The 61796-nt window shown below is 50.6% G+C and overlaps 2 protein-coding genes across 5 annotated transcripts; both read left to right on the top strand.

Annotated features, from left to right (window-relative positions):
- The first annotated feature begins 3480 nt into the window (after positions 1 to 3480).
- On the top strand, positions 3481 to 20454 carry LOC100355869 (E3 ubiquitin-protein ligase TRIM39). Of its 4 annotated transcripts, XM_089334344.1 has the most exons (11): positions 3481 to 3620; positions 5515 to 5974; positions 7449 to 7544; positions 11888 to 12118; positions 13264 to 13286; positions 13835 to 13950; positions 14648 to 14832; positions 17802 to 17902; positions 17983 to 18065; positions 20051 to 20176; positions 20317 to 20454. In XM_089334344.1, exons 2-11 carry the CDS (start codon positions 5522 to 5524, stop codon positions 20412 to 20414), a joined length of 1512 nt encoding a protein of 503 aa, XP_089190470.1. In that variant the 5' UTR covers positions 3481 to 3620; positions 5515 to 5521; the 3' UTR covers positions 20415 to 20454. The 4 variants fall into 4 exon arrangements, with proteins under 4 accessions (XP_089190470.1, XP_089190469.1, XP_051711735.3 ...); XM_089334343.1 differs by lacking the exons at positions 17802 to 17902; positions 17983 to 18065; positions 20051 to 20176; positions 20317 to 20454 and adding an exon at positions 8831 to 8915 and having other exon boundaries at positions 14648 to 16713; XM_051855775.3 differs by lacking the exons at positions 17802 to 17902; positions 17983 to 18065; positions 20051 to 20176; positions 20317 to 20454 and having other exon boundaries at positions 14622 to 16713.
- Positions 20455 to 45096: 24642 nt separating this feature from the next.
- RLA-A3 (MHC class I antigen-like) lies at positions 45097 to 48231 on the top strand. Its single transcript, NM_001190434.2, is given in 8 exon segments — positions 45097 to 45186; positions 45433 to 45702; positions 45917 to 46192; positions 46763 to 47038; positions 47156 to 47269; positions 47664 to 47696; positions 47839 to 47885; positions 48029 to 48231. Coding segments are annotated over 7 exon segments (1077 nt in total). The 5' UTR covers positions 45097 to 45122; the 3' UTR covers positions 47883 to 47885; positions 48029 to 48231.
- The last annotated feature ends 13565 nt before the right edge of the window (positions 48232 to 61796 follow it).

Genomic DNA, 61796 nt, shown 5'->3' with positions numbered 1-61796 from the left:
AACCAGTACCCCTATGGGATGCCAGCACTGCAGGTGCAGGCTTAGCTTTACTAGGCCACAGCGCTGGCCCCCGGAAAAAATTTTCATTGATCATCACTACAGGAAAGGGACAGGGATCCTAAATGTGGAGAACTCATCCCACATGTATCATGAATGTAAGTTAAACAAAAATGATAAGAGTCTATATGGAAAAAATTGTAAAATCTTATTGAATAAGAACTGAACAATGCAAACCATTCTTGGATGGGAAGACAATATTAAAAATGCTGGCGTTGTGACATAGCAGGTAAAGCCGTCACCTGTGGCACCAGCACCCCATATGGGCAATAGTTAGGGTTCTGGCTACTCCACTTGTGATACAGCTCCCTGCTAATGCACCTGGGAAAGCAGAAGATGGTCCAACTCCTTGGGCTCCTGCACCCACGTGGGAGATCTGGAAGAAGCTCCTGGCTTCACATCAGCCCAGCTCTAGTCATTGCAACCATTTGGGGAGTGAACCAGCAGATGGAAGATCCTTCTCTCTGTAACTCTCCCTTTCAAATAAATTTAAAAAATCTTTTTAAAAAAAATGCCAACTCCACCCAAATTATTTACTTAATACTTTCCCACTTAGAATCACAATAGTGGCTCTTCCTTTGAGAATATAGTAAAAAAAAAGGGGGGGGGGAATTTCAGAGTTTACACAATATACATGCCCAAAAACAAGCATAAAAAATTACAATGGAGATATCTGACTTGTTAGCTTTCAGAAAATACTATGAAGTCAACAAAAGAAAATCTATGATGTTAGTGCAAGAAAAAGATGAGAGAATTAGAATATAGACAAAAATCAGAAATATGGCCGCCCAAGGCAGGCAGCCCCTTATAGGGCAGGCCGTCCTGGCTGCCACACAAGTTTCTCTGCTTCTTTCAATAAAGCTTCTTGCCTCACTCTTCTTTGTCCATGTGCCTCGTTCTTTATGGTCACAAGACTAAGAACCCAGCAGAGAGAAGCTGTAACCCAGAAGACTGCAACACTTGACACATCCCGCAGAGACAAGCAGTGACCCAGCTGCAGAGGAGAGGCTGTAACACAGAGAGCTGCAACACGAAGAGTTACAACACAGAGCGCTGTACTAGGCGAACCCTGACACGTCTGAAGAACCCAGTCAGCCGCCCGCACTGCGGCGGAACAGGTCAAGTCTCTGCCTGCAGCGCCGCTTCCGACCCGGCTGCTCATCCTCCCATCCAGCTCTCTGCTGGGGCCTGGGAAAGCAGTGCAAGATGGCCCAAGTGCTTGGGCCCTGGCTTTGCGTGGGCCCAGCTCTGGCCGTTGCTGCCATTTGGGGAGCGAACCTCTTCCTTTTTCTGTCTCTCTCTGTAATTCTGCCACTCGAATAGGAAAATAAATCTTAAAAAAAAGAAGAAGAATCCAGCAAAATGAAGAATCTGCCACATTTCTTGGGCAAGACACCTACCAAGCCATTGAAGAGGCACACGCCCACTGCCATTCCTTCAACACTGACAACCTGTAACATTTTGTTGCAACTCCTGCAACATTTTGACACAGAGGGAAGGCGGGGCAGAGAAAGGGATCTTCCATCTGCTGGTTCAAACCCCCCAGTGGCCTCAAAGGCTGGGGCGGAGCTGATGGAAAGCCAGGATCCCGGAACTCTATCCTAGTCTCTCCCACATGGGTGGGAGGGGTCAGGGACTGGGCCATCTCTTTCTGCTTTTCCAGGCACATTTTCAGGGAGCTGGATCAGAACGAATCCAACGCTGGGGCTCCAACCTGGACTGCAGGAGTTGCAAACTTCAGCTTAACTCTCCGATGCTTGATCGCATTTCCTGCAGAAAGAGAGTCCCTGGCGCCCGGGATGAGAATTTAAATCCCGCATGGTGTCAGACCACTTCCTCTCATCTCGTTCAATCACCATTCTGTATGCCTCGTGTTGGGGGCCAGGAGGGAGGCGAGCTACCCGTTCTACCCGCAGGGTCACAGCCCTGCCAGTCCCATGACCCCTCCCTGACCAGTCCCTTGGCCGGACTCATCACCTCACTTCCCCCTCCCTGCAAACTCGCACATCTGCAAAGCGTCCAGCAGCAGGCGAGCATGGGACGATGAAACAAAACCCTCAAGTCCCCACACAAGCACCACGGAGAGACGCGAAGGTCCCGGCTCCAAAGGCGCAAAGCAGGCTCCTTGGCTGTCCCCCGGTTTGTTTAGCCAGTGTTTACCCGACCGCAAGGCCAGCAGCGGCGTCGCGGCGCCAGCTCGCGAGGCCGCCGCCCCGGGGAGGGAGGGGGAGAATGTCCAAAGGGCTCGCAGGCAGGGCCAGGGCAAGCAGCCGCTGAGGCCCGCCGCGGCGGCGAGAACTCACCTAACCCTCGCACCAGTCAAAGGCTACACCTCGACCGGTCGGAAGTGACGTGCGGCGGAGACTTGCGGGGCCGCCACGTAACTGGCCGCAGCCTCCGCGAGCCGCCGTCTCCCCGCGAGCCGCCCGAAGAGAGGGAAAAGCGTGGCTGAAAGCCGACGGCCCGCCTCGGCGACTCCCAGACCCGCACAGCCCCCGCACAGCCCGGGCCCGCAGCCCCCGACCGCACAGCAGCGCGGGCCACCCCGCCGGCCATGGGCTCTCGGCGCCGCACCGCGCGCATGCGCAGCCCTCGTCCCGCGAAGGGCTCCCCGGGTCACCCGGCCGCCGCCGCCTCAGCCACCTGCCGCCGCCGCGGGGGCCTCCGTGCCGCGGACTCCGCCCGCCGGTGCTCCGCGCCGGCCCCGCCAGGCCCTCCCGCAGCCGCCCGCCGACCCCCGGACACTGGCGCTGACTCGCGTCCCGGAGCGCAGCGGCTTCCGCTTCCGGCGAGTATTGTGTGTCGCGCCGCGGGGCGGGGGCGCGGGGAGGAGGCAGGAGGCAGGAAGCGCTCCGGCGGCTCGGCGCCCCGCACTCCCGGACCCGCAAGCCGGGAAGGTAGGTGCCGCCCCGCCGCCGCGCCGGGGGCCGGGGGCCTGCGCCCGCCGGCCAGCTCCGCACGCCGCGTCCCAGCGCCCCGCGACTGCGTCACCGGCCCCCCGCGCCTCCGCCCGCCTGGGCCCGGGCGGGCGCCCGGCCGCCCCGGCGACGTCAGCGCGTCCGGCGTTGCTTGGCTACCCCGCGGTTCCCCCGGCCCGCTGCCTCTCGCCTTCCCGGGCGCAACTCGGCTGCGTCCTAGCGGCCAGCATCCCACCTCCACGCCACACCTCTTCCTCACCTGGACACGCGTCCCTCCCTGCCACGCCGACCACGACGTCTCCTCTCCGCTCCTGGCCGATGCCCCTGCCCGAGATCTGGCGGGAGAAGATGGAGACGCGGGGGGGACGGAGTTTCGGACGCCGCTCGGGAGAGGGACGCCAGGTGGGACCTGGAACGGCGATGGACGCGAAAAGCGGACGTCCCTGAAGTTTGCCCTTGTACGGAGACACGAGGAATGGAGGGAGAGGAAGGATGCGCAGAGGCATCCAAGGCCTCACTGCGGCTGTAGCTCCGAGTCGGCTCCATTTTTCCCTACCCGTTTGCCCGTTTTTCGTTCGCATCACTTCTTGGCCCGTGTAGATCCATCCTGGTCCCTAACTGTGCATACAATTCAGCTCTTCACAGGTGAGGAGGCTACAGAATTTCTCGAAGACTGGGGAAGGGGCAGGGTCACTGGTCAAAGTCGCGTTCTCATAGGTAGAGAAAAAAAAAATCTGATGGAACTTCCCCCCCCGCCCCCATTTGGAGGGAGGAAGTTCAGGTGCAAATAAGTTACCAGCTTCCACTCCAAATTAAGCACTTTTTATCATCAGCATAGGCAGGAAAAAATCGTTAACCTAACCCATTACAGGGCCACTTCTCTCAGCAGACAGGCCTACCCAATTTCTTAAGTCCCTTAGGGTGGGGCCTGGGGGGGGATGTAGAAAGGATTATGGGTGTAGGGAAACCAACTTACCTGTAGATGAAAATGTTGCCGTCTTAAGTCTAGAATGGAGCAGCTTTCTGTTGGGGTAAATCTCCCGGATGCAATCACTTGATTGCCTCTTTTCCCCTCTAATTCCTAACCACTTCAAAAGAAGTAGTTATCAGTAGCTATTTGTTTTAAAGATTTATTTTTATTTATTTGAAAGGCAGAGTTACGGAGAGACAGAGAGAAAAAGTCTCCCATCCGCTGGTTCACTCCCCAGATGGTCATGACAGCCAAACCTGGGCCAATCAGGAGCCAGGAGCTTCTTCCCAGTCCCACTCAGGTGCAGGGGCCCAAGGACTACTTGGGCCATCTTCTACTGCTTTCTCAGGCCACAGCAGAGAGCTGGATTGGAAGTGGAGCAGCCAGGACTTGAACTAACCCCCATATGGGATGCTGGCACTGCAGGCAGCAGCTTTACCCGCTTCGCCACAGCACCAGCCCCTCAGTAGCTACTTTGAAAGGCTCCAGTCCCCGCTGAATATTCAGACTTGTCAGCTCTCGTTTCAAGAACGTATAGGTCTGGACTCAGTAACATACACCTCATGGAGTTGCAGATTCCAAATTCAAACAGATAGCAATGAGATGTGTGAAACATTTCAAGAGGGAGCACACTTCCTCTGGGCTTGTCTGACAAAAGAATGATTTCAAATTTTCCTGAAAAAAGGAGATTGCCACATTTGCCTCATTAAATTTATTACCCCGTGAGAGTGGCAAAGAATCAAGCTTGGGCTCCAGTGGACTATTATGAAATACTTCTGTAACATTAAACTCTAAAATATACATAACTTAAGAAGTCTTCATGGCCGGCTCCGGGGCTCAATAGGCTAATCCTCCACCTTGCGGCACCGGCGCCGGCACACCAGGTTCTGTCCCAGTTGCCCCTCTTCCAGGCCAGCTCTCTGCTGTGGCCAGGGAGTGCAGTGGAGGATGGCCCAAGTGCCTGGGCCCTGCACCCCATGGGAGACCAGGAGAAGCACCTGGCTCCTGCCTTTGGATAGGTGTGGTGCGCCGGCTGCAGTGTGCTGGCTGCGGCGGCCATTGGAGGGTGAACCAACGGCAAAGGAAGCCCTTTCTCCCTGTCTTTCTCTCTCACTGTCCACTCTGCCTGTCAAAAAAAAAAAAAAAAAAAAAAAGTCTTCATTAAGACTTTGAATTTAAATGACAGTTTTCACTCTAGAAACTCCTCTCATCTGTTAGAAAAGATGTGTCACACTGGGATATGTTGGACTGGAGCTATTAGTTCTAAGATTCAAGTCTGATGGGCTATAATTAAAGGGAAGCTCTGTCTCTGGAAAGAATACAGAGGTAAGAGACAAGAGACACCGGGAGTTGTGTCAGTTTTCTAAAGAGAAAAAAAAAATAAGTTGATGACTGGGAGTTTTAGAAATAGAGAAACAAAAGGCTAATTTTAGGAGAAGATGTTGCATAGAAAGGGCTAAATCTGGAGTCAGTTTTTAACCTGAGGGCAGATGTAAGGTAGGGGATGCAAAAAAAAGTTAAACCTCCAGCTAATATGTTTCTTCTCTCTGTCGGCTTCGCATCCACAAGTCAAATAATGGCAGAGACAAGTCTGCTGGAGGCCGGGACCTCTGCAGCCTCCACAGCTGCAGCTCTGGAGAACTTGCAGGTCGAAGCAAGCTGCTCTGTGTGCCTGGAGTACCTGAAGGACCCGGTCATCATCGAGTGCGGACACAACTTCTGCAAAGCTTGCATTACCCGCTGGTGGGAGGACCTAGAGAGGGACTTCCCTTGTCCCGTGTGTCGGAAAACCTCGCGCTACCGCAGTCTGCGGCCCAATCGGCAGCTAGGCAGTATGGTCGAAATTGCGAAGCAGCTCCAGGCCGTCAAGCGGAAGATCCGGGATGAGAGCCTCTGCCCCCAGCACCATGAGGCCCTCAGCCTTTTCTGCTATGAGGACCAGGAGGCCGTGTGTTTGATATGTGCAATTTCCCACACACACCGGGCCCACACTGTTGTGCCGCTGGATGACGCCACCCAGGAGTACAAGGTGGGCAGCCGGACCTGATGCCGAAACAGGGAAAGGAAGGGAAGTGTCAGAGTGAGACCCTCCCTGCGGAGAGAGCTGTACACTTCTGGGGGCAAGGTTGTGTCTGCCCCTCCCCTTGGAGCTACATACCCAGGATACGTGGGTCTGCAACTGCTGGTCCTGAGATTCAAGAAGCGTGGGTTATTAGGAGGAGCAGGCTGGACAGTAGTTACAGGGAGCCCTGTTTCCTTTTTTTGTTTTTGTTTTTAAGATTGATTATTTTAAGGCAGAGCTACAGAGAGGCAGAGAGAGAGAGGTCTTCCATCCACTGGTTCACTCCCCAGGTGGCCACAACAGCCGGAGCTGGTCCAATCTGAGCCAGGAGCCAGGAGCTTCTTCTGGGTCTCCCACGTGGGTGCAGGGGCCCAAGGACTTGGGCCATCTACTGCTTTCCCAGGCCGCAGCAGAGAGCTGGATCAGAAGTGGAGCATCCGGGTCTCGAACCAGCGCCCATATGGGAGATGCTGGCACTGCAGGTGGCAGCTTTGCCCACTACACCACAGTGCTGGCCCCTATTTCTAATAAGAGTTTGCAGAGGAGAGACAACAGACTGGGGGTTGTATGTTAGCTTTTTTAAGTGTCTGGTCAGTCGTCCTTTACATGCAGAGCAGTTTTGAGAAGGACCCCAAAATTTCTTTCCAAGTTTTGCCACGCATTTGAGTTGTACGGGTAAATGTCAGTATATGTGGTTTTGGAATATGCCATATTTTTCATAAATGCATGAAACCAGTCGGAAAGATCAGACTTAAGAAAAACCAAAAAGAAATCTGGTTTCTTCGTGCTGCCACCCTGCTCGGAATGCTGTTTGTTTTCCATTGATACTGGGAGTAGGTGACATCTGCTGGGACTAATAAAATCACCAGACTAAGCTGAACCAGTCTGTCATTCACATCTCCCAGATAGTGAACGTGGCATCTGGTTTAACTCACTGCTGGGGCATGGGATACCTGTTTGAGTAATAGGAACTAGAGATTTTAATGTCTTACCACTCTGTCACATACTTTGCTTAATGTTAATGAAATCTTGGGAATCAGATTTCACGTAATTGACAGTATAAGTAATGGAGTGTCTTGTATTTGTAGATGGTTAGATTTGGGTGGGAAGACAGAGGTAAAGAAAGGTATCAGCGTACAAAAGGGATCCTCAACTCTAATAGGCAATTGCCTGAGTAATAAAATGGACAGAGTTGGGGAAGGACATAGAGGTGGTGACAGGTGGACGCCTGTCATAGATCAGCGAGAGGGAAGTTGAGTGATCAGGAAAGATGGTGGAGATAGGTTGGGGGCAGGAAGAACAATCAGTAGTAGGCAGTTAACACTCAAATGACAGGCAGGGAGAAAGAATGGAAGGTGGACAGGGAGCAAACAAATGAGTTAACCTCTGAATAATATCCGACCCCAGATATCACCTCTCTCGCTCCTTCTCCACCCTCCAGGAAAAACTGCAGAAGTGCCTGGAGCCCCTGGAGCAGAAACTGCAGGAAATCACCCGCTGCAAGTCCTCTGAGGAGAAGAAGCCGGGGGAGCTCAAGGTAGAGGCAGGCCGCAGGCCCACCTGGCTGCTCTGCAGGATAGCTGCCCACAAGGAGACGAGCCACACTGTGTTTCATCCACCAGTTCTGGGGCATTGAAAAATGCTGTTCACACAAAAAATGAGAGCATTTTATTGGGCTTTGATTGTACTTCCAGTAAACATTATAGTTAAATTGCTTGTCATGAGTTCATAGTTCATGCCCACTGATCTTGTTGGTTTTTTGTTTTTGTTTTTGTTTTTTTTCTAAGTAAGGAAGGAAGCCATCTACTACAAATGCAGGGACAGGGGTTTCTTGGAGGGGCTGAGGAGCGGAAAACAGAAAGTTCACTGGGGAGGAAGAGGTGGAACTGACCAAGAGCTCCCAGTGGCATTAGGACCACATTCTTGTAATTAAAGTGCAAATCTGTTAGAAGATGTTGGTTCAGTGCTAGAATGTCTTTCTCCAGGGGTAGGATCCTGTCCATCTTTAGGCAGAGTGAAAGCCACTTCTGTAGCCTTTCCTGGCCCTTCAAAATTAACTCTTATTTTTTTACATAATTTTGCATCTGTTTCAAAGCATTGCTTTATTGGTAGCATGATATTTTGGTTATTCCTGTTGGACACTGAATAATTATTAGTAGTAGCAAAAATATCAACTAATATTGACTCCTATGCATTGATTCATTAGGTGTCCATGACGTTTCAAATTTACAGGATGGTTCTAGATCTTAGAGAGTTGCCCAGATTGAACAGGACAGACCTGGGATAATGGGACATGGAGGAAGCTACAAGGTGAGGGTAAACTTAGATATTCTGTGATATCAGTGCTGTCACCCCAGTTCACACAAGAAACAGAACTTGGATAACTGTCTAGCCCAAGACCATATGGCCAGTAAGTGGCAAAACCAGGGATACTGGTTCTTCATGAATCACTAAATATTTATTCAGCTCCTGGGAAAGGCTGAACAGGGATGAACCAGATCATGGTCCTTGCCCTCCGTGAGCTTAAAGTCAGTGCAGAAGATAGACAGTGACATGGCACAGAAAGCACAGCCATAAGCTCCTGAGAAGATAACCTAATTAAAAGCTTCCAGAAGAAGTGATGAGGATTAGGAGTTGACATTTAGAGAGCGCTGGAAAGCGAATGCGAGTGTTTTACTAAAGAATGGCATTTCCACAGAGAACAAGTCTTGTGGCCTTAGTGCTTCATACGTTTCAACAAAGCATGCATGTGAGATTTTAAAGCTTTGAACTAATTTTGGTCGTAGAAGTGAACTTTAAAAAAAGTTCTTTGTTCTTTTGGAGGACTCCTGAGAAAATTAAAACAAATGAAACTGAAGCTTATTCCCAGTCATTAATTTTCCTCTTCCTGCTGATCACCTTCTTAAAGGTAAAAGATGGATGTGGAAGTAGAATTTTTTTAAAAAAATCTTCTAAATACTTAAACCAGAACTGTAGTGTTATTTATTTTGAACTTTTTTTTAAAGCTTTTTATTTATTTGAAAGAGTGACAGAGGAGGAGAGACCCAAAGAGAGAGCGAGCGAGCGAGAGTGAGAGAGTGTCCATGACCTCTTCCATCCGCTGATTCACTCCCCTAATGCTCACAACAGCTGGGGCATGGGCCAGGTGAAAGGCAAGAGCCAGGAGCTCCATCTGGGTGAGGGACCCAAATACTTAGGCCATCATCTGCTCTCTCTCAGAATGCACATTAGCAGGGAGCTGGACCAGAAGTAGAGGCAAGTGCTTCCATCCCAGGGACTCCCATGTGGGATGCTGGAATCTCCAGGTGGCAGCTAAACCCACCTAGCTGTAATGCTGCCCGTTTTTTTAGATTGCAAACTATCGCCTCAATGGTCCTTGAAATGGCCACCAACATTGCTTTTGAGACCATTTAAATTCTGCCACCTTGTCCCTCAGCCCCACCCACCTCTTTGCCTCAGTCCTCTTTTCCAAAGTTTGTGGTTAACTGCTGAAATGAAAAATTATAAATAACCTATCTATGTAATTTTGAAGAAACTGACAAGTCCAAATATAATGTCATACAGCATAAAAGTAACTTATGATAAAATCTGGTGTGTACATATTTGGGGCAGGAATACCCAGGAGATCCTGTGGTGCAGTTATATACTTGAACCCATATGTGGCATCATCAGCAATGCAATAAATAGAAAATCTAGCCGGCGCCACGGCTCACTAGGCTAATCCTCCGCCTTGTGGCGCCGGCACACCAGGTTCTAGTCCCGGTCGGGGCACCGGATTCTGTCCCGGTTGCCCCTCTTCCAGGCCAGCTCTCTGCTGTGGCCAGGGAGTGCAGTGGAGGATGGCCCAAGTGCTTGGGCCCTGCACCCCATGGGAGACCAGGAGAAGCACCTGGCTCCTGCCATCGGATCAGCGCGGTCATTGGAGGGTGAACCAACGGCAAAGGAAGACCTTTCTCTCTGTCTCTCTCTCTCACTGTCCACTCTGCCTGTCAAAAAATAAATATATATATATAAAGAAAAAAAAAAAAAACTCCTACTGCTAGACCCCACACTGAGTGTGGCCTGAGCAGCAGGATTTAAAAAAAAAAAAAAAGAAAAAATCTGACCAGGCCCCCCAAGCAGCCAAGCTCTTGGTAACATGATTTTGCAAAATAATTACATTGCATAAAGTTCTAAGAACAGAATATAGTTTTAGTAAGTTGTATTTAGGGACCATAATTCCAGTGTATTAAACTGTGCTAAGAATTACTCTGTGAAATACAAAAATGATGTTCAAGTCCAAGCCTGCATTTTTTACACACACAAAAATATTTCCATTAAAGGACAATACATTGAAAATGGTACAAGACAGGTCACTGTGCAGGGTTGTCTCACACACTGAAGGAGTGCCAGCAGCCTTGCCACAAGTGCCCAGTGCAGGTGTTGTGGCATAGCAGGTTAGCCTGCCACCTGGAACAATGTGCCCGGGAGGCAGCAGGTGGTGACCCAAGTACTTAGGTTCCTGCTACTCAGGTGGGAGACCCTGATGAAGTTGCTGATTCCTGGCTTTGGCCTGGCCTCCTAGCCTCAGCTGTGACAGGCGTCTGGAGAGAGAACCAGCTTCATTTAATTCTCTGTGTCTCCCTCCCTCTCTGTCACTCTGCCCTCTTTTATTAAAAATTCTCCCATTTCCAAAATGCACTCACAGAAATAACAGCTCATTAAGAACAAATATGGAGTAAACAAGGAGAAGGGGTTATGAGTTTCTAATAAGGGGAGCCTTTTTGCTTCCTGTGTTCCGTGGTCATGAATCCTGAACATCTACCCATATGTCACCCCTACGCTCACACATGCCGACACCCATGCATGCCGTCAGAGCAAATGAGAAAGGACATTCAGCTGCAGCGTGCACCTGCGCAGGCAGCCGTGGAAGCACATAGGTAGTCAGCCTCTGCCGGAAACTGCGTGGACATCAGAAGTGCCAGGCTTGTGAAGCCCACCCTGGCGTTCGTCCCCCCTCCTCCACTTCAGCCCTGCCTTCAGGCCCTGTCCACTTCCTCTTTCCACAGGCCCAGTCTGGCTGCCCACTTTGCTTGGCTCTTGGGTTGGTACCTCCCCCCAGTCACAGGACACTCGGCGCATACTCTTGTGAATACGCAGAAGAGAGGATTGCTGATAACCCTTGCAAAGTGCTGTGGCTGGTGTTTGAGGATGATACCAAATTTCAGGAATGCTAGAGGTGTACTTGCATGTGCCGGTGTAGAGAAAGCAACTAATTCACCAACTTTTGGAACCTGTTCCAGGACGGGAACTGCCAATTCTCTGAAATGAATCGAAACTGTTTAACAGGTTTAGCCCTGAAATCTGCATCTGTATTTCATAACCTCTCATTATTAAACTTACTGATTCTGATACTTTTCCGATTGATTTTCTGGTTTTTTTTTTTTTTCCTCTTAAATGCCTTGCAATATACAAATGATGACAATTTAGCTTTCCAGGATTTGTTCCTTCATGTTCTTGACGAGAAATTCAGAAGTTGGGGGTAGCAGAAATATCTCTAATATCTATAATAGCAGACGTTGGCATATTGAGTACTTATGTGAATATATTTTAGTAAAACATAAAAGTACTACTATTTTAGATCATGAAGAAAATGAAAATACTTTTAAACGTTGATTTTTTTTAACCTCCCCATGTTTTTCACTGTCAAGTTTTCAGTGGGCGTGGCAGGGATGGAGTCATTCTTTCCAGAAGGAAATTGCACCCAAGAGAAAGAGGGGTGTCCTGTGTAATGGTTGTCAGTGACTCTGGAAGTCTCTGCTGAGGTGCACACATGGTGGGCAAGGGGCCTCCCCCTGCCCTGCCAGCCCTGCTGACATAGCGTCTTCCCTCTCTCCCTAGAGACTGGTGGAGAGTCGCCGGCAGCAGATCCTGCGGGAGTTTGAAGAGCTGCACAGGCGGCTGGATGAGGAGCAGCAGATGCTGTTTGCACGACTGGAGGAGGAGGAACAGGACATTCTCCAGCGACTACGAGAAAATGCTGCTCACCTTGGGGACAAGCGCCGGGACCTCGCCCACCTGGCTGCAGAGGTGGAGGGCAAGTGCTTACAGTCGGGCTTCGAGATGCTTAAGGTTCGACCGTTGCCCCTGCATAGCCCCTCAGGTCGTGCACAGTATAGCTTCGCACAGCCAGTATGTCAGCCTGGGAGGCTCGCTCTTCCACTCTGCTTCCCTAGATCCAGTCTTTCCTTCCAGACATACAAGGATCTCTTCCTACAGAAAGTCCTCTGATCTCTCCCATCCTTTCTAATCATGGTCTTATGTCCTGTCAACAATTATGTACTTAATTTGTACCCAAGGGGGAAAAAAAATCACTTTTTGAAAGGACAAAAGTCATAGTCTGAATAAGTTAAAAAAAAAAAAAACTATGCATTAGAAATTTTGTGAAACCAGTTACTTTTAAGTCCTGGATTTTGAATCACCTAGTGCTGAAGAACAGAAACATAGCTTAAAGGATACTTGTAAAGAATACCTTGCTTTTGATATACCAATGATGCCTCTAAAATGTTTGAAGTAGTGTTATTCTCTTAAACAGATAAATCGTATTAGCCAGGCTGTAGGGGACATACTTTTTATCTTAGATATCAGATTACCAGCATTTGAATCATTGAGGCTTCATTGTACATTTATATGCATGTTGTGTATTGCTCGGTATTTATTATTCCCGTGTTCTTCATGTCTGTATGTTCTGCTTTCCACATTAAACTGGAAAATCCTTAAGGGGCAGAGATTTGTCTTCTTTGTCTTCTGGACCCCAAGTATTCTCAAATTAGGATTGGCACGCAGTTGTTAATGTTCATTAACCAGTGCTGGCTGGAAAGAGTGGTTTGTTTTGTGCTGCCAGTCAGAATTCTCTGTCCTGAGATCCTCAGGGAGACACAGTGTGTGGTTGGTACTTGGGGCACAGAGTGAAGAGCAGACACAATCCCTGTCCCTTGCAGGGAGCTCCCAGTGAGCCTGAGGAGCAAAGACAAACACCAAGAAACCATTTGGAAGTGATTCAAATTATCAAGCTCCACAATGACCAAAAGTTGAAAATGGGGATCCAGTTGGGAGAGAAGCTCGGATGCCCCTGGAACTCTTCACCCTGCACTGGGACCTCAGTTTTCTCTGGGCCTTTTTAGAGATCTAGAGCTTTGGGGAGGAGGGGAAACCTTTTGCCTTCAGGACCCTTGAATACCAGGACCAATATTGCTTTCTTTTCTCCTTCCCTCTAGGATGTCAAAAGTACCCTGGAAAAGTAAGTGATTCTTAAATCTCTTTGAGTGAGTTAGGGCTTGTCTTAGATGCTGGGAGTTCAGTAAGGAGTTGGGGGAATAATGAGGGGAAAGTCATACAGGCTGGGCAGGATATGGGAGAAGGTCCAAGAAACCAGTTAGGGAACAGATCATCAGGACTAATAATCCATTTTCCCCTTTGAGCATCAGGACTTCCTCAGTAAGAAGAATGATAACATAGAAACAGGTTCTCCTTGCGTCTATTGGTAAATTACGTCCAAGCAAGATGGCAGGAGGAACGGGTTGGCGGAGCCAATGGGCTTACCCATGGGCATGAAATATAAGACACACCCCTTCCCCCCACCCACCCACCACTGACCTTGTCAACATAAGAATCTGTCCCGGGAACCAGTGGCTCTCTGTGGATTGGCGAAAGGAAGCAGTTGTCTTCAGGGAGGAGGGGAAAGTGGGAAGATGGAGTTTTAGTTTCTCCCTAAAGATGACAACATCTGATAGCCGCCTGGCTTCAGCTTCCCCTAACCTTGCCCTTAATCTCCCCATCCCCTCCTAGATGTGAGAAGGTGAAGACCATGGAAGTGACTTCAGTATCTATAGAGCTGGAAAAGAACTTCAGCAATTTTCCCCGACAGTATTTTGCCCTAAGGAAAATCCTTAAACAGCTAATTGGTGAGTTGTTCCCAAAAGGAAATTAGCAGAGGGAATTGCCAGAGAGAACAAAGTCTTCAGACCCTACTTTATGTGGGCTTCAGTTATCCCGTCTCTCTTCATTCACACACCCATCTTCACCCAACTTTGAATGTCACCCTGAGTCACAGAACTCAAAATGAGAAGAAGCCTTAGGTATCACCTACTCTGAGATCCACACTTTTCTAAATAGAGACTTGGAAAGGTTAAATAGTTTGCCCAGGTTGTTAGATAGGGTGGCCGTCTAAAGCTAGGATGAGCTGAATAGTGAAAGGATGTGTCCTTAATATTCATGCAAGGAAAGTGGTCATTAACCAGGACAGCTCTGGGAAAACACATACACCTCACCCTATTCGTAGACCATGTGCTGTCTTGCTCTGTATCTTTCTTAACATAACACTTTCCTTCCTGGCCCTCAGACCATGCCTTGCACCTCTCTGTACAGAGCAATAGATGATGATGTCGGAGGGTGACAGGGAGAGTGGGAACCTTAGAGTGGTCCCTGCAGGGTCGGGATGAGAAGGGTAGCCTTCATTCTCCCCTCCCTCAGGAGACGCCCTGGGTTAGAGAGGTAACTTTTAAGGGACCAGGCTCTGTAGAGGCAGGCTGGAAAAGTGAGGCAGGGACATTTAGCTATTCCCATCCTCATCTAGCTCCCCACTCTGGCTTCTCCCGCCAGCGGATGTGACCCTGGACCCCGAGACTGCTCATCCTAACCTAGTCCTATCAGAAGACCGTAAGAGCGTCAAGTTCGTGGAGACAAGACTCCGGGATCTCCCCGACACACCACGGCGTTTCACCTTCTACCCTTGTGTCCTGGCTACTGAAGGTTTCACCTCAGGTCGACACTACTGGGAGGTGGAGGTGGGCGACAAGACCCACTGGGCAGTGGGTGTGTGCCGGGACTCTGTGAGCCGAAAGGGCGAGCTGACTCCACTCCCTGAGACTGGCTACTGGCGGGTACGGCTGTGGAATGGGGACAAATATGCAGCCACCACCACACCTTTCACCCCGTTGCATATCAAAGTGAAACCCAAACGGGTGGGCATATTCCTAGACTATGAGGCTGGCACGCTGTCTTTTTATAACGTCACAGACCGTTCTCACATCTACACCTTCACCGATACCTTCACAGAGAAACTTTGGCCCCTGTTCTACCCAGGCATACGGGCCGGTCGGAAGAATGCTGCACCACTTACCATCAGGCCTCCAACAGATTGGGAGTGACAGGTTGGGACGCGGGAGGAATCGGGGTGAGGCAGGGTCAAGAATACGGGCCTTCCTTCCTGTGGCCTGCGGGAACGTCTTGGTGTCTGCCTGGTTCCAGTTGTGAATCATCTCAGAGAAACACCGTGGTTTCTAAGATGCTTTGTGTGCAGGAGTGGGCAGGCCCGGGCTGCAGTGAGAGCACAGCTGTGTCTCCCTCCTGACGGTCAGGATGGGGAGCTGGTTCCCAGGGGATCGTCGACCCTGGCGCCCACCAGGTTTTCTGTTGCACAGGGAGGGGTTGGAAAGGAAGGAGAGGCTTTTATGGAAACAGAGTCAGCAGGAGGTTCTAATTTGCTCAAACTGGAAGAAGAAGCAGAAACCCCCCCAGGCATCTTCTCATGGGGTTCTTCGACCCAGAATAGTCTTGTTTCCTAAGGAGGATTGCAAAGGTCTGTGCACCTCTTGATTGAAGGAAGATGAGTGACAGCTGCTGTCATGAATCTGAAGTTGAGTTTTTTTGTTTTTGTTTTTTGTTTTTTTGTTTGTTTGTTTTGTTTTTTAAGAGCAGAGTCTGGGATCAAGAAGGATATAGAAGGAAGGTCAAGGAAGGAAACTAAAAAGTCCTAGAGACTAATGAAAGGGAAGGAGATTCGATCAGTCTTCTGTTCCCAGGTTAGGGTTGCCATTGTGATGAGGAATGGCCAGAAGTCGTATAGGAAAAAGGAGGAGGTGAGAAGACAGGAGAACCCAGGTTCCCGCCTCAGCCGTCCGCAGAGCTGGCTTACTGCTGGCTTGCTCGTGGTGGGTTGTCTCCAAGAAGTCACTGCCCTCACTCCTCTCCAGAGGCGAGTTGGGAGAGAGCCTGTGAGACACGCCTACCCTCTCACTGTTCTCCCAAGGGGACAGGGAGAGGCAAGAGTTGGGTGTCAGAGGGAGGTAACTCTGTCCAAAGCTCTGGCCTTAAAGAATGTTCCTAAGTGGCTGCTCCCAAGTTGTCAGCCTTGTTAGCTGGCAGTGTCCAAGCCAGAAAGGAAGAAAGGTAAATGGAGTCTTTCTCACCCTGAGGACAGGTGAGAAGCGGGCGGTGTGTGTAAGAAAAGGCCAGATAGCAACTTCCTTGGGCCTGTGTGCGTCTGGCCTGGTATTGCTGTTCACACAAGGCAGGCTTTGGCTTGTCTGTTGCCATCGTTCACCCTTTGCCATTCCCCTTTTCAGAGAATGTAAATCATCTTAATGTTAGGCCAAAACAAACAACCAGTAGGGTACATAAGTGATCCAAATAAAGAAACAAAAAAACAAGGAAAGCAATGCATGCCAAACCAAAACACAACGTCTTGGATTATCTGCTGCTTGGGTCAATCTCCACAGAAGACCAGGACAAGAAACTGCAGTTTATCGAGGGCATTTCAGTTCTACCACCTCAGCAGGACTGTGTCCACTCTCCTCCTCTTACCTTTGTGCCTTGACTGTGGTTCTTTGTGGCAGGATAACTCTGGTTGGTAAAAATTATATGGAACAAAGGATCCACTGAAGTGACCTCTGTGTTGTGTGGTAATTTGGCAATGGCTTTGTGTTGATGGGTGTTCAAAACGCATGCTCCTGGGCCTCCCCCTCTCTTTGTTCGGTCAGGGCCTGTGCGGGCCTAGGCATCGGCATTAAACTCACCTGAGTCTGAGGACCCCTGCAAGACATCCCAAGTGTCAGCCACTTTCCTTCCCCTGAGCAGGAGGCCTGGTCCTCTGTCGCCTGGTGGCAGGGGCCCCTAAAGGAGAGAGGCGGCTCACCCTCTCCTGACCTGTGCTAGCCGCTCATGCACATCCTGCCCACCTCATGTTTGCGTTGTGCAGCTGGCGGCCACCGAGAATCAGGTGAAGAATCAGGTGAACGGGATGGCAGACAGAAGAAACTGGAGGGAGAGAAAGGTCAGGGTGTGGGCTGGGGTGGGGCTGCTGCTGACAGGTTTCCGCGCTATACGGCAGGGGTTGGAAACTGTTGGCACAAGTGGGGCTCACCTGGTGTGTTAACAGCACCGTGTAACAAGCACAGTGCGTTTCCCGGGTGGGTGGAAAAGAGAGTAAGTTGTGTTTTCGCGATCCTCACCCTCTTCACAAAGCTCGTGGGCCCCTATGGCTGTGTGGACATGTAGCCTCTGTCCCACCAGATCTAGGTGTCTGCCTTCGGCTTAGGAGACTGGTGCGCAGGTCTAGCTGGGTATACCCGGCTGTCTGTCTTAGACACCGGTCCTCTCTCGTGAAAATGTGTAGCACTTTTTAAGATCCTCTCCCACTCCGATAGTCGAACCGTGGGCTTGCGGAAGTCTGGAAGGACTCCCAAACTCCAGAACGGACTGAGGGCTTGGAATTGCCCACTCAGGGTGCTGGGGCGGCCAGCCGGGGCGCGGGCCCCGTGGGACTACACTTCCCAGCAGGCCTCGCGCGGCGCCGTGGGCGGGGCTGGAGGCGGTCCTACGAGGGCCGGCACTGCGCCCATGGCGGGCCCGGTCAAGGACCGCGAGGCCTTCCTGAGGCTCAACTTCCTCTACCAGGTGAGTCCCGGCCAGGGCGTGCGGAGGGACGCGGACCTCGTGCGTTCGGCGCCGAGGTGACCCCGCCCCGCCCGCCCAGGCCGCCCACTGCGTCCTTGCGCAGGACCCCGAGAACCAGGCGCTGGCCAGATTCTACTGCCACACTGAGCGGACCATCGCCAAGCGGCTCGTCCTGCGTCGGTGAGACGGGCGCGCAGCTGGCGGCGGGGGAACGCGGGCCGTGGAGCGGGCGGCCGGACCACCTTTGCCTCTGCCCCCAGGGACCCCTCGGTGAAGAGGACCCTCTGCCGTGGCTGCTCTTCCCCGCTCATCCCGGGCCTCACCTGCACCCAGCGCCAGAGACGTGAGTGGTCCTGCAGGATTGCGGGCTTGGGGGCGGGGGTGGGGGTGGGGTGGGGGCGCCTCTAGGCGGGGGTCGGGCTGAGGAGCAGTCTCCAGCTCTGAGTTAAGTTGCCGACTGCACTGGAACAAACTAGGGTTTGGAGTTCGTTTTTAGGCCCCACCTGTGCGGCAGACACATGATGTTGCCGTAAGAGGCAGCCCCACCTGTGCATAATAACGGGTGGCATTGGGTGTCGCGTAGGACACCGTTCCACTGCCACAACCCAGGAAGTTGTCTCTGAAATTACAGCCTGATGGATTAAAGATCCTAGCAGTTAGGGCAGTGTAGAAAATGCCAGTGATGGAGAGGCTCAACAAAGGGAGCGAGATGGGCGCTCTAGGCACGGGGGAGGATTCCATGATGAGGGGGTTGGTGGTGCTGTAGAAGTACAGGAAGCTGGAGCTTGAGGTAGCAGGACAGGACAGGGCTGAAGAGGGAAACAGGCCAGGGCAAGACTCTTGTTAGAAGTTTACAGTGTGGTGGTCCACACTGTGGCATAGCAGGTAAAGCCCCGGCCTGTGCTGCTAGCATATGCCAGCATCCATATGGACCCAGGGGAGTCCCCGGTGCTCCACTTCCTCTCCGGCTCCCTGCTGATGTGCCTGAGAAAGCAGTGGAGGATGGCCCAGGTGCTTGGGCCCCTGCACCCACGTGGGAGACTCCGAGGACTGTTGGGGAGTGAACCAGCAGATAGAAAATAGATAGAAAATATATCTCTCCCTTTCTCTCTCTCTAACTGCTTTTCAAATAAAAAAAAAATTTAAGATTTATTTATTTATTTGAGAGGCATAGTTACAGAGAGGCTGAGGCAGAGAGAGAAAGAGAGAGTGAGGTCTTCCATCTGCTGGTTCACTCTCCAAATGGCTGGAACTGCACTGATCCAAAGCCAGGAGCTTCTTCCGGGTCTCCCACACAGGTGTAGGGGCCTAAGGCCTTGGGCCATCTTCTACTGCTTTCCCAGGGCATAGCAGAGAGCTGGATCGGAAATGGCACAGCTGGGGCTCCAACTGGTGCCCATATGGGATGCCAGCACTGCAAGTGGCAGCTTTACCTGCTATGCCATAGCACCAGCCCCTCAAATACAATTTTTAATTCTTTTTTTTTTTTTTAATTTGGACTTTAAAGATTTCTAAGAAATGGATAAAGCTGTGCTGGGGCCTCACTCCATCATATTTGCATATAAAGTGGAGGTAGGGGTGGAATTCCTCCTAAAAATAGTAAAGGCAAGGCTGGTCTTGTGGCATACAAGGTTAAGCCTCCACCTGCTATGCCAGCATCCTGTATGGGCACTGGTTCGAGACCCAGCTGCTCCACTTCCAATCTAGGTCCTTGCTAATGTCCCTGGGAAAGCAGCAGAAGTACAAGCACGTGGGCCCTGTACATGGGCACCCACGTGGGAGACTTGAAAGAAGCTCTGGGCTCATGGCTTACGTCTGGCCCTTGGGGCCAGTGTCCAGGGAGTGAAGCAGCAGGTAGAAGATCTCTGTCTCTCCTCTCTCTGTAACTCTGCCTTTCGGATAAATTTTTTTATTTATTTTTTAATTTGACAGAGTTATATACAGTTAGAGAGAGAAACAGAGAGAAAGGTCTTCCTTCCATTGGTTCACTCCCCAAATGGCCGCTACGGCCAGCGTTGCGCCAATCCAAAGCCAGGTGCTTCTTCCTGGTCTCCCATGCAGGTTCAAGGACCTAAGCACCTGGTCTATCCTCCACTGCCCTCCCAGGCCACAGCAGAGAGCTGGACTGGACGAGGAGCAACCGGGACTAGAACCCAGCGCCCATATGGGATGCTAGTGCCATAGGCAGAGGATTAACCAAGTGAGCCATGGTGCCGCCCCTCAAATAAATTTAAAATAATAATAATAATAATGGAGGCAAAACTGGTTGCAAGAGACCTTTTCTTCTGCTAAATTTAGCACTCTTCCTTTCTCTCACTTTCATTCCAGGCTGCAAGGGACAGCGCTGGACAGTCCAGACCTGTCTAACATGTCAGCGCAGCCAACGGTTCCTCAATGATCCCAGGCATCTGCTCTGGGGAGACCGGCCTGAGGCCCAGCTGGGGAGTCAGGCAGGTGAGAGGCGGTAAAGAAAAATGGGGACACCCATTTAGGGGTGGGGGTGGGGCTTGGAGAGTTGAAGAAGAGACATGGATGGGTTCTGGTGGGTGTCAAGAGCCACAGTCTCAGAAAACCAATTCTGCTCATCTACCCAGATCCCAAACCGCCACAGCCTGGGCCAAACACAGCCCACTCCGACCCAGCCCACCTGCCTAAGGAGAAGGTGCAGGCCCAGAGCTCCAGTCACCAGTGAGGGATTCACCCCGCATTCTAAATAAATAAACTTGATCCTAGCTTCCTTTGTGTGATTCTGTTCCATGGGTATTTCAACTCCTAATTCCATTTTCCTTTTTTGGTCTTTTTTTTTTTTTTTTTTTTTTGAAAACTGTCTAACCTCTTTGTTTTTTACCATCTTTGTATTCCATCCATGAAGAGAAATCCTGATTTTTTAATTTTAAAGATTTTTTTGGGCTGGCACCGTGGCTCAATAGGCTAATCCTCTGCCTATGGCACCAGAACCCTGGGTTCTAGTCCAAGTTGGAGCGCCGGATTCTGTCCCGGTTGTTCTTCTTCCAGTCCAGCTCTCTGCTGTGGCCCAGAGTACAGTGGAGGATGGCCCAAGTCCTTGCGCCCTGCACCCCATGGGAGACCAGGAGAAGCACCTGGCTCCTGGCTTCGGATCAGCGTGGTGCGCTAGCCGCAGCGCACCAGCCGCAGTGGCCACTGGAGGGTGAACCAATGGAAAAGGAAGACCTTTCTCTCTGTCTCTGTCTCTGTCTCTCACTGTCCACTCTGCCTGTCAAATAAATAAATAAAAGATTTTTTTTTGTTTGTCTATTTGAAAGTTAGAGTGATAGTGAGAGGCAGAGATCTCCCGTCCACTGGTTCATTGTCCACATGGACACAATAGCTGAGACTGGGCCAGGCTGAAACCAGAAATCCAGAAATGTGGAGAGTCTCCCACGTGGGTGCAGGGGCCCAAGGACCTGGGCCATCTCCATTGCTTTCCCAGGCACATTAACAGGGAGCTGGATTGGAAGCAGAGCAGCCAGGACTCGAACTGGCGCTCTCCTGTGGGATGTCGGCATTGTAAGCAGTTGCTTATCCCACTGTGCCACAAGACCAGCCCTGAAATCCTGATTTTTGTAGACCACTTGGCCCCCTTAAACAGATTCCATTTCCAAGGCCATGGTTCCCATGCCCCATCTCTGTCTCCTCAATGCAAAGGTACGTTTGGAACTCAAGCCCCAGAGTCCTGCAGGAGCATAAGCCTTCATAGGGTGTTCCAGGTTTAGGTACCCCAGACTGTTGACTGAAGGTCTGGACAGAATGTGATGCTACTGCTGCGCTCTTTAAATAAAGAGAAAACGGGCAGGTGCCGCAGCTCACGAGGCTAATCCTCCACCTGCGGTGCCGGCACCCTGGGTTCTAGTCCCGGTTGGGGCACCGGTTCTGTCCCAGTTGCCCCTCTTCCAGTCCAGCTCTCTGCTGTGGCCCGGGAGTGCAGTGGAAGGTGGCCCAAGTCCTTGGGCCCTGCACCCCATGGGAGACCAGGAGAAGCACCTGGCTCCTGGCTTTGGATCAGCGCAGGGCGCTGACTGTAGCATGCTGGCCACAGCAGCCGTTGGAGGGTGAACCAACGGCAAAGGAAGACCTTTCTCTCTCTCTCTCTCTCTCTCTCACAGTCCACTCTGCCTGTCAAAAAAAATAAATAAAAATAAAGAGAAAACGCGGTGTGGTGGGGGTGGGGTGTTCCTATCCTCCAGGCCCACTCAGAGTGGGTCTTTTCTCAATCTCAGAATTGTCTTCTATAAAATTCTTTTTTTTTTTTTTTTTTTTTACAGAGTGGACAGTGAGAGAGAGAGAGAGAGAGAAAGGTCTTCCTTTTGCCGTTGGTTCACCCTCCAGTGGCCACCGCGGCCGGCGCACCGTGCTGATCTGAAGGCAGGAGCCAGGTGCTTCTCCTGGTCGCCCATGGGTGCAGGGCCCAAGCACTTGGGTCATCCTCCACTGCACTCTGGGCCACAGCAGAGAGCTGGCCTGGAAGAGGGGCAACCGGGACAGAATCCGGCACCCCGACCGGGACTAGAACCTGGGGTGCCAGCACCGCAAGGCAGAGGATTAGCCTAGTGAGCCACGGCGCCGGCCCCTTCTATATAATTCTAACATGGTAAATGGTGCAGACTAGAACTAACATGGCCAAGGGTCCCTAATGAAAGATCCCTGGTAGACATTCCACAATGATTCTCAGGAAAGTTTTTTTTGGGAATCAGCAAGCAACCTTTTTTTTTTTTTTTAAACATACATAAAAGCATGACAGGGGCTGGTGTTGTGGCATAGCAGGTAAAGCCACCACCCTCAGTGCCAGCATCCCATGTGGGTGCTGGTTCAAGTCCCAGCTGCTCCACTTCCAGTCCAGCTCTCTGCTGTGGCCTGGGAAAGCAGTAGAGAAAGGCCCAAGCCCTTGGGACCCTGCAACTGCATGGGAGACCCCAAAGAAGCTCCTGGCTTCAGATTGGCCTAGCTCTGGCTGTTGTAGCCATTTAGGGAGTGAACCAGAAAATGGAAGTCAGCCTCCCCTCCCCTCCCCTCCCCTCCCCTCCCCTCCCCTCCTCTCTCTCCCCCACCTCCCTCTATCACTCTGCCTCTCCCTCTGCCTCTGCTCAGTCTCTCCCCAAATGCCCACAATAGCCAGGACCGGGCCAAGATGAAATCAGGAGCCCAGAACTTCTTCCAGATCTCCCACATGAGTGGCAGAAGCCCAAGCACTTGAACCATCATCTGCTGCCTCTAGGAATGCTAAGGCTGGATTGGACTGAAATAGCCAGGACTCAAACCAGCACTCTGACACAGGTTGCAGGTATCCTAATTAGCTGCTTAACCTGCTGCACCACAATGCCTGCTCCTAATTCTTTACTATTCTTAGAGTGCCTTCTCAAGGACAGAATTTCCAGACTGATTTCCAGCTAATCGGATTATACCAGAAGTGTACAAACAAAATTCAGTATCCCCATAATGCCGTTTCCCTTCTTCCTTTTCTAATTCTCTTTTTGCACTTATCTATTGCTGCATAAAAATCAGTTCATAACATTGTGGCTTTAAACAACAAGGATTCTGGGTGGGAACTCTGAAAGGACTTGGCTAGATGGTTCTTCCATTCCATATGGAAGTAGCTGGATTTAGTTGGTGGCTGGGCTGGAAGACCCAAGAAGCTTCACTTGACTGTCTAGCACCTCATTGCTTTACCATGTGGGCTGCTGCCTAGCCCAGTTTTGTTTTAGGTCATTACCACTATTTGTCTCTAGAGATGTCTTTTACACATAACAAGGATATTTCAAAACATTCAGAGAGAGGCCAGCAGGGTGGTGCAGCAAGTTAAGATGCTGCTGCCAGCATTCCATGTCGGAGCAATGGTTCAAAATCCCAGCTGCTCTGCTTCCCATTGAGCTCCCTGCTAATATGCCTGGGAAAGCAGTAGAAGATGGCCCAAGTGCTTGGGCCTCTGCACCTGCGTGGGAGACCTGGAAGAAGCTCCTGGCTCCTGGCTTCAGATCAGCCCAGCCTCAGCCCCATTTAGGGAGTAAACCAGTGAATGAAAGACCTCTCTCTTTGTCTCTCCCTCTCTAACTCTGCTTCTCAAATAAATTAATTAAAAATGAAAATAAATTCTAGAAAATGTGACTTGTTCAAGAAAACTAGGTTAGGAAACATTAAGTAACTTGCTCAAGGTAACGTGGTTATGAAGAGTTTAAGGCCAAAATTCAGTTCTTGGCAGTTTCATTCTAGATCGTGTTCTTTGCCCATTTATATCATTGGCCACAATCGACCTGAAACTGCCTCCTCTGGCCAGCCTGGTCCTCCTGTTACTGTGAGCATGAAATACGTGACTAATGGCGTGTTGGGAGTGGGAAAGTAGAGGGAAGAGAACACATTGTTTAAGACTGTGATTACTGGCCATGTTTCAAATCACAATGCCTAGAACAGGTGTTCTGGTACAGCAGGTTCAGTTGCCACTTGCCAGTTTGAGTCCCAGCTGTTCCACTTCTGATCCAGTTCCCAGCTAATGCACCTAGGAAGGCAGCATATAATGACCTAAATACTTGGGCCCTGACAGCCATGCTGGAGACCTAAATGGAATTCTTTCCTTCTGGCTTCAGCCTGGCCCAGCCCTAGCTTTTGTGGCCAAGGGGAAGTGAACCAGCAGATGGCAAATCTCTCCTCTCCACATCCTTCTCTCTCTGTCCCTCTGCCTTTCAAATAAATAAATCTTTCTTTTAAAAAATCACAATTCTGTAACCATTTACCTTCCTGGTGTCCCACTGCATCCTGAGGAGGGCAGACTAGCTCCCCAGTGTAAGCCTGTGTGGATCTGTCCGTGGTTCTGAAAGACATGACCTGGCAGTGCCTACCAGCTTTGTGAATGGCATTCTTACTGCAGAAAATGTCCCACTGGTGAAAACTCTGCATTTAAATACATGCATTCATTATTTATAAGGTTAGCACATCTGAAGAAATGAAAATTCCAGAAATAAGTTGGAAAGATAACAGAAAAACCAACAGAATACACAACACTGTCTGTATAAGCTCTATGCTGAAATGTTCAAAGCAAAACCAAAATAGATGACATTATGAATGAAATGTCGGGGCTGGTGCTGTGGCTCAGCAGGTTAACACCCTGGCCTGAAGCACCAGCATCCCATATGGGCACCAATTCGAGGCCCAGCTGCTCCACTTCTGATCCAGCTCTCTGCTATGACCTAAGAAAGCAGTAGAAGATAGCCCAAGTCCTTGGGCTCCTGCACCCTTGTGGGAGACCCAGAAGAAACTCCTGGCTTCTGGCTTCAGATCAGCACAGCTCCGGCCATTGCAGCCAATTGCGGAGTGAACCAGCAGATGGAAGACCCCCCCACACCTCTCCTCTCTCTCTGTAACTCTTTTAAATAAATAAATAAATCTTTTTTTAAAAAATGAATGAAATGTCTACCTTGAAATTTTTAATAGAATTTAAGGGAAAAAAATCCAACATTATTGTGGGGGAAAAGAGAGAAATAGCTTATATTTCCACTACTTATATTTCCTCCCCATTAATATACTATCCTTTGTCCCCTTAACAGAGATTTCCAGTTTTGCCCATAGTTAATCTTAATTTACCATACATTTCCTTTATTTTTTGTTTACTTTTTCATTCATCATATCTTCCACTCATGATCTCCCCTTTTGCTGGAAGTATATTCTTTAAATTTTTATCTGTTTATTTTCATTTTATTTGAAAGGCAGAGACAGACAAAAGTCTTCCATCTGTTGGTTCACACCCCAAATGCCCACAACAACCAGGTCAGGCTGAACCCAACAGTCCTGAATTCAGTCCAATCTACCACATACCTTGTCCAGCTCCAGCTGTCACAACCATTTGGGTAGTGAACCAGAGATCTCTCCTCATTCCTGCCTCTCTCTGCCTTTCAAATAAGTAAATAAATTTTTTTTTAAATGCAGTTGTTTCTCAAGAGTGTGTACTCCTTAGAGTTGGAGGAATCCCTCAAGTTGAAAACTCCAGGGCCCACTGAGTGATGGGGAGGTGGTGTGTGTCTCACTGCCAAGGGCTACAGCTATCTGTAAGAGTGACCAAAGACACACCTAGAGGCACAGTGTGGGGAGCAGAGACAAAGGCAGCCCTTGTTCCACATTTAACTGCACCACTTCCATGGCCTCCACACAACATTAGCTATGTATTTTTGGTGGTTCCCACAGTGAGCAAATTCTCAGATAGGAAATATGCTGTCTCCAATACTGATGTCAGGTGTCCTTCTTTATCATTGTGGTTATATAATTTCCTTGAGGAATTTGGGGCCGCAGGTGCCAGGCCTAATCTTATTTCAGTTGGAGAAGCCTGAACAGGGAGTCTCTGCTGCTTGGATCCGGGTCAGTCCAGCGACATTGAACTGTGGGCTGTGGGCTCTGCATGGTGGAACTTCTGGTAACAGCAACAGGAAGAAGTTGGTCCAGAGATCTCCTGCAGAGAATAGGAACTGAACAAAATGCAAAAGGCATATACTTCAGGTCGCTGTAAAATAAAACAAATTTGACAAAGCTTTGATTTTGAAGGACTACTTTTATAACTTAAAAACCACAGTTTGGTGGTCTTGCCTGCGAGTGCTCTCCAACCTCCCCCTAGTGGACCAGGGCACTGGTCCCAAAGCAGCTGGGAATGTAAAAGGGAATTTGAAAGAGAGCTACAGAAGATGAGATTCAACCTGAATGCAAATTATGTCCACATTCCTGGTTGAACACTAAATTCCATATAGCTGTGAGACACTGGAGAGAACTCAGTGAAAAATCAGAAAGAACTTAGGAGGTTTACTCTTGGATGAGAGTGACTGACAAGAGCTGCTCTTCTGCAGGTAATATGGACCAAGCGCATTTGCCAATCTGCACACAGCTCAAGCAGAAGGAAGCAAAAGTGGTACTGGCTTGATAGGTCAAAGCGCAGGATTTGAGGCTGTGGAAATAATTGGGAGTTCAGAGGGGATTCCATAAACAAAGCAACCACAAGGAGGGTAAGCCCCCAAATCTGAGTAGAAGTAGCCACATACTTGGTCAACCATTATATTACACAGAGGCAGAGAAGACACACAGAGCACCTCCACCCCGCCACCCCCATGCTGCAGGTTGGCTGTTGGAAAACAGAGCAGAGACATCAGGTGCAGCACGCTGCAGGCGTGACAGATTCCACAGTGCTGTCCAGGCAAGGACTGCTTTCTAGGGAGAAAAGAACAATCCTCAGAAAAACATGGAGATTTCAGATTCTCTAAAACATAAAATACAAAATCCATTTCCAGCCAAATTGATCCAACACACACACACAGAAAAGTGTGACCACACTAAGAAGGAAAATTCAAAGGAAATGGGTTGCCCCGGACCGAGATTCTGGAATTAGCACCCAAACCCTTCAAAACAGCTGGAAGAAATACACTGGAAGAAATGAAGAAGTTTACTAAAGAAATTAAAGGAAACATTGTGACTAAAGAGTGAACAGTTAGGTGAATAAAGAAAGGGTGACCTTAAAAGCTTTAAATGGAAACTCACAAGTGGAACAACAGTGACATGAATGTGTTCCGGATGTGGTCACAGAAGTCTAAAGAATCAGTGACCTTGACCCCCCAGACCAAGCCTTGGCTTAACCTGCTGTGCCACAACACCAGCCCCAGGAATCTGGTCTTAACCATTCAGCATAACAATTGGTGTGAGCCAGACCTAGGAAGTGGGAAATAGGATTGGAGCCAGATTCAGCCAGCAATATTTCAGAGGTAAAATAGAGAGGTCATAGCACCCGAAAAATGTAGTAGGCGACCAACAGGAAGAAGTTTTAGATTGCTAAAAAGTTATGAGTTTCATCGACATTAGTTTAGCGAGTCGTATCACATACTAGTCAGGCAAGAATAATTCAAAAAGTTTATGAAAATTGAATTAAATAATTTTATTCTGATGTCAAAAAATTTGGGGGGCCGGCGCTGTGGCGTAGCGGGTAAAGCCTCCGCCTGCAATGCTGGCATCCCATATGGGTGCCAGTTTGAGACCCGGCTGCTCCACTTCTGGTCCAGCTCTCTGCTATGGCCTGGGAAAGCAATAGAAGATGGCCCAAATCCTTGGGCCCCTCACCCACATGGGAGACCAGGAAGAAGCTCCTGGCTCCCAGCTTCAGATCAGCGCAGCTCCGGCTGTTGCAGCCAATTGGGGAGTGAACTAGCGGATGGAAGACCTCTCTCTGCCTCTGCTCTCTCTGTGTAACTCTGACTTTCAAATAAATTAAATAAATCTTTAAACAATTTTTGAAATTCATGCATAGTATTTTCCTGTGATATATCTTCCATACTTTCTTAAGACCCCACATGCACATGAGTTTCAAAAATATTTGCACCAAAATAAACAGCTTTTTCTGTTTTTTCAAAGAATTTCTTTCTAAGATTTATTTATTTATTTGAAAGTCAGAATTACAGAGAGGCAAAAGCAGGACAGAGAGATATCTTCCACCCGCTGGTTCACTCCCCAAATGGTCACTCCAGGCATTGCCGGTCCGAAGCCAGGAGCCAGGAGCTTCTTTTGGGTCTCCCACGTGGGTGCAGGGGCCCAAGGACTTGAGACATCTTCTGCTTTCCCAGGCCATAGCAGAGAGCTGGAACTGAAGTGGAACAGCCGGGTCTTGAACTAGCACCCTTATGGGATGCCGGCACTGCAGGGGGTGGCATTACCCTCTATACCACAGCGCCAGCCCCAAAATAAATCTTTAAAAACATATATTGTTTCACTTCTCTTAAATAGTTTTATTTAGCTTCATAGAGCCAATCACTTGTTTCATCCCAATTCATCCATCATCTTTAATAACAAATCTGACTTGTGTTGCTAAAGAGTATTGCTGTCTCTGTTAGAATATCATTTATTGAAGCCACACCTCAGAGAACTTTATATTTTACTAATTTTCACTACTTTCTTTACTGTTTCCTCTTTGTAATCAGTGTCAATCTCCCGAACCAGTGAAATTGCTTCGCTGCAAAAGACCGGCAGGTGGCCCCAGCATCTAATTTAGCAAAACAATGAAGTTGTTTGTTGGAAACATTCCTCTCCTGGGAAATCCTCCAAGCTCAAGGTTGTAGGGTCGGGAAACAGAAATGTAATAGATGGAATTACTCAAGAATGTTTATAAACACAACAAATTCAGTCTTTTTAGCTGAAATTAAGTCCCTTAATTTTATTCATTTTTAAAATTGTTTATTTTTATTTGAGAGACAGAGTTCCCGTCCATGGTTGACTCCCCAGATGCCTGAAAGGGGTGGGGCCAGGCCAGGCTGAAGTGGGAGCCAGGAACTTGGGCGGCAGGGATCTGAGCACTTGAGCCATCACCTGCAGCCTGTTTATTTTTCGTTGTCAGAATGCTGAATTATAGTACAGGAGACAAAAGGAGGGGTAGTAAAGCAAGGGCTCATTGAAACTTCAATGGAGAAGTTCATTCCAAGGGAGGAAAGGGACAGTGGAGAAAGCATGGGGCCCCCTGAAGCGATAGCAAAGTGAAGTCCGTCCCCTGGGACTTCCACAGGCCAATGGAGAGCACACAGCACCCTTTCTCCCTGGTTTGGGGCTCTTGTCCCTGAAGTGTGAGGGGGCATTGACTAGTGATGTCGCTGGATGCATTTGTCATCGATGTCTGGGAGTTACACACCTTTGGGCTCTCTGTGCACTTGTGGCAGGAACACTGGAGGAGCTATGGCGGGGGCGGAGGTGGTGAGTGTGGAGGGCGCCCAGGCTGGCTCGATCCCTGGGACTAGCTTCACTGCAGGCTGCCCCACTGAGTCCTCTTGCCCGACTTGTTCCCGAAGACTTGGCTGGGGCCCCGCAGAGCAGGAGAGGGAGGCAGGAGGAAACCCCTGACTACGGAGAAGGGAATGAGTGTGCTTTAGTCCCTGTGGCTTTTTCAGTTATCATGAGGAGCCCAAGCAGTGGCTGCCTGGTAGAGTGGCGGGGACAAATGAAGCATCCGGGAGAATGTTGCCAGTGTTCTTTGGGAGACAGGAGCCAGGGGATGAAAAAAGAACCAGGAGGTGGGTTGTCGCTCCCCCTCTTCGTGGAGGAACGACACAGGACCCTGTGCTGTTCTTTTGTCTGCTCAGCCCTTCCCGGGTTTGCTGCTGGTCCTTCCCGGGTTGGCTGCCGATCCTTCCACCTCCGTGGAAGGGCGGCTCCCCCTGCCACTTTCCCCACTTCCGCGGGGGAGCGACACACTGCCAGCCGGCTCTCTCGGGGGGCTGCTCAGATGTTATCCGGATGTTCCCCTTAGATGTTCCTGGTGCATGTTGTCTCTCTCCTCCTTTATAGTCCTCTTCCACCAATCCCAACTCTGCTACCCACACGCCGAGTACGCTGCTCTCCTCCAATCAGGAGCAGGATCAGCTCCTGCAGGTTATTGGTCGAACTGGAGGCAGCTGTGTAGAAGTTGTTTACTCCTCTCCCAGCGCCATATTGTGGGAGAGCAGATGCATAGAATAAGTCTTAATTCCAGTAACTTAGTCTAGTCCAAGTTGCTCCCCACAGTGGGTGATGGTGCCAGTGTGAGAATCAGGAGGCAGGTTCTGTTTTGTTTTTTCTAATCACATTGGTGGGAGCAGAGCAGTGGAGGACCCTAAGCTAAGGGACAAGCCAAAGGCGGGTTTCAGGTGACCTCGAGGCACCACCCCTAGCCACACCAGCAGGCCCCCGTGTGTCCCTGAGGGCTCACCCTTCTGCCTCCTTTTGTCCTTCCTCCACTTTCTATCCTTCCCTCCCCTCCTCCTTGGCCCCGGCATGACCACCATTCACCTTGCCTCCACCCTCTCTGTTGTCCTCTCTGCTAGTTCAGAAAGGAAGAGAAATGCTGGCTGAGGTCAGGTGTTCTAAGAACTGACACAGCACCCTCTGGAAGTCTGATTGAGAACAAAAACATGGCCACTACTTTATTTTTAATTTTTTAGAAAAATTTTATTTAATAAATATAAATTTCAAAAGTACAACTTTTGGATTATAGTGGTTCCCCCCCCATAATGACCCTCCCACCCGCAAACTATCCCATCTCCTACTCCCTCTCCCATCCCATCTTCATTAAGATTCATTTTTAATTATCTTTATATACAGATCAACTTAGTATATACTAAGTAAAGATTTCAACAGTTTTCACCCACACAGACACACAAAGTATAAAGTACTGTTTGAAGACTATTTTCACCATTAATTCTCATAGTACAACACATTAAGGACAGAGATCCTACACGGGGAGTAAGTGCACAGTGACTCCTGTTGTTGATTTAACAATTGACACTCTTATTTATGACAAGGCCATAATCAAAGTGGAAGTTCTTTCCCTCCTTCAGAGAAAGTTACCGCCTTCTTTGATGGCCCGTTCTTTCCTCTGGGATCTCATTCATAGAGATCTTTCATGTAGGTCATTTTTTGCCACAGTGTCTTGGCTTTCCATGCCTGAGAAACTCTCATGGGCTTTTTAGCCAGATCTGAATGCCTTAAGGGCTGATTCTGAGGCCAGAGTGCAGTTTAGGGCATTTGCCATTCTGAGTCTGCTGTGTATCCCACTTCCCATGTTGGATCATTCTCTCCTTTTTAGTTCTATCAATTATTATTAGCAGACACTGGTCTTATTTATGTGATCACTTTGACACTTAATCCTATCTTTATGATCAGTTATGAACTTAAACTGATCACTTTAACTAGTAAGATGGCATTGGTACCTGCTACCTTAATGGGATTGATTTGAAATCCCATGGCAAGTTTCTAGCTTTACCCTTGAGGTAAGTCCGAGTGAGCATGTGCCAAACTGTACATCTCCTCCCTCTCTATTCCCACTCTTATTTTTAATAGGCCCCTACTTTAAAAGCCTTTCCCCAGATCTGATTACTCCTTTGCATGAGGAAGGCCACTGATCAACCCGTTGCCCCAGTGTGAGTAAAATGGTGCAGTCTTTTCTGTGGCTCCATCTTAGGCCCTGGCCCCCTTCCCACAGGTTTTAGTCCTAAGCGCCATGGCCCAGCCACCAGTGTCAGCTCCACCCCCACCCTAATGGGATTTGCTACTCTTACTTCCCTGCCACCCCCCAACCGGACATCCCCCCACCACCACTACCACCACTGCAGATTTAACAGCACCTGTTCCCTAACACGTGCTCGCTCGCTCTCGCTCACTCTCTCTCACTCTCTCTTACACTCTCCTCCTCTCTCTCTCACCCTCTCACTCTCTCCCTCTGGCCCCTTGGGCTTCCCCCACCGGAAGATAAACCTTTCCTCTAACTCTGGTGTTTGGTGTGTTATGTGGTTGCCTTATACCCAGGAAGAGAATTGAGGGCCGTAACCCCAAGGATGCTTTCCAAGGACCCCCCCCCTTCAGCTTAAACACTGGGACAGCTCCTTGCAGTGGCCCTGAGGGTCAGCGTAGGCTCCAGCCTCTGAGATTGTTTTGCTGCTGCTGCAGGGGAAATGGAATTGCAGTGATTCAGTCTTGGAGCAATCAGAGGGGCTGGCTATACCCCTGGTGAGAACCACCCCCTGGCCCCAGTTTCTCCCGTGTGGATAGGGAGGTGGGTGACCTGACTCACAAATTCACCCCCTATAAATCAGACATTGCAAGCCATGGCAACATGGCCCCTACACATCCTTCTCTCCAGAAGTTGAAGGAAATACCCCAGAAAGGAAGGAATTTACAAAGACCTGGAGTTGGTGAATGTGGCAACAACCCATGAAAAGTGAAGGCACTCACCAGGAATGTGGGTGGGGTGGGGTGAGAGGGAAGTTACAGGAACACCAGTCCAGAAAGGGACAAGGCGAGGCCAGCGCTGCTGTGCAGCTACCACCTGCCACGCCAGCATCCTATATAAGTGCCAACTGGGGTCCTGGCTGCTCCACTTCTGATCCAGCTCCCTGCTGATGTGCCTAGGAAAGCAGTGGAAGATGTCATAATGCTTGGGCCCCTGCACCCACATGGGAGACCTGGTTGGAGTTCCTAGCTCCTGACTTTGGCTGGCCCAGCCCTGGCTGTTGCAGCCATTTGCGGAGTGAACCAACAGATGGAAGATCTCCCTGTTGCTCCCTGTCTCTGTAACTCTGGGAGGGGATGGGAAGGGAAGGACAAAGTGGTCTGGGTGGATGAGAATGCAGAGGGGAGTTTTCACCAAGAAAATGACCTTAACAACCATCAGGAGTCTGGAGGTATTGAGAAGGAACGTGCTCAAGCAGGGGGATACATTGATGAAAGTAATAAGTTGTAGAAAGTAATAAAACAAAAGCACCCAGCAATGATCAGCTCACTGAGGAGCAGCAGGATGTGTGGGAAGGGAAACTAGGAGAGTTCAGTATGTGACTCTCATTACTTTAAGTGAAAGGCCTTGGGAAGGAAAAGACTTGTTTCGGCTCACAGTTTGGGGTTGCACAGTTCAGGCTCACAGTTTGGGGTTGCATGGAGCCATCATAGCTTAGTCTGGTGGCGGCTGCCCGGGATGGGACAACGTGTGAAGGAACAACCCCATGCTGAGCCAGAGAGCAGAGAGAGACACAGGAAGCGTGCTCTGCTTATATAACCAGCCCTCTCGTGAGAAAGTCCTCCTTAGGGGAAGTCCCCCAGGACCTAACCACCTTCCACCAGGCCCACTGCTCAGACGCTGTAATTAGACCAAGTATGTACCCTTTACTTGTCGGTTGTTAACGTAAGACTTAAAACACCTGCACGAGGTCAGGCCATAACAAGTAACATTCCCACAAATCCGTAATTCTTAACCCTTAATCCAAACCCAGTCAAAACCACTGCACACCTGTGCTGGGAAGATGGGGTTGTGTGATAGGGGAAGGTCTCCTGGGTAGACGAGATATTGCAAAGTCAAGACATAACGTCAAAAACTGACATTTGAAGTCCTCTGAATATATGCTATCAAGAACCACATTTGGGGTGGTGAACCAACGGAAGGAAGACCTTTCTATCTGTCTCTCACTAACTCTGCCTGTCAAAAAAAAAAAAAAAAAAAAAAAAAAAAAAAAAAAGAACCATAAACATAAATCACAACGTTGGGAGTGGTTGTTTACCAGAACAGGGAGGGAAGAAATGTGGAGGGGAGGCAGTGTTTTGCAGCTAGCAAAATGAAGAGGGAAGCAGGTAGCACAGGAGGCAGCCTCATTCAGAGAAGGGTTCTCAGAAGTGGTCCAGGATCCCAGAGACTCCCTTTGGAGCCAAGGGTCCTGCAGTTCAGATTCCTGAGCAGGCGCTCACTTGCTGTCTTTTGTACAAACTCACAGACACACACACACACACATACATGGAGTCTCTCACACACACACCTGTTAACCATACCCCTTTTCTCTCCTTCATTCCTATTCCCCAGTGATACCGCTGGGCTCTGAATCCCACAGGTCTAGCAGGGTGGGGAACCTTTCCTCCTGCAAAGGGTCATTGGGTATTTATAACGTCATTCAGGGGCCATACAAAATGATCAACTTCAAAATTAGGCTGCTATAGATTTGTTGAATTTCAACTCCCATCTGCCGGTACCTTGGCAGGACGAGACCAAATGATGTCACAAGCTGGACATTTCCAACTCCTGGACATAGTCCACCAGAGCCAGGCTGCCTCAGAATCGCATGCCCCACCTGGAAGGGACTCTGCGCCCCATTTCTATACTGATTGGCACCAATTCTAGCCCACTGCTGCAGACAGCACCCTGGCCTTGAGTCGTTTGGGTTCTGCTTCCCATCCAGCTTCCAGCTGTTCATGACGCCTGAGCTGAGGTACACAGGAGCTCCAGGCCCCTGTTGACCCAGCAGAAAAGTGACAGACTCACCCCAGGGACCAGCACTGTGACATCGTAGGTGAAGTTGCTGCTTAGGGTGCTGGCATCCCATACCATACCACTGCTTTGTCCTGAGTCTTGGCTGCTCTGCTTCTGATCCAGCTCCCTGCTAATGTGCCTGGGAAGGCAGTGAATGATGGCTCAAGTGCTTGGGCCCCTGCATCCAAGTTGGAGACCTGGAAGAAGCTCCTGGCTCCTGGTTTCAGCATGACCTAGCTCTGGCCATTGTGACCATTTGGAGAGTGAACCAGTGGATGGAAGATTTTCTCTCTCTCTCTCTCTCTCTCTCTCTCTCTAATTCTGCCTTTCAATAATAATAATAATAATAATAATAAAGGATAACACATCATGACCAAGTTTTATCCCAGGATGCAAGTTCAAATGAATATATGAAAATCAAACTTGCAGCATCAATAGGGTAAGAAGAAAAACCACAGAATCAACTCCATGCAGAAAAAGCATTTTAGGGGCCAGTGTTGTTGCACAGCAGCTTAAGCCACTGCTTGCAATCCCATAGTGGGGCAATGGTACAAGTCCTGGCTGCTCCACTTCCAATCCAGCTCCCTGCTAGTATGCCTGCAAAGGCAGCAGAAGATGGCCCAAGGGTTTTGAGCTGGAGGGCTCCTGACTTGTAGATTGTTCTTTCCAAATGTGAAAGAATTCAAAAGTAGCGGTATAGGGGCCGGCGCCGTGGCTCACTTGGTTAATCCTCTGCCTGCGGTGCCGGCATCCCATATGGGCGCTGGGTTCTAGTCCCAGTTGCTCCTCTTCCAGTCTAGCTCTCTGCTGTTGCCCGGGAGGGCAGTGGAGGATGGCCCAAGGCCTTGGGTGCCTGCACCCACATGGGAGACCAGGAAGAAGCACCTGGCTCCTGGCTTCGGATCGGTGCAGCGCTCGCCATAGCGGCCATTTGGGGAGTGAATCAACGAAAGGAAGACCTTTCTCCCTGTCTCTCTCTCTCTCTCTCTCTCACTGTCTATAACTCTACCTGTTAAATAAAAAAAAAAAAAAGTAGAGGCATAAAGATATATAGGAGAGGGACCAGCACTGTGGCATAGTGGGTAAAGCCACTGCTTGCAGCGCCAGCATCCAATATGGGTGCCATTCCATGTCCTGGCTGCTCTACTTCTGATCCAGCTCCCTACTAATGCATCTGGGAAAGCAGAAGATGGCCCAAGTTCCTGGGCCCCTGCACCCATGTGGGAGACACAGAAGAAGCTCCAGGCTCCTGGCTTCAGATCAGCCCAGCTCTGGGTGTTGCAACCATTTGGGGAGTGAACCAGTGGATGGGGGATATCTCTCTCTCTCTCTCTCTCTCTCTCTCTCTCTCTCTTCTGTCTTTCAAATAAATAAATAAATATTTTTTTAAAAAGTACAAGAAAATGAAAGTGCAAGGACAAGAACCAAGTCATGCATGAACAGATAAGAATGCAAACAGATTGCAAAGAAAAATCCCCCTTCTGACAGTGGAAAAAACCCTTCACAAAGGATAAACCTCCAGAAAGGAGAAAGCCCTTTAACAAGGTTAGGTCTTCCCTTTGGACCTTCCAGAGGCATAGAAGGTACAGAGGTACAGGGGGTGGCGATTGAGTGGGGCTTGACCACTGCCTTTCCGGGAAAGATCAGAAGTGTCCTGGCTGCAGACACATGACAGGAGTGGGCGTGTCATTATGGTAAGTTATTACAATGGCATTATAATGACTCAAAAGTCACATCCTGCAGTCTAGCTATTTCCAGCTAACACAGGTCACAGTTCTTAACACTACCAGATTTGCGATTTCTGCAGCTCAGAAAGGGAGGAGCCTTGTGGAGCACAGCAGGTGGACTCGCTCAGTGCTCACAAGGGAAGGGAGTTTGTGTGTGCACAGAACAGGACTTGTCCTGCTCACCCTTCTCTCAGGCTGATTCCTCCACCGCTTGTGTCCCACATGTCCCCCGCTCTTTGTTTTCCCCATCATTTTTGCTTCCCTCCTAGTGATATGCTGGGGAAGAAAACATGGAAAGTAAAATGCTAAAGCCCTCAACATCCAAAAATGTCTTTAGACCATCTGCCACTTGATATAAAATTTTATGTTGGTTGGGGCTGGCGCTGTGGCGTAGTGGGTAAAGTCGCTGCCTAGCAGTGCCAGCATCCCATATGGGCACCGGTTTAAGTCCTGGCTGCTTCACTTCCGACCCAGCTCTCTGCTATGGCCTGGGAAAGAAGTAGAAGATGGCTCAAGTGCTTGGGCCCCTACACCCACATGGGAGACCCAGAAGAAGCTCCTAGCTCCTGGCTCTTGGCTTCAGATCAGCAAAGATCCAGCCATTGGGGCCAACTGAGGAGTGAAACAGCAGATGGAAGACCTCTCTCTCTATCTGCCTCTCTTTTTCTCTATAACTCTGAATTTCAAATAAATAAATAAATCTTTTTTAAAAACTTTATGTTGAACGCATTTTTTCTTGGCATTTGAAACCATTGTTTGAGGCCGGCTCTGTGGCATAGCAGGTAAAGCCGCTGTCTACAGTGCCAACATCCCATATAGGCACCAGCTCAAGTCCTGGCTGCTCCACTTCCAATCCAGCTCTCTGCTATGGCCTGGGAAAGCAGTAGAAATGGCCCAAGTCCTTGGGCCCCTGCACCAGCATGGGAGACCCAGAAGAAGCTCCTAGCTCCTGGCTCCTGGTTCCTGGCTCCTGGCTTTGGATCAGCACAGCTCTGGCCGTTGTGGCCAATTGGGGAGTGAACCAGCAGATGGAAGACCTCGCTCCCTCTCTGCCTCTCCTTCTCTCTGTGTGTAACTCTGACTTTCGAATAAATAATAAATAAATCTTTAAAAAAAAAAACATTGTTTGTCTTCTAGCTGCCAAAAAGCATGGCTTTGGTTGCCTCTTGAAGTTTTCAAAATCACTTCTTTCCATCTTTCCGTTCTCTCTCTCTCTTTTTTTTTTAAAGATTTAATATTCATTTGCAAGAGAGAGTTACACAGAGAGAGGAGAGGGGGAGAGAAAGAGAGAGAGAGAGAGAGAGAGAGAGAGAGGTCTTCCATCCGATGGTTCACTCCCCAATTGGCCGCAACGGCTGGAGCTGTGCTGATCTGAAGCCAGGAGCCAGGAGCTTCTTCTGGGTCTCCCATGTGGGTGGCGGGGTCCAAGGACTTGGGCCATCTTCTACTGCTTACCCAGGCCATAGCAGAGAGCTGGATGGGAAGAGGAGCAGCCGGGACTAGAACTGGCACCCATATGGGATGCCGGCACTTCAGGCCAGGGCATATACCCGCTGCACCACAGTGCTGGCCCCCTCCATTCTCTTTCTGAAATTTTATTCTAATGTGTCATGTGTAGATCTATTTTTATCTGCTGTGGTAAGAACTTGGCCAGAGCCTTCAAAGTGTAACCTGAGACATATTCCTGAATCATTATTGGTCATTTCCTGCTCAGTATTCTAAGTGAAACTTGAATCATGATGTTGGAATTGATAGTTTCTCTTTCCTTTTTGCAAACACTTTTCCATTGTATTGTGACTAATACCTTCTAATTCATCTATTGAATCATTCACTTCTATCATTCTGCAATAATATTTTTAATTCCTTGGGCTCATTTTTGTTCTTGTTATTATTTTATATAAGTGTGTGTCTTTCATAAATGCCACATGTTTTCTCATATCTTCCATATATTATTGATAATGGTGGGATCTCTTGTGACTCCTTGTTGCCTGTTTTCATGGTATCATGACATTTTCATTCACAGTCTAGTACAGATTTTGCATTTACCTCGGTAACTGTTGTTAATTGTCTGTCTTGGTCCTGACAGTGCAAGCTCCAAATCATCAGGCTCTTACTTCAGCTCTTCTTGTATCTTCAGTGTCTGGCCGATCTCTTCATTTACAGGGGCCTGGAAATACGTGCTGGATGATGGGCTTTAGTGTGGGGTATGCAGGGAAGTCACAAAGCCCCCTGACCTCCGAGTCTAGCAGCCTGCTGTTGCAGAATATTCCAGAACACTGAAACCATTCACTTGCATAGAGTACCCTACCTAGTAGACAGAGAATCAACCATGGATCAGTGAACAAGGCCTCTGAGAGACAATGCCCTGGGGTCAGACCCAGCTACACATCTCCTTACGTTCTCTGAGTCTCCTTTTCCCTGTCTGTACAAAGGATCACATTCTGGGTCCCTTGTGGGTTTGCTCTGAAGATTAACTTTGACTCCTAATGTAAAATACACATTACTATTGCCTGAGACATAAAGCCCTCCACAATGCATAGCTAACATCATATTAAGTGTACCATTTAGATTTTTCTATTCTTTAGCTTTTATAAATCATTATTCAAAGAATATCCCAGGGGCTGGAGTTGTTAAGCTGCTGCTTGGGACACCAGTGTTCCAACTCAGAGAGTGCCTGCTGCTAAAGCACCTGGGAAGGCGGCAGATGATGGTCCACATGCCTGGGCCGCTGCCATCCACGTGGAGACCAAGATGCAGTTCAGGCTCGTAGCTTCTGCTTAGTCTGGACTTGGCTGTTGCAAGCCACTGGGGAAGTGAATCAGCACATGGAAGATCTCTCTCTCTTTCCCTATCTGTCACTCCGCCTTTCAAATAAATTTTTTTAAAAAAGGAATATCTCTATTACATATTTATAAGAATTTCTGAATATACTCTTAGCCTAGATTCCTTTTTTTTTTTTTTTTTTTTTTTTTTTTTTGACAGGCAGAGTTAGACAGTGTGAGAGAGAGAGAGACAGAGAGGAAGGTCTTCCTTCCATTAGTTCACCCCCCCAAATGGCCACTACGGCCGGCATGCTGCCAGGAGCCAGGTGCTTCCTCCTGGTCTCCCATGCAGGTGCAGGGCCCAAGCACTTGAGCCATCCTCCACTGCCTTCCTGGGCCACAGCAGAGAGCTGGACTGGAAGAGGAGCAACCGGGACAGAACCGACGCCCCAGCCAGGACTAGAACCCGGGGTGCTGGCACCGCAGGTGGAGGATTAGCCTAGTGAGCCACGGCGCCAGCCAGCCTAGATTCCTAAAAGGGAAATATTGTGTCTAAATGTAAGTACTTAATACTGTTGAAGCATTTTATGAAAAATACTCTTTAGAAATTTCATACCTTTTTTTAAAGATTTATTCATTTATTTGAAAGGCAAAGTTAGAGAGACAGACAGAGGTCTTCCATCCTCTGTTCACTCCCCAGATGGCCACAACAGTAAGGGCTGGGCCAGGCTGAAGCCAGGAGCCTGGAGCTTCTTTTGGGTCTCCCATGTGGGTACAGGGACCCAAGCATGGGGGCCATTTTCTGCTGCTTTCTCAGGTACAATAGAAGAGAGCTGGATGGGAAGTGGAGCAGCCAGGACTCAAACCAGTACCCATATGGGATGCTGGCACCACAGGCAGCAGCTTTACCCACCACACCACAGGGCTGGCCCCTCATACCAATTTTTAATCCCATTAAACTTTATAAATTTTTCTATATTCTGGTCAATACTATAAGCACTGATTTTCACCTTTGCAAATTGGCAAATTTTATATCTTACTCCCATTTTTTAGTCTACATTTTAATTTTATTCACATTTATTTATTGCTAACCTATGTGTTTAATATTTGTATTTTTCTTAAAGATTTATTTATTTATGTGACAGAGTTACAGAGAGATGAGGAGAGAGAGCGAGAGATAGCTTCTATCTGCTGGTCACTTCCCCAATGGCTGAAATAGCCAGAGCTGGGTCAGGCTGAAGTCAGGAGTTTCATCCAGGTCTCCCACGTGGGTGACAGGGGCCCAAGCGCTTGGGCCATCTTCTGCTGCTTTCCCAGGTTCACTAGCAGGGAGCTGGATCAGAAGCAAAGCAGCTGGGACTCGAACAAGCACTCATATGTAATGCAAGCATCAGAGGCAGCAGCTTAACCCTCTGCACCACAATGCCAGTCCCGAGTCTTCTTTACTGGCTATATCTTTATCCTGTTCCAGTCTGCCCTTCCTAGAGGTAAGATTTATTGAGAGACCCAATTACAGAATTGCCTCTGCTTCATGACAAGTACCCAACCAAAAACCAGAATCACCCAGCCAAAGGTCAAATGCTACTACAGGTTCTTTCCTGAGACACCACAGCTTGCCCCATGGTGTACTTTCCCAAGCATCAGCAATAAACCCAGCTTTGTCACCCAAGGGGTTCCCGTGGTGGTGTCTGGGGAAGGCATGGATATATTACCATTTTGTCTAATAACTTTTTTGTGTGACATTGAGGTTGATTGTGGGAAAGTGTTTGTATGTTTGAAGTTGCCAAGGAGAAGCTTCTTGTAATTTATAAGCAGTTAAAAACTACCATCCCTTTTCTTTATGGTTTTTCATCTCTGAGTCAGGCTTAGAGAGTCCTTCTCATTCCTCAGCCATGAACATTTCATACATGTTTCCATCTAGGTTATAACATTAAGGAAAGAGGGGTCCAACAGTGAAGAAAAACAAAACTGTTGGAATATGGGGAGCAACAGGGAAAGTAGTTAAGATGGTACAATTCTGAGGCTTAATTCTGTTTTGTCATTAAATATTTATTGAATTAAGAGTACTTAATATATGCTATGAATTATAAAGAGTATCTGGCATATGTTATACTCAATGAACAGTTTATTTGGCAATAAATGAAGATCTATTTACTTCTTGATCTTCAACAAGTTAAATAAAACAATAACACCAGAGTCCCAATGAAAAATAGACAAGAATTGTCACCATTTTTGAATGCTTACAACTTTGAGGTTTATTACATGTTTTGGTTAATGTTTGTATACTCTCATTATTAAAACATTAATTAAACTTTGTTGGGCATACTGTACTTCAAGACTATGTCCAACACCCACATAAACAAACCCATGGCTTCCATATGAAGGCAATTTTAATATACAAAGAGTCCCACAGTATATTTTGAGGAAGATTAAAAACTGAGAACACTCTAGACTTGCAGTCAAATATGATGACCAATAGGCACATGTGGCTATTTAAACTGAATAAAGAAAATTGAAAGTTCTGTTATACCAGTCACATTTAAAGTGCCCAACATCCACATGCCTAGTGGCTGCCATAGTAGACAGCCCAGACACAGAACAGTCCTTCATCATACAAAGTTCTGTATATGGACAACACTTCTTTTGATGCCCTGTGGGCCTCAAGTTGAGTGCACTTAGAGACATTAATGAGGGAGCCCATGTTATTTCTCCCACAGATTTCACCAATCTCCACTGTCTGTGAGCAGGCATAATTTAAGGTGCTGTGTAATAAAACCCAAATTAGTCAACAGTGAATCTCTGTCTGGTGCCTTCAGGCACAAAATATTTCTAGTTCCAAACAGGCAATAACTGAGTCTCCATCTCAAAAGCTCTGGTATCAACAAAAATACTCAGACCATACAGAGGAGTAAGGATCATCTCTTCAGCAAATGGTGCTGGTAAAACTGGATGCCTATATTTAGGAGAATGAAATTAAGCCTCTACCCGTCACCATATACAAAAATAAATTCAAAATGCATCAAAGACCTCAGTGTATGACCTGAGACTATGAAGTTGCTAGAAGAAAATGTAAGGGTAACACTCCAAGACATTGATATAGGGGACGACTTCTTGGACAAGAGGCACAAGGACGACTTCTTGGACAAAAGCAAATCTAAACAAATGGAAATATATCAAACTCAGAAACTTCTGCACAGCAACAGAAATGATCAATAGAGTGAAGAGACATCCAACTGAATGGGGAAAAGTATTTGCAAGCTACATACCTGACAAAGGATTATCTCCAGAATATATCAGCAACTTAAAAAATTCAATAAGAAAAAAACAAAAAATCCAGTTAAGAAATAGGCAAGAGACCCAGTTTTCAAAAGAAGAAATACAAATGGCCAACAAATGCATGAATAACTGTTCAACATCACTAGCCATCAGGGAAATACAAATCAAGACCACAATGAGATACCACTTCACCCCTGTCAGCATGGCTAAAATCCAAAACACAGAGACTAACAAACGCTGGTGAGGATGTAGACAAAGGGGAACACCTACACACTGTTGGTGGGAATGTAAATTAGTGCAGCCACTGTGGAAAACAGTGGAATAGACTTGACAAATGACCCAGCAATCCCACTAGGAATAGACTTGACATATGACACAGCAATCCCACTACTGGTTAGATACTCAAAAGCCTTGACCACGATGTATCAAAGAGATACCTGCACCACATGTTTATAGCAGCACTGCTCACAATAGGCAAAATTTGGACTCAATCAAGGTGTCTATCACCAGATGAATGGATAAAGAAAATGTGGTAAATATATATATATATAATGGAATATTATTCACCTATAATAAAATGAAATTCTACCATTTGCAACAAAATAAACACAACTACAGGAGATCATGTTGCGTGAAAAGAGCCAGATGCAGAAAGACAAAAACCACATGTTCTCCCTTATATGTGGGAACTAAAACTAAAGAAAAAAAAAAAAAAAAGAAATGCCTGTGTGTATTAACATTGCTGCAAATACAGTTTTTTTAAAAAGATCTATTTATCTTATTTGAAAGTCAGAGTTACACACAGAGAGAAGAGGAGACAGAGAGAGAGAGGAAAGAGGTCTTCTTCCGCTGGTTCACTCCCCAGTTGGCCACAGTGGCTGGAGCTGTGCCTTCTTACAGAATGTAAATTTTTTAAAAGATTTATTTATTTATTTATTTATTTGAAAGTCAAAGTTACACAGAGAGAGCAGAGGCAGAGAGAGAGGTCTTCCATCTGCTGGTTCACTCCCCAATTGGACACAACAGCCAGAGCTGGGCTGATCTGAAGCCAGGAGCCAGGAGCTTCTTCCTGGTCTCTCACGTGGGTACAGGGGCCCAAGGACTTGGGCCATCTTCCATTGCTTTCCCAGGCCATAGCAGAGAGCTGGATCGTAAGAGGAGCTGCTGGGTCTTAAACCAGTGCCCATATGGGATACCAGCACTGCAGGCAGCGGCTTTACCCGCTATGCCACAGCGCTGGCCTCAGAATGTAAATTTAAAATATATTATCTCAAAAACTGAAATAAAACAAGAGGTAGGAAGAAGTGACAGAGTGAAGGAGAGAGGAAGGGAATATAATCATATTTGTAGAATTATATTTATGAACTATATTGAATGTGTCAAAAACTAATTAAAATTTTAAAAAGAAAGTTAGGGGCTGGTGCTGTGGCACAATGGATAAAGCCACAGCCTCAGCACAGGAATCTCATGTAGGCACAGGTGCAGACCCGGCTGCTCCACTTCTGATCCAGCTCTCTGCTATGGCCTGGGAAGGCAAGAAGATGGCCCAAGTGCTTGGGCCCCTGCACCGACAGAGACCCCGAAGAAGCTCCTGGCTCCTGGCTTCAGATTGAAAGACCTCTCTCTCTCTCTCTCTCTTTCTCTCTCTCTCTCTGCTCCTGCCTCGCCTTCTCTGTAACTCTGCCTTTCAAATAAATAAATAAATCCTTTTTTAAAAGATTTTATTTATTTTTATTTGAAAGGCAGAGTTACAGACAGTGAGAGGGAGAGACAGACAGAAAGGTCTTCCTTCTGTTGGTTCACTCCCCAAATGACTGCAACAGCTGGAGCTGTGCCAATCTGAAGCCAGGAGCCAGGCGCCTCCCCCAGTCTCCCATGTGGGTGCTGGGGCCCAAGGACTTGGGCCATCTTCTACTGCTTTCCCAGGCCATAGCAGAGAGCTGGATCAGAACAGGGGCAGCCGGGACCAGAACCCTCGTCCTTAAGGGATGCCAGTGCCGCAGGCGGAGGATTAACCTACTGCACCACAGTGCTGGCCCCATAAGTTCTTTTAAAAAAAGAAATTTTTAAAAACTCTGCATCAGATTTTCGGGGGATAACTTTTTTCTAGAAAGACCCAGGGGGCAGAGCGGTACCCTACCTTTTGGAAGGTATGGAGCCCAGCTCTGGGAGAGGGATTCTGGCGCTTTAAGAGGAGACAAAGAGGCTACTCCATTCTCCACAGCACTTCTTGTTGGAGGAGAAAAGCCAGTTTCACTTTCAAATGTCCTGCTGGAACAGTAATAGCTAATGCAGTTAAGAGAAGTGCAAATATGAACTATGAACCCATGGACAGAAGCGGGGAGGCAGGTGGCAGTAGTTTCAGCTTTTTTTTTTAGATTTGTTTATGTACTTGAAAGAGCTAGAGAGAGACGGAGACAGAGGATGGGGGAAGGGGAGAGAGAGAGAGAGAGAGAGAGAGAGAGAGAGAGAGAGAGTCTTCCATCCACTGGTTAACTCCCCAATTGGCCCCAACAGCCGGAGCTGAGCCAAGCTTCCTCCTGGTCTCCCACATGGTGCAGGGGCCATCTTCCACTGCTTTTCCAAGCCACAGCAGAGAGCTGGGTCGGAAGCGGAGCAGCCGGTTCGGTCCAAGGGCCCAAGTCTGGGCCGAGGAAGCCCAAAGCGGGGAGTCCCTGCGTTCCCAAGTTTCGCTTTCTCAACACAACCTGGGTTGGGTTCTTCTGCCCTGACACTCGTGACGCGAGCCCATGTCTCACTCCCATTGGGCGTCCTTTCCAGAGGAGCCAATCGGCACAGCAGGTCTGAAATCCCCGCGCCGCGACGGTGACTGTCTCTACCGGGAGTATGGGACCATGGAGTGCGGGGCCCTCCTCCTGCTGCTCGCGGGGGCCCTAACACTGACCGAGACCCGGACAGGTGAGTGCGGGGTCGGGAGGGAGACGGTCTCTGCGGGGCAGGAGCGTGGGGACCGCGCAGACCTGGCCGCTGCGTTTCTGCCCCTGTCATCCAACACCCCAACCCTGAACCCGCCCTGACCTCCCCCTGCCCACGTTTAAGACCCTCCTTTCCCCCACCTCCGCCTGGTCCCCACCCGCCCCGTCGACCAAGTGTCAACAAAGGAGGGGGTCGGCCCGGGTCTCAGCCGCTCTTTCCCGATCCCAGGCTCGCACTCCCTGCGGTATTTCACCACCGCAGTGTCCCGGCCCGGCCTGCCGGAGCCGCGCTTCATGTCCGTGGGCTACGTGGACGACACGCAGTTCGTGCGCTTCGACAGCGACGCCGCGAGCCCGAGGGCCGAGCCGCGGGCGCCGTGGATGCGGCAGGTGGACCCGGGGTACTGGGACCGGCAGACCGAGCGCGCCAAGAACACCGCGCTTTCTTTCCGAGTAAACCTGCAGACCCTGCGCGGCTACTACAACCAGAGCGACACCGGTGAGTGCTGCTGGGTCTGGGTCGTCCTCACCCGCCAGGGACGGGCCGGAGTACCCCAGAGTCTCTGGGTCCGCCCTTCACCCAGAGAACCGGTTGGACCGCGGAGCTTCGCCCTGGTTTCGTTTTCAGTTTGGGCTGGCAGGGGATGGGTCTGTACGGGCAGTCTGACCGCCAGGAGGCTGACCGGCCGGGGCTGACCGCGGGGCGGGGCCAGGGTCTCACACCCTCCAGTGGATGTACGGCTGCGAGGTCGGGGCGGACGGGCGCCTCCTCCGCGGGTACGAGCAGTTCGCCTACGACGGCGCCGACTACATCGCCCTGAACGAGGACCTGCGCTCCTGGACCGCGGCGGACACAGCAGCGCAGATCTCCAAGCGCAAATCGGAGGAAGCCAGCGAGGCGGAGCACCACAGGTCCTACCTGGAGGGGGAGTGCGTGGAGTGGCTGCGCAGATACCTGCAAGACGGGAAGGAGACGCTGCAGCGCGCAGGTGTGCGGGGCCCCCGGGGCCACTGGCTCAGCTCCCCTTGGGCGGCGGCCACACCTGCAGCCCGCGAAGGTGTAGTGGAAGGTAGAATTGAGGCCGGTGCAGCTCCTCTCTGGGATGCCGAGAGGGAGGAGCGTGCCCAGGTTTCCAGATCCTGTACCGAGTGATTTTCAGAAGACCCGCCCTTCGCAGGAGTTCAAGGGGAGACCGTCCTTGTGACTTGGGAACCCTGGGAAAGCGGCTCTCGGGCCTGTTCTCTGCCCCGTGTTCAGGGTCTCTGGTGGTCTGACATCTGAATCCAACGTTGGTTTCCACCTAGGTCAAGAATAGAATCCTGCCCCATCCCCTCCCAGGGACTGGGAGCCGTGGACCCTGGGCCTTCTCACCTCTCACTCAGAACTTTCCAAGCAGTAGGATATTAGCCCTGATGCCTGTGTCCAGGCCATGTGGGGGTTTTGTACTACACAGCCCTCACTGCCCCACATGATCCTGTCAACTCTCCCAGTGTCACATGGCACTGCTGGGAAGTCCCTAGAAATGCAGAGTGTCTGACCTTTTGCCTCTTCTTCTCAGACCCGCCCAAAGCCCACGTGACCCACCACCCCGCCTCTGACAAGGAGGCCACCCTGAGGTGCTGGGCCCTGGGCTTCTACCCCGCGGAGATCTCACTGACCTGGCAGCGGGATGGGGAGGACCAGACCCAGGACACGGAGCTCGTGGAGACCAGGCCTGGGGGCGACGGAACCTTCCAGAAGTGGGCGGCTGTGGTGGTGCCTTCTGGGGAGGAGCAGAGATACACGTGCCGTGTGCAGCACAAGGGGCTGCCTGAGCCCCTCACCCTGAGATGGGGTGAGGAGGGCAGGAGGGGCGGGGCCTCTGAGGGGAGGGCAGAGCCCTGCTGGGGCCTTCAGCAGGGGCAGGGCTGAGCCCTGGGGTCAGAGCCCCTCACCTCCCCTTCCCTCTCAGAGCCTCCTGCTCAGCCCACTGCGCTCATAGTGGGAATTGTTGCTGGAGTTCTTGGAGTTCTTCTGATCCTGGGAGCTGTGGTCGCTGTTGTGATGAGGAAGAAGCACAGCTCAGGTAGGGGAGGGGAGGGTGGGGTCTGAGTCTCTTGTACCTGGGGGACTTTCTGTCAGGGAGAAGTGCACCTGCCCCATTCTTGGGACACCCAGTCCACACCCAACTGCACACCCAGGCTGGGCCCTGTGTGCTAACTTGGGCTCTCTGTAAAGCACAAGGGAAGATGAGGACGAATCTTTCCTGGGCTGCTGCTGGTGATGGGAGCTGAGTGCCAGCAGCCACAGAGCAGGGGGCGGCCCCAGCTGAGGACAGGGCTCCAGGGGCGGGGTCTCCTGTCCCACAGCCACAGTTCTGGAAGCTTCTGTAGGATGAGCCAGTGCTCTGGGCTTCCTCTAGGTGGGTGCTCAGGCCCTGCCTCCTCCCTGGCCTCTCACAAGGTGTTTTCTTCTCACAGATGGGAAAGGAGGGAAGTACGCTCCGGCTGCAGGTAAGTGCTGGGGTGTGGTGGTGGTGGGGTTCACTGAGACCCTTGCCACAGTGAGAAACCCATGGAGACGCTGCCCGCCCACCCGTTCCTCCCTCAGCCACGTCCCCGTGGGCCTCACCAAGTCCTGATTTGTTCACCCCAGGTGGCCACAGGGACCAGGGCTCTGATGATTCTCTCATGCCCTGAAAGGTGAGACCTGGAGGCTGCTTGGGAGGGGGAGGGGCAGAGGGGACACCGTGGGTCTGGGGGTTCCTTGAATGGGCCATGGTGGTGGCTGCTCATGTCCCCCTGTGAACTGCTCATCTGAACTTGTTATCTGGATTTTTCTATAGCGTGAGACCATGGCCTGTGTGGGACTGAGCGATGCAGATTCGTGCAGGCTCCGTCTTTGTCCTCAGAGCCCGGCTCACCTTGAGCGCATCAGCTCCAGGCCCGCCTGCCCGTGTGGGCGTCTCCGTCCTGTCTCAGATCCTGTGCACTGCGCTGCAGCTCCTTCCCCATTCATCTGAACAACGATTTATTTTTCCAATTCTTGTCATGTGGTGTGTGTGTGAGTTAATTAAATGAGGAGATTCCTAAAATTTGAGAAAGGAAATAAATACAAGCAGTAGGGCCTGGTGCCGTGGCTAACTTGGCTAATCCTCCGCCTGTGGCGCTGGCATCCCATGTGGGCACTGGGTTCTAGTCCCGGTTGCCCCTCTTCCAGGCCAGCTCTCTGCTGTGGCCAGGGAGTACAGTGGAGGATGGCCCAAGTGCTTGGGCCCTGCACCCCATGGGAGACCAGGAGGAAGCACCTGGCTCCTGGCTTCGGATCAGCGCAGCACCAGCTGTAGCGGCCACTTTGTGGGTGAACCAATAGAAGGCATGAAGTAACACCTTGACAGTAGGGACTCCATTTTGGAGAACCTGAGACTCCATTCTGGGAAGGTGCCCCCCTCCACACACTGTTATATATTAATGTTAGGCACTCACAAAACACACCGGACACCAGAGTAAGGGAAAGGGTTTATTGGGGGAAACCCAGCAGGCTGGAGGGAAGGGGCGGCGAAGGGAAAGAGAGAGAAAGTATAAGAGAGAGAGAGAAGAGAGATGAGAGGAGGAGAGAAGCCAAGAGAGACCAAGAGAGCGCAGGAGAGAAGGACCAAGAGAGCAGAGCCAAGAGAGAAGAACTAAGAGCCAAGAGAGGAACAGGCCCTTTTAAAACTTTGCCTGAGGACGGGCAGGGAAGCAGGAGCAGGGAATCCCATTAGGATGGGGGTGGAGCCTGGCTCAGGTAGCTGGGCCATGCGGCCACCTGGCTAAAACTGTGCCAGTTTCCTAACACACACCATGAGGCTGTGGTCTGAAACTATGATCTAAAACAGTTGAACAATAGCAGTCTACTACATCACACTTGGCAGAGCATAAACCACCCTAGCATGATTGCTCAAGCTTGGAAATGGATAGGCTGCACCTGGGTTAATGATAAAAATGTAATTTGTCTATGTCCTACATATGATTAAAGCCAATGCCTGGATTAATGTCAAGATTATAATTGGTACTCAAACAGTATATTTCACTTTGTGTTTCTATGGGGGTGCAAACGACTGAAATCTTTACTTAATGTACACTAAACTGATCTTCTGTAAAAAAAAAAAAAAAAAGAAAGAAAGAAATTATCAATTCCCAACTTGACTCTCACTGGGATTAAACATGACAATAGGTCTGATCTGATTTCATCATCATTTAAAAAAAATCATCTATTATTTTTCACTTTATGTTTCTGTGTGGGAGCAAACTGTTGAAATACTTACTTAATGTATACTAAGCTGATCTTCTGTATATTAAGATAATCGAAAATGAATCTTGATGTGAATGGAAGGGGAGAGGGAGTGGGAAAGGGGAGGGTTGTGGGTGGGAGGGACGGTATGAGGGGGAAGCCATTGTAACACATGAGTCGTACTTTGGAAATTTATATTCATTAAATAAAAGATTAAAAAAAAAAAAAAAAAGAAAGAAAATGAATCTTGATGTGAATGGAAGGGGAGAGGGAGTGGGAAAGGGGAGGGTAGTGGGTGGGAGGGACGGTATGGGGGGGGGAGCCATTGTAATCCATAAATCGTACTTTGGAAATTTATATTCATTAAATAAAAAAAAAAAAAAAGATTATAATTGGAATTGTTACGATTGTAACTGGTATTGTCAAGATTATAACTGATACTAGTTTTGCATAGGTTTTAGGTCAGCTTGACCCCAGTAACCATATATTCCCCCTGATCCTAGCAACCATGTATTCCCCTCCTGATTTTGCGGTCTTTGCCTTTATAAACCCTGTTGCTTTGGGCTTCAGAGTCGAGAGTTCTTTAGGGCACTAGCCCACTCTCCACTGCCGGCAATAAAGGACCATCAAATTTTATCAATGTGTGGAGCTCCTTTGTTTACACTCGCTCAGGTACAACAGGAAGACCTTTCTCTCTTTCACTGTCTGTAACTCTACCTGTCAAATAAATAAATAAAAAATCTTAAAAAAAAATAGAAGCGCTAGAACCTTCCAGAACCCATGTGCTTACTGTGCTGAGTGTGCTGCAGGTGGGGCTGGGAGGGTCCAGGAGGCACTGAGTGAGGACAGTGCTGTGCCCTGGGTGCTGAGTCCATCCGGGCACTGCGGTCGCTGTGGTCCCTGCCCCGTCCTCGTCTCCAGTGGAAGGTTGTGCACCCTCCCCCGCCTGTGCTCACAGGGACTCAGCCCCGGCCCCAGGAGGTCCTGTCCCTGGGACCCGCAGCAGGGACGGCTTCCTGCGCCAGGGCAGCCTGAGCTCAGGCTTGGGCCCAGCCACGGCCCCCATCTTTCCCGCCTTCATTTATTTTTCATTTCCTTGGCTGCTCACACTGCTGGTGTTCCTGTGAGGGCCCTGGTGACAGCAGGGTGAGGGGGCGGGGCTGTGGCTGCCTCAGGCTGCAGCTGACCTGGGCTCCATTGATAAAGCAGCAGCAGGAAGGGGGCGGAGCTCCACTGCAGGTGCCGTGTGCTGTGGGCCCCGCCCATGACACCCGAGCTGCAGCCCTGAGGGAGGCAGAAGCTGCTGGCCCTGTGGAGCCTGCATTCCAGGGAGGAGGCAGCTGATGGGCTCTGGACAGAGCAATGGGAGAGCGCTCAGGGTAGGAGGTTAGTGCGTGGGGGAGGTGGTGCAGAGTGGACGTGAGAGAGAGAGAAAGTGGCTGCCTTGCGTGGGTGCGGGGGCTGCAAAGACCCCACTGAGACAGTGGCCTTGAAGACATTTGAGGGACATGAGGAGTCATCTGCAAATTCATCTGGGGCAAGTCCTTTGCAGGCAGGGAACCTCCAGTGCAAATGTCCTGGGGCAGGAGTGTGTGTGTGTGGGTGTCATGTGCACACTGACAGGGTGTTGCCCTTGCTCTAAGTGAGCTGGGAGCTGGGAGAGCTCTGAGCAGGAAGGGGCGTGGCTCAGCTGCTCCCTTACAGGACCACGTGGCTGCTGGGGGAGGGTGGGGCACAGAGGCCAGCAAGGCTGCAGGGAGGAAGTCTGCAGCCCGGCGGAACCCAGACTGGGGAGGCGGCTACCGCGCTGGGGCGGGGGTGGGAGGAGTGGGAGAGGAGCTTCCGGCTCCTTCTGAAGATGGACTCACGACGCTGCCTCGAGGACTGCACCAGAGGCTGAGAGAGGGCGGTCAAGGAGCCGTGACTGCAGGAGGAGGGGTTTTTCTGGGGGAGAGGGGGCGACAGTGGGCGGGGCATCTGAGGAGGGGGCGGCCCAGGCGTCAATGCAGGTACCTGGAGCCCAGGTGCCTGTTGGGAATGTGGCTGACACTGTGGGCCTGGCAGCTGGGCCTCAGGATGGGGTTAGGAGAAAAGTCTGGGCTGGAGAAGTAGACGGCGAGGGGCACCGTGTGAATGGGGTTTGCAGTCCTGAGCAGAGACGCAGTCACCAAGGGAGGGGGCGGCTGGGAAGAGAAAGGGCCCAGGCCCAGCTGTGGCCGTGCAGCGTCAGTGACAGGAGCGAGCACAAGGCAGAGCCGGCCGCGGGTCTGGGGCCACGTCCTGCACTGGGGGCCGGGACTTGCTGTGCAGGAGCCCCTGGGACGCCATGAGGATTCAGTCTGGGGCGAGCAGGTCTGCGTGTGTGCAGAGGATTAGCCTAATGAGCTGTGGCACCGGCCCTGGATTTTCTTTTTTTTAAAAAAGGGTTTTGTATTTATTTGAGAGGCAGAATTATAGACAGGGAGAGGGGAGAGAGAGAGAGAGAGAGAGAGAAAGGTCTTCCATCTGCTGGTTTAATCCACAAGTGGCTGCAACAGTCTGAGTTGGGCTGAACCAAAATCAAGACCCAGCACTTCCTTCAGGTCTCCCACGTGGGTGCAGGGCCCAAGGACTCTGGCCACCCTCTGCTGCTTTCCCAGTGCATTAGCAGGGAGCTGGATCAGCAGTGGAGCAGCCAGGACCCAAACCAAAACCCACACGGGATGCCAGCACTGCAGGCGGTGGCTTCAACTGCAACGCCACAACGTTGGCCCCGTACGTAACCATTTTGAAGATCACACTACTAAGTTATACAACCAGGATGGCACGGTGCTGGCATGAGAACAGACACATGGGCACAGAAAAGAATTGGAAGCCCAGAAAAATATCCTTCAATTTACAGCAAAGTGACCTTTCACAAGGATATCAAAACACACACTGAAGAAAGGACATGGTGATGGGAACACTAGATATTCACATGCAGCACAAAATTAGACCCTTATGTGGCGGCGCTATGGTGTAGAAGGTTAAGCCTCTGCCTGCGGTGCCAGCATCCCATTAGGGTACCAGTTAGAGGCCTGACTACTCCTCTCCTGATCCAGCTCCCTGCTAATGCACCTGGCAAAGCTGCAGAAGACGGCCCAAGTGCTTGGGCCACTGAAGCCCCGTGGGAGACCCAGAGGAAGCTCCTGGCTTCAGATAAGAACAGCTCCAACTGGTGTGGTCATTTAGGGAGTCAACCAGCAGATGGAAGACTCTGCCTCTGCCTCTCTGTAACTCTGCCTTTCAAATAAATAAATAAATAAATAAATAAAGGCCGGCACCGCGGCTCACTGGGCTAATCCTCTGCCTAGCGGCGCCGGCACACCGGGTTCTAGTCCCGGTTGGGGCGCCGGATTCTGTCCCGGTTGCCCCTCTTCCAGGCCAGCTCTCTGCTGTGGCCAGGGAGTGCAGTGGAGGATGGCCCAGGTGCTTGGGCCCTGCACCCCACGGGAGACCAGGAAAAGCACCTGGCTCCTGGCTCCTGCCATCAGATCAGCGCGGTGCGCCGGCCGCAGCGCGCCGGCCGCGGCGGCCATTGGAGGGTGAACCAACGGCAAAGGAAGACCTTTCTCTCTGTCTCTCTCTCTCACTGTCCACTCTGCCTGTCAAAAAATAAATAAATAAATAAATGCTTTTTAAAAGTGAAAGCTGAAGACTTAGGAGAAAGATGTTTGCACAGTGTTTGTGGGAGTGGCCTTATGAAAAGTAGTGTGGATGACCTTAAGAATTAAAACTAGAATCTTTCTGAAACATTTACATTTATTTACAAAAGTAAATAAAAATAAACTACCTCATTTCTTTAAGCAGCATAGCTGCTGTTACTCCCCCACACAGGCGAATGCTATCGCCAGCAGCATCCGGGCGGGAGTGGGGACGTTTATGTCAGCGCAGTGTCAGCCGTGGAAGGAGGCACCTCCCGCTCCCCTAAACATGGAACTGAACAAGCAGACCACCTGTCTGAATGCACAGCGGGGTCACTGGGACGGGGAAGGCGTGGGGGCTGGGATGGGGACAATGGGGCTAACACCGCTGCGTGGAGGGGTCAGGCCCAGGGATCCAGGCTCAGTGGCCGACTACAGCGCACAGCCAGCTTTTATGTATGTCAGTGTCAGCTGGAAGACAGGCGCTCAAAGGCTGAAATAAGAACAATGAAAAGGGGGCCGGCATTGGGACGCAGCAGGTTAAGCTGCTACCCTGGACACCAGGTTCCCATGTGAGCGCCAGTTCCCGCCCAGCTGCTCCACTCCTGATCCAGCTCCCTGCTGATGCACCCAGGAAAGCAGTGGAAGAAGGTCCAAGTGCTGGGTCCCTGTTGCCCATGGGGGGACCTGGATGAGGTCTCAGGGTCCTGGCCTCGGCCTGGCCCAGTCTCAGCCTTTGCAGCCATTTGGGGAGTGAACCTGTAGATGGACGATCTCTCTCTCCATCTCTCCCTCTACCTCCCTCTCTGTAGCTCTGCCTTTCACATAAAAAATATTTTGGAAATAAATAAGTAAAGGAAGCAATGAAAAGAACATGGAAATGGAAACTTCCCTGATTTGATGTACAGTTCAAAATGTTCGGGCTCGGTACTGTGGCGCAGTAGACTAAGCCTCCGCCTGCGGTACCAACATCCCGTATTGGTGCCAGTTTGAGTCCTGGCTGCTCCACTTCCCATCCAGCTCCCTGCTGTTGCACCTGGGAAAGCAGTGGAAAATGGCCAAAGTGTTTGTGCCCCTGTGCGCTCGTGGGAGACCCAAAAGAAGCTCCAGGCTCCTGGCTTCAGATCGACCCAGCTCTGACTGTTCCGGCCAACTGGGGAGTGAACCAGAGGATGGAAGACGTTTCTTTCTGTCTCTCCCTCTCTCTGTAACTCTACCTCTTAAAAAATGTGCAAAATGACAAGTCAGGAGCCACAGACCCATGGCCACAGGTACCCTCACTCCTAACCACTTGTGTTGAATCTCCTCCCCTTTATCCTTGGTGACTGCCCACAGGAGGCTGCCAAGGCCATGTCCCTACTATGGGTGACGCCTTCCACACCCCCAGCACAGCAGGGAGAGCAGGGGCACATGGGAAGAAACAAGCAATCAGGGAGCCATGCACAGCTGAGCACTGCTCAGGCATCAAAGCCGGGTCCTCCGACACCTGCCACACGGGGAGGAGCCTACAATGATGCGAGAGAGAAGCTGGCAGCAGAGCCCTGCACTCTGTGGTCTCCCTCTGCGTGGAACACAGGAACACGGGACCACAGGGGCGTGGCCAGCAGATGCAGTGTCAGTTACAGGACTCACTTCTTGTTCCAGTGCACAGGAGGGCCTGGAGCAATCATTTCAACACAGATAAAGGGAATTTAAGTGTGTACAAAGGATGAGGATCGAGGTGCTGGCTGTGTGGATCCCACACTGTGTACAGGAGCTGAAGCACGCAGAGGGCCGTGGGCAGGGGCAGCCGCGGGGACGGCCTGGAATCAGTGCCCAGGGGGTGCAGGAGGGACTGTGGGAGAGGGGAGGACTCACTAGTACTCTGGGGTGGGGGGGAGAATGGGTGGGCACACAGGCTCCTCAGAGTCCATATCAGGGTGCAGGGAATGTAAGGGGGGACACCAGGGAGGCGGGGAGGATGGAGGGAGTCACAGGCAGAGGCCCTTGTCTGGGACCCCCATACTGCCCCCTGCTCAGTCCAAGCGCAGAGCAGCCACAGTCCCGGGGTCTGGGAGAGGCTGTGTGGGCCTGGGGTCTCCATACCAGGTCGTGGGCAGGAGAAAGAGGGGCCCTAACCCGGGTACAGGGACCCTGGGACTGAGCTGAAACTCGCTGCTGACTGGGAGAAGCCAGGGCCCTGGGCCCCTGAGAACTGTCTCCAGAGTGGCAGCAACGGTGCCTGAGCCTCAGCTCTCAGCACCCTGGGGAGCTCAGGGGAGCACCCAGAGGCCGCCGGCGAGCCTAGAAGGGCTAGGAAGTCCTGGAAGTGGAGGCCTGGAGGCCAGGTGGTGCAGCGGGTGGGGAGTGGGATCTGGAACCCAGAGCCCATTGGGGAAGCCTGAGGGGCTGACTGCGCTGAGCCGCGGGATTGAGTTGTGTGGGCAACAGGCGGCCTCCATCCTGCAACCCTGGCCTCCGCCTGGCCCCATGCCCACCGCGCAGGAGCCCGACCAGTTACAGGCTCCGCGCGACATCCGAACCCAGGAAACTCTCGCGGCCTTGCTCGACTGAGGACCACACGAGCCTCACTCATCGACGGCAGCACCCATGGGTGCAGAGTGTAGCTCCGGCCAGGATGAGCAGGACACGGTGCGGCCCCATGACATGCTTCCCGCGCAGTGGCGCAGTGGTAAAGTGGCCTCAGAGAACAGTGCAGGGCCTCAGAGAACAGCAGAGGCTGCAGAGAGCCTGCTGTGTGGGAGCGCGCGGGACAGGGAGCCTTGCACTAGGGGTTCCCGCAAGCACTCTGCAGTGATGGCCAAACCCGGAGCACGCCCAGGTCGCTGACGTCACTCGCCACCCCCGCGGACTCCGCGCTGTGGCGTCAGACTGATGTCAGACTCCCAGGGGCCCTCGGTGGGACCCAGCGCCCAGGCCCAGCCCAGGCGAAGGGAGCGCACGCCGCCCTCTGCGGAGCTCCCCGCAGACCTCGGCCCCGCCCTCTGAGAAGGCCTTCTGCGCTGGGACCGCTCCCACTCAGCCCCTGCCCCACGCAGCCAGGCCTCCTCCCCGGGTCCACGCCCTGTACCGGCCCCTCCCCCCACTCTCAGGGATGCAAGTGGGCTCCAGCGCCTTTTTTCTCAGAACCACTGCCTTAGAGCAGGCTTTCTCCGCCTGCAGGCTACACACGGGCAGGCTCCGGAAACCCTGGGCCTGTCCCAGATACCACCGGACACCCCAAGCCCCAGCGTGTGGCGCCTCTGGCACCTGCCCTCTGCCGCCACGCCTGCAGCCTGGCCTCCCCTGCCTGCTCTGGGGACATCTCCCCGGGGCGCAGTAAAACAAGACTCCCTGACTCGCCCTCCCCTCCCCACCAGGAGCCCACCATCGAAACACCGGTCCTCCGCAGTGACTTCCCCTCTGCCCTGCACCCCACGGGACCTCCCGGCATCCTGAGATCATCCCAACCTCACGCGGTGTTGGGCACAGCCTTGGGATGGGGCCAAAACCACCCCTAGGGCATGGGAGCTCAACGTGATGGGTTCTGGGTATTTTTTTCCTAATTTCTTGAGAGAGAGAGAGAGAGAGAGAGAGAGAGAGAGAGAGCCTCCTAACAGAGGAGGAGGGGACGTTCCATCCGTTTATTCACACCCCCCCCCCAAAATGCACACCAGGTCCTGCAATCCAGGTGTCCCATACAAGTGGCAAGCACCGACCCACCCGAGCCATCTCCATAACTCTGACATCTCGGTTCCTGGTCATGGCTCAGGTCTAGGGCACTCCCCAGGGTCTGCACACACTGCTGCCCAAGCCCATGCCTCCCAAGGTGCCTTCCCTATTGAGCACTCCCCTCCTCCCCAGTCCACGCCTAGTCCCTCTAGGCTCTGCCCCAAACTCCCTTTTCCACCTGGGCTGTGGCCTCGGATTCCTGTGCTCCCAGCACAGGGGCACCTCTCTCCCTCAGCTCTGGACCAGGGCTGCATTTGGAAAGGAATAGAACCTGCACGGCAGGGCTGCCGCTGTTACACGTGTTACAGGAGAAGCAAAGGGTCCTTGTCTTTGCGCAAGAAAGAATTCAGGCGTGAGACAGAGAGCAGGGGAAAGCAACATAGCAAGGTTTATTAGGGTAGGGGCATCCGTAAGAACAAATGGGCACCTCTCCAGACAGAACCTGAGAGAGGCTGTGTAGTGCACATTTAGGCTGGGGTTTTTAAGGGGATGGGTCTTGCCTTTTCACCTTTTCCCGCCCCCTCTCCTCCTGAGCAAAGGACTTGTTGGGTGTAAATACGAAAAATTCCTTTCTGAGTTTTTCCCCCTGAAGTTATCAGACAGGGGAAGCCTGCCTGGCATCTTAGAGGAAGGATGTTTATCAGGCCAGGTAGAAGGGTCAGGACTCCCTGGAAGGTCATCAGGATCTGGGCAGGACTTTGAAGTGCAAGATGCTGGGCTTCTGGAGCTTCCACAGTGGGTGCTGGTCTTCAGGCCTTTCTCATACACACATAGGCTCACTTTCTGACTTCCTACCTAACAACCCAGGCGGGAGTTTCCTGGGGGCACCGAGGTCGCGTGCACTGCGCACTGCGGCACCGCCAGCGCCGCACCCAGGGACCCGCACAGCCTCGTGTCCCCTCGTGTGCCCGCCCTGCCAGATGCGCGCCCATCGCATGGGTTGGCCCAGAGGCTCCCACACTCAGTGGAGTGCAAGGAGAGAGCAGAGAAGGGAAGGCAGATGGAGATGAGCTGGGAGAGGAAGAGAAAGGGAACCGGTCCCAGGAAAGCGGGGAAGGAAGCAGCAGCAAGGGCGCCCAAGGGGCGGCGGGGGCGGAGACGCAGCGCTGGGGGCTGCAGGCTCCTCCCCGCGGCCTCCCCAGGACTGAGCTCTGCCGGCCACCTCGCTCCCCTTACGCCCCCACAACCCTGCTCTGTGGCAGGGCAGCTGCAGCTTTCCTCTCTCGTGTGTATTGGAGTTAAAATCTGCATCACGCACGGGACAGGTGGGAGGGAGAGCAGCACCCTTGTGATGCCCGGGATCACAACCCCACAGCCATGGCCAAAATAACGTCACATCACAGCTGCAGTCTTGTCCCGCAGTCAGAGCCAGGGTCGGGTTGGGTTTGTAGCTCACGGGCTGGAAGCCGCTGGAGACACGCGCGTCCCACGCAGGACACCCCGGTGCCAGCGCGGACGACCCGGCTTTCAACCCAGCTCCCCGCTAGTGGGCATCGTGGGAGGAGGCAGGCGATGACTCAATGACCTGGTCCCCGCCTTTGCCCTGCCCAACAATGGCTGTTTGGGGGCATTTCAGGAATGAACCAGGGATGGAAGATTCTCTCTCTCTCAAATAAAGTGGAAAAAGAGAGAGAGCAAATATTCACAAAGTATTTACACTGTCTCGTTTAAAAGTCAGTTAATTCTGGTAGGAAAATAATCAAATTTGGATTTAAGAAGCGTCTCTCATTGAAATGGGAGTAAAGCAGCGGATGGAAGACCTCTCTCTATCTCCCCCACCCCCTTCCAAACAAATAAATAAATCTTTTTTTTAAAAATCTTTTTAAAAAAAAAAAAGAGCAGAGCTACTGTAACACGAGCTGTGTAGGGCTCCCTGGCGATGTGCGAATCTGCAAAGCCTTGCCTCCTCTGCTGCCCTGTGCAGAAAGACCCTCACTCAGAGTGTGCCGGATCACCCACCCACCCACTCCCCAACCCTGTGTGGAAGCTGTCTTAGTAGATTTTTATCCCCCCCTCAATGGATTTTATTTCAAGATAAAACACAACTTCCACCCAGACCATGATGCCAAAGTGTGAAAAAAGTGTTATGTCTCATGTGTCCTCCAAAGAGGGCACACAGTAGCACAAATGTCTCTTTTAAAAAATATATTTATTTATTTATTTGAAAGAATTAGCGATGGAGACAGATCTTCCATCTCTTGGTTTGCTCCCCACATGGTTGTAACCAGCAGGGCTGGGCCAGGCCGCCTAACCCGCTGTGCCACAGCACCAACTCAGCACAAATGTCCAAATCACACTGTGTGGTCCTCAAAGGCTGTAACTCGGTCACTGAAACGCTTCTGCTTTCAACTGACGTGATGTTTGCTAGGAAACCTCTGTAACAACTTCCTCGGTTTCTTGGAGCTAAACACCTGGACTCTCCCAAGGTTTCTTGGCATGATCTCATCTTTGGGGCCTCCTGAGCCCTCAAAGCACAATTGAAGAAAGCCAGGATCTCTTTCCTGCATGCTGCTTCCCAGAATTCATGTGCTTCCAGCAAACCATGGTCACAGACATCTCTGTGACAGACAGAGGTCACCTGGCTCTTCTGGTGCCACACCCCTGGGCGGTAGTTAGGATGAGGGGTTACTCCACTGGCTTTTAGTAACCGAGACTGATGAGGCCTGGCTTCTTTTCTGATTTTTTGGGTCCAAAAATTGTAAACTGAGAAAGCAGTCACATTTCTTGCAATGTAGGGTACAGTAATTGAGGTTCCTGCATAATTTGGGTTCTTGCAACCTCCTTAGAAATGAGACTTTGGGATCTATAAAGCCACTGAAAATATATGCAGCTTTTCGTGCACACATGAATGTGTTTATTGACTTTTATATGTAGATCTGTAGCTTTCAATACAGCTATAAATAATTGTAGGTTGGGGTCAGCGCTGTGGCTTAGTGGATAAAGCTGCTGCCTACAGTGCTGGCATCCCGTATGGGTACTAATTGGAGTCCCAGCTGCTCTACTTCTGATCCAGCTCTATGCTGATGGCCTGGGAAAGCAGTGGAAGATGACCCAACTCCTTGGGCCCCTGCACCTGTGTGGGAGACCAGGAAGAAGCTCCTGGCTCCTAGCTTCAGATGGGCACAGCTCCTGCCATGGCGGCCACTTGGGGAGTGAACCAGCGGATGGAAGCCCTTTCTCTCTATGTCTGCCTCTGTAACTCTGCCTTTCAAGTAAATAAATAAATATTTAATTAAAAAAATAAATAAATCTAGGTGGTCATCAAATAGTCTAAGATTAGTTGTCATAAATTTTATTGCACTTTGTAAGTAAATCCAATACCACTTTTTTTTTAATTTTTTGACAGGCAGAGTGGACAGTGAGAGAGAGAGAGAGAGAGAAAGGTCTTCCTTTGCCGTTGGTTCACCCTCCAATGGCCGCCGCGGCCGGCGCGCTGCGGCCGGCGCACCGCGCTGATCCGATGGCAGGAGCCAGGAGCCAGGTGCTTATCCTGGTCTCCCATGGGGTGCAGGGCCCAAGCACCTGGGCCATCCTCCACTGCACTCCCTGGCCACAGCAGAGAGCTGGCCTGGAAGAGGGGCAACCGGGACAGAATCCGGCGCCCCGACCAGGACTAGAACCCGGTGTGCCGGTGCCGCTAGGTGGAGGATTAGCCTAGTGAGCCGCGGCGCCGGCCCATTTTTTTTTTTTTTTTTTAGATTTATTTATTTATTTGAAAGGCAGAGGCCGGTGCTGTGGCATAGCACCTGTCCTGAAACACCGGAATCCCATATGGTGCCAGTTCGAGTCCCGGCTGCTCCACTTCTAATCCAGCTCTCTGCTATGGCCTGGGAAAGCAGTAGAAGTTGTCCCATATCCTTGGGCCCCTGCACCTGCATGGAGACCCAAAGGAAGCTCCTGAGTCCCTGGCTTCGGATCGGCCCAGTTCTAGCCATTGTGGCCATCTGGGGGTTGAGCCAGCGAATGGAGGACTTCACTCCTCTCTCTGTCTCTGTCTCTCTCTCTCTCTGCCTCTTCCTCTCTGTAACTCTGCCTTTCAAATAAAGAAATTATTTTTTTTAAAAGCAAATGTGTTATTTTGAGCAGCTCCCATGCCTATTGGTTCTTCATTTCCAAGCTCTAAAATGTAAGTTGTGCCTATGTTATGCCTGTCATTTTAATATGGTGTAAGTCAGGTAAAATGTGTATGCGTGGGTTTTTTTTTCCTAAGATTTATTTATTTGAGAGGCAGAGTGAGACAGAGAGAAAGGTCATCCATCTGCTGAGCTGTGCTGACCTGAAGTCAGGAGCCAGGAGCTTCTTCCCGGTCTCCCACGCAGGTGCAGGGGCCCAAGGACCTGAGCCATCTTCTACTGCTATCCCAGGCCATAGCAGAGAGCTGGATCAAAAGTGGAGCAGCTGGGACTTGAACTGGTGCCCAGATGGGATGCCAGCACTACAGGCAACTGCTTTACCAGCTACACCACAGCGCAGGCCACTTCAGGCTCTTTTTATAGTTCATTTACCATCCTGGGGCAGAAGGATGGTAACTAAAATCTAAAGATTCCTACATGGTCTTAGGTTTTCCAGCCTTCTGTTCAAATTAACCACAGGCAATTAAAATATTAACGAAGACACAGATGCCTGAGCACTGTCAGCGGGTGAAGGAAATCAGAGCTGGCCACGTTCACGCGGTGTGCAATACCGCTTGTAATGTGGGATGCTCTGTGCCATTGGAGAACTCACCAAGACAGACCATTTGTGATACCTTTGTCTCCCTCTGTAAAGGAGGATGTAAGCAGAAGAATCGCTTGGATTTTCTAACTCTTTGAAAAGTCAATGTGTAGGAAATCATTGCTAAGCTTGGAAACCAAAAAAGACTGACCACGTTCTGAAAATCATATTCAGAGAAGTGCAAATGTGAAAAGCAGCTAAGGGGCCAGGGCTGTGGTGTAGTGGGCTAAGCCTCTGCTTCTTGTGCCAGCATCT

Source organism: Oryctolagus cuniculus, chromosome 5 (genome assembly GCF_051225735.1).
Source record: "Oryctolagus cuniculus isolate XC-2025 breed Fujian yellow rabbit chromosome 5, ASM5122573v1, whole genome shotgun sequence".
NCBI lineage: Eukaryota > Metazoa > Chordata > Mammalia > Lagomorpha > Leporidae > Oryctolagus > Oryctolagus cuniculus.
The sequence above is the reverse complement of the archived record's forward strand: the minus strand, read 5'-3'. Positions and strand labels throughout refer to the sequence as shown.

Excerpts from the sequence above, each read along its gene's own strand:
- LOC100355869 (XM_089334344.1), top strand. The coding sequence starts at position 5,522 with ATGGCAGAGACAAGTCTGCTGGAGGCCGGGACCTCTGCAGCCTCCACA. Across the intron at positions 13,951-14,647 it reads AATCCTTAAACAGCTAATTG|CGGATGTGACCCTGGACCCC; the intron begins GTGAGTTGTTCC and ends TTCTCCCGCCAG. Across the intron at positions 17,903-17,982 it reads AAGCGGCTCGTCCTGCGTCG|GGACCCCTCGGTGAAGAGGA; the intron begins GTGAGACGGGCG and ends CTCTGCCCCCAG.